Source organism: Toxorhynchites rutilus, chromosome 2 (assembly GCF_029784135.1).
Source record: "Toxorhynchites rutilus septentrionalis strain SRP chromosome 2, ASM2978413v1, whole genome shotgun sequence".
In the NCBI taxonomy this organism is placed as follows: Eukaryota; Metazoa; Arthropoda; class Insecta; order Diptera; family Culicidae; genus Toxorhynchites; species Toxorhynchites rutilus.
This window is the reverse complement of record NC_073745.1, coordinates 127,129,858-127,201,946: the sequence shown is the minus strand read 5'-3', so window position 1 is coordinate 127,201,946 and position 72,089 is coordinate 127,129,858. Positions and strand designations below refer to the sequence as shown.

At 38.8% G+C, this 72,089-nt stretch overlaps 2 protein-coding genes across 2 annotated transcripts; both read left to right on the top strand.

Annotated features, from left to right (window-relative positions):
* The first annotated feature begins 16,010 nt into the window (after window positions 1-16,010).
* On the top strand, window positions 16,011-18,068 carry LOC129766106 (uncharacterized). Its single transcript, XM_055766562.1, has one exon. It carries the CDS (start codon window positions 16,011-16,013, stop codon window positions 18,066-18,068), a length of 2,058 nt encoding a protein of 685 aa, XP_055622537.1.
* Window positions 18,069-33,833: 15,765 nt separating this feature from the next.
* On the top strand, window positions 33,834-39,895 carry LOC129766105 (uncharacterized). Its single transcript, XM_055766560.1, has 4 exons — window positions 33,834-34,458; window positions 34,505-35,338; window positions 35,915-38,078; window positions 38,341-39,895. Exons 1-4 carry the CDS (start codon window positions 33,834-33,836, stop codon window positions 39,893-39,895), a joined length of 5,178 nt encoding a protein of 1,725 aa, XP_055622535.1.
* The last annotated feature ends 32,194 nt before the right edge of the window (window positions 39,896-72,089 follow it).

Below are 72,089 nucleotides of genomic sequence, written 5' to 3'. Positions count from 1 at the left end.
TCACGCAAAAGGTTTGTATCTGTTGGTAGACCTTCAGCTGCGAGCATTACTGATGCACTAGTTCTTGTAATTCCACGAATACAAACAGCCGTTGTTTGGTCGTGGAGGAAGGACAGATACGTCCTCACTGTGTCCATTATTTTCGAGTCCCGTAGGCGTGCCTTCAAAAAGCGTCTGTCGCCGGCAGCAGATTGCTCCGTAATTCTTATTATAGGAGGTCGCATTGAGTCCAGAAGAGGAGAGCCTTCTCCAGGTGCTGAATTCGATTCCACAAGTGCTAGCGGAGTGGAATTTGCGTTTGACGTTGATTGGGTGCTGTTGCAATGCGGCTGATTTTCTGCTCGGTACGGGTTGATTGTTTCGCCCTTCCTGAAATTGATGTATTTCGGGACCGAGAGGCCAGCAATTGCGATAATGCGATAACTACATCCAAAGTTATGAAGAAATTGAATGATGTTTTGTCCAATTCATGTCAATCGAGGGCAGAAAACGGGAATACAAGTGTGGCTCAACGTTTGAGTCTTGTTTGGATACAAGCGAATATTTCATTGTATGAGGTTTGATTATAATTCAGCTGTTGCCAAATGGTTTAATACTTTCAACTGCTATTATTGATCGTGTTTTGTTTTTTCAATGATTTTTACTTGAGAAAAAAGGTTCAATTTTGCAATTCGCATTTAAGATAACACTATTGTTTGAAACCCGACATCGCTTGATCGAGTTGATATCGCCCAGTTGAATGTTTGGAAAACGTTGTCGAAATTTATTTAAAATACTTTCGTCGTCGTATTCACTAGCCTAAATGTTTTTGAAGATCCTCGTCTCGTCTCGGAGTTTGAAGCACCCTCTCAGTAAGTCAATAAGTTATTTATAAAAAAGTTCAACAATTGGTATACTAAGAAAATTTCGACGTGTATAAAAGTAGCGAAATCTCAACTGGTTTTTTTTCCAGTGGTATGTGGCGGATTTCATGCCAACTCGACTGGTCATTGGCAGTAACATCTCAGATTGCAGTGAATCGTTGTGAGTGTAAAGACAAACGTTCTCAAAAAGATTATATGAATGGCTCGTACAATTTCCTACAAGTCACCCATACATCTGAAGATGGGCACTTTTACAAGGAAAAGTTTTTCAAACAAAAACTTTTTCATGTTTTCTTTGAAACAATAACAACTGATCCTAATTTTGTTTCAAGCCGAGATAGCGATCTAGTGTATTCGATTTATTCAAATATGATGTTTTTGTCGAAGACGTCAACTTTCGTTCTTTTATAATCACTGTATGGCACTATATGGCATTTTTAACTCTTTCTCTGTAGCTTTTTCCAATATATGGGTAATTTAGAAAATTGGGGAAAATTGCAAGGGCTATTAATATATTTTTTTGAGAATTATTAAAGACTGGTTTTTGAGAAAAATGAATTTAAATTTTCAAAATCATTTTTTTTCAGTGTAATTTTATTTAAATTTGTTTATGAAAATCTTTCACAATAAAGTAATTTTTATAACAGATAATTATAACAGAAACTTATTTCCATTGATTTTCATTGCTTTTCGAAATCTTGCCTTAAGGGCTCTTTTATAGGCTAAGCCCCTAGACTCCAGCAAAACCCGACTAGGGCAGCCACTAACCCTTCAGAATACGATGGCTCCAGAATGATCCGTCCGAATGAAGTAAGTGGTCTGCTTTTCGGTTTGAAATTTGCTCTGTTATTCTTCCCTGTGTTTTGGAACTCCTGATAGCAGATCTGGCGTTGCGGATGTTGGACTCGGCTGGTTGGGTTCGGCTGGCTGGACTCGGCTGCCTTGATCCTGATGTTTAACTTGATTATTTACTGATTGCCAGCAAAGGAATCCCTATATATATTTTCTGTTCTTATATCCACGCCACCCGCGTAGGTTCCTAAATGAGTATTTTGTTTCTTTGCCTATTCCTTCTCTGCAATTCGCGTTCATTCCATTTGTGATAAAGGGCGAGTCTTAAACAAAACAATTTTTATCACCTCTCGAGTGGCTCATACAGCGCTCTTGCCTTGGGTCTTATCAAAACATGCTTCCCACGAAAATGGTTAAGTGGGAAACACCTTGCTGATATCCGGCAATAAATATCTCTGGCGCGCTTATCTTGGGAGTTATATAGTCTTCATAGTCTATATATAGTTATATATATATCTTTCAATTTAAATTTACTCAAACACAAAAAATAACTTAATTTTGGAAATCACACATCATGTAGAGTAAAATATGCTCTTTCAAATGCCAAATGCCAAATGCCAATAAAATTTGTTTACGTTTGCCCCAGAAAGAATGACAAACAATTGAAGAGAGCGTATTTTTGGGAATAAATATCAATAACATTGAGTGAAGTAGAGATATTGACAAGTTGTTCTGCATCACAAAATGTTAATATTAGTAAGCTCTAAAAGTCTTTCAAAGACAGTTTGCAATTATAAAATTGAATTATAAAAGTTAGAGAAAGAAAACGGTTTTTTTCATGGTGACCCTAATGTAACTTAGAAAATTATTTCGATTATTTCAAGAGATAGAAAAAAAACTTTGTTCTACAAAGGTGTCTCAAATAACTGGGACTACAACATTGTCGAACTATGTTTACCTCTATCTATAAAGATAAGAATGTTATATTTTATATTTCATCGACAAGTTTGGTCACTCTATTTTTGAAAAAAATGTGTGTTCTATCATATGTAACAACTTTGTCTAAGACAGATTTTGTCTAGAGAATAACTGTCGAGCTCTAAATGCTAATTTCCACTTAAATGCATCTCCTGGACCATTGTTCACTGTACTTGTATTATCCACTTGAATTTCACTTCAACGTTGAAAGGCTACTTTTTTGCTTGAAATAAGTTATATTTGAAATGTAAAAAAAAATTTCAAACTGTATATAATCGAATCATATATAATCGAGTCTGTATATTACCGAATCCGGTCTGTATTTGTTTTTTGTCGTTTTCATGACTTTGGACTAGAGAGCGCTATATTTTTTTATATTTTTTCTTAAAAGCTGATGAAAAGCTGAAATCAAAGATGTGATTTATTTTAGTTTTTAAGCAATGAATTTTCAAAGTTAACCAATGGTTAAAAAGTCAATTTTTTCACCTTTTTTCCTTGTTTTCAGTGTTCGTTCAATACTACTATGCAACTAGATTAGATCTATGCGACTATGATCCAATTTTTTCGCAAGTGTAATATTTTTTTCAAAAAAGAATTAGCTTATTGACTTCAATTTTATAAAGTCGACTAGCTGACCCGGCAAACTTCGTTCCGCCCAAAATGGAATTTTTGTTATCAATACTTTCAAACATTTACGTTTTGTTGATGAGCGATCGTTCATGGGTCCAATCGCTGAACTGTTCATTGATTGATCTTCTGATTGACCCTTTACAAATTCCTTTTACTATAAATTTCCTAGTATTTCAACCAAAGACTTGCAATCACTTGCAAGTAACATGTTTCTCCCTTACTTTGAATACATATTTGATACAGAAAATATATGATGGCATCTCAAATCGAACGACTCCTCCCTCGAATTTTGCGCTTACTCCTTTGCTTGATTAGTTCTCGGGATATGCAAAAATTTGTATTTCATTTGTATGGCGTATGGCAATATTATCAATAGCGATTCCGTAGTCATCCTTTATGATGTTATAGCAGCACGAATGACAACTACAAATCAAATAATTTTTAAACTATTTCGCATGTGCAATCACATTAGAACAAAATTTCCCTCGAACTTCCCCGAATCGACTGTCGCCACATCGATGAATTCACAAATTTCCGATTCTCCGCTAATAAGAAAACCAATTTTGAGTGACGCCATAAACGCTACAACTTTCATCGGGGTCATTCCATGACTGCGGAATAACACGCGCGTCGACATGCTATAAATTTGAACTGAAAACCAGGGAGACACGACCAAACTTTTCAAATTTTAATTTCGCTAATTGCCCAGGTATTAGCCCCGGAACGCTGCATTTTCCTGCATTTTCGCTCATTTGATTATGGCCCCCTCAAATTCGCATCCATTAGAGGTAATGGCCACCAGCGGTTGTGTTAGCTTTTGCAGCAGGCAGCGCGAATGCACCCGACTAGTACAACTTTTTTTTTCTTACCGCCGTGAAAACTAAATCATGCCACAATGACCGAGCATGGAATGCCCCCTAACTGGCGACGAATCGGCCAGCCTCGGTGGCGGCTCAACAATTTAATTGGCATCATCGCCCCGGTTCCAGGATGGAAAGGTGGAACTGTGGTTAGTGAATAATTGGATCCCGAACATTACTGCATGGGCTTATTTGTCTGTTATGCTACGTATTCTAACCGTATTAACAATTCAGTATGATTAAACATCGGTATGACTCATTTATCCGTTTACATGAACAAATCATGGCACCGCCTTGCTTCCTGGCTGGTTAAATGACAAACCAAATAGAAAGTGGAATTACCCGTAACCTAGGAAATGCAAAATTTTCATAATGATGTGATACAATTGGCGTTGGTAATCTTTTTACAGCAATCTAGAATGTGACTTAACTCTAAAGACACGAATCAATATTGAATTCAGTAAAAAAGTGCCAAATTTGATAAATAAACACTCAAACTAAATTATATTAAATCTGGCATCGACTCTATGCAATCTATACACACTTAAAATCGTTTCAATTAATACATATGGGTTTCATACCTGGTCGGATGTGCTTTCCAGCAAATAATTGGGTCGAAATAATCCCTATCACAAATAACGAACCACCAATCAGCCTGTAATTAATAGTGCGGATTATCGGTGGTGTAGGAGGCTTGGAACCCAAAGCACGCACCTTAAGCGCAGTAATTTCTCGAAATAAATTACCTCAATTAGCTTGTCTTTGGCTTGGGTTCGTCTTGCGGCTGCAACCTGGGAAGGAGCGAAGGTTTTTTTTTCGAACAAAATGGCAAAACTTTTACTGCTTGGCGCTTGTCTTTCAATAGATAAATGCCTGTCATTAACTTTTGCCACGTCTCAAGCTACGGCTACGGCAAGCTAGTTTGTTGGATAAGGTCAATTCCTCACACAAGGATAATTTATAGGAGACTAGATCGTGTTATCCTAACGGGAGCCACAATCGAAGTGGAGTCCTTTGCTTTTGTGTGAGCACTTTGTGACTAGTTTCTAAGAGAGATCAACATCTCTCATAGCACGATGGATTGTGTGTGGAATTATCTCTGTCGTACAACATTTGAAATCACTACTAACGGATTTGATCTTCTTTCTTCCTTACGATTGATATAAACTCAAAATTTACTTTTGTTCACTTCAGACATTGTTTTTTGTCAATGCTGATTGTGGAAGTTGTTATTAAAATATTCAGGAATTGCACAGAATCTACAACTTTATATTTCATATTATTTTTTTCACTATCTCAGAGTTTTATATTTGAAAACTATTTATTTATTTATTTATTTTTATATATTTATTGGATTTCAACCTGGGCCATTGGGCTAGGGATCGAATTCTCCACGGAGAAAACAGAGATGGTGGTTTTTTCTAAGAAGCATAGAACAGCAAAACCAAAGCTTCAACTTTAGGGTAAACCGATCACTCATGCTATGTCATTCAAGTATCTTGGGGTATGGTTCGACTCCAAATGTACTTGGGGGCCCATATTAGGTATCTGAGTAAGAAATGCCAACAAAGAATAAACTTTCTCCGTACAATTACCGGCACCTGGTGGGGAGCCCATCCCGAAGATCTTATAATGTTGTATCGAACAACTATTCGCTCAGTGATGGAGTATGGCAGTTTCTGTTTTCAATCAGCTGCCAAAACACACCTCATTAAACTCGAGCGAATTCAGTATCTTTGTCTCCGTATTGCGTTAGGATGTATGCCCTTCAACGCATACCAAGAGTCTCGAGATTTTGGCAGGCGTACTCCCACTAAAAGATCGCTTCAATTTATTATCTCTTCGGTTCCTCATCCGGTGTAAGATTATGAACCCATTGGTGATCGGAAATTTTGAGCAGCTGATCGAGCTAAATTTTCGCTCTGGATTCATGAGTTCATATCATGAATTCATCTCCATGCAGGTTGATCCTTCTTCGTATATTCCCAACCGTGTTTGTTTTCCTGACTACATCAATTCCTCTGTACATTTTGATCTGTTCATGAAGGAGAAAATTCATGGAATTCCAGATTATCATCGATCGAGGATCGTTCCTACGATCTTCAATGCAAATTATGGGCGTGTCAATTGTGATAATATGTACTTTACTGATGGGTCCTCTATGAATAAGTCCACAGGATTTGGAGTGTTCAACGAAATTTTTAGCACCTCCCACAGTCTTCAGAATCCTTGCTCAGTGTATATTGCTGAATTGGCAGCAATACATTGGGCGCTGGAGAGCGTCGCCTCACGACCTGTTGAACACTATTACATTGTAACGGATAGTCTTAGCTCTGTCGAAGCTCGCCGTACTTCCTTGAGAGAATACGATAAAATTTGAGTGCTTTAACCAGACGCTGTTATGTCATTACCTTTGTCTGGGTCCCTTCACATTGCTCAATTCCGGGTAACGAGAGGGCTGACTCATTGGCAAAGGTAGGTGCAATTGAAGGCGATATTTATCAGCGTCAAATCGCTTTCAATGAATTTTATTCTTTAGTCCGTAAAAATACCATCGCTATCTGGCAACGCAAATGGAACGAAGATGAATTGGGCCGGTGGTTTCACTCGATAATCCCTAAGGTTAGCCTCAAACCATGGTTCAAAAGTCTGGACTTAAGTCGGGACTTTATTCGCACCTTCTCTCGACTCATGTCCAATCACTGTTCGTTAGACGCGCTACTCTTTCGTTTTAATCTTGCCGATGGCAATATCTGTGCTTGTGGCCAAGGTTACCACGACATCGAACACGTTGTTTGGTCGTGCGAGGAGTATCTTGTTGCCAGATCGAATTTAGAAAACTCTCTTCGGGCTAGAGGAATGCAGCCGGAATGTGCCGGTGAGAGATGTGTTGGCTCGGTTAGACTTTGATTACATGTCCCAAATATATGTCTTCCTAAAAGCTATCGATCTTCGTGTGTGATTGTCCTTATATCCTTATATTCTTCTTTTCCTTTTCCTTCACGAGAAATCAAATCCCTTCTTACTAACAATAGAATAAGGTGAAATGTAAATTCATATTAGATATAAGGTAGGCTTAAGAATTGAGTATGATGAATGTGAGTGCGAATGTGAGTGTGAACATCCAACATATCCTTATATCCCATCCTTTTCCTGAAAAAAATGTCACCCTTTAAAACTCGAGCAAACCGCAAGTAATCGGTTCTCTACTTCATTAACATTAGAATTAATGAAAAATGTTTATATATACTTGTAACTATACAGATAGGAGTTTGGCTCCTTATGTAACTGAGCCTGTAAAAATAACCGATTTAATAAAAAAAAATAATTATTTATTGGAGGGAAAAGCTCATAAAGTGGGCGCAAAACCTCATCTTTTACGTATCAACAGACTACACAAAATCCTACAGATACATTCACCTCAACCTAATCTTAAACTAAACGCGAACACATTAAAAAAGGTCTGGATAAAAAACAATCAATTAATAAGAAGAATATCGTAAAACAAATTCTTAAGCCTAACACGGGACACATTGAAATCGAAACAATTGTAACACTTATTGAACGCTTTGCACATGCCGGTTATCGGCTCATTTGCACCGTAGTGTGCGATTCACATAGAACGTTACGGAAAAGAACGTCTACGTTCCGTCAACGTCTCCACCAATTCACACATGCAGTCAATGCTTGCACCAGCACCGTCACGTCAAATGTCAAACCAATGATTTATTCAATGTTATTCATGGTGTCGCCATCTACAAAAATTTTGAATTGCAATGCCCTCTTTCAAATCAGCATGCCTAGAATCAGTCCTAAATTTAGAAAAATTCAGTGTAAATCATTGAACTATATTATTTAAATGCCTAAAACCTGTAGTCCCGACCCTTTTTTAAAAATATTAATATATAGACTGTTTTTCTCAGCTAGTCGTGAATTGATTTTGACTGAGAAATTTGAAACTGGGAGATATGTTGGCATAAAAAATGCAGCCAAAATCAGAACAAAAGCCGAGACACAAAGCCCAGACAAAAACCCAACGAGCCGTCCGTCTCCGTCAATTATTCTTTTCTACAAATCCTGCCGGTCGTTTTCGTTGAACGTATGCTGACGGGTCGTTACGTTGCCGGTGTATGTGAATGTTTTCATATGAATTGCATGGTAGAATAACTGACGTAACGGAACGTGACGGGACGTGAACGTGACGTGGATGTTGTATGTGAATCGCACTTAGTTCGTACGAAAGACTGGGACGTTTAAAAAATAGTAAGAACGTAGATTCACGCGTCTGATGTTGATGTTCAGTTGTTGCAATAATGCACCACAATCAATATCAGACCGCAACAGATCAACGATGAATATAGATTTCGAAACGTCGCGGCGAACGCTTAGTAACTGTAGGTCCATTAAAATGCATCGGCATTTATAATCTGGAAGATTGAACCGATTCTTTCAAGGTAACCAACGAAGAGCAAACCCTACGAATTTCCGTTGGATGGATTCGATGCACACCGTTACCGTAAAAAGGAGCCCATACTATCGAGCAGTACTCCAGTGTTGAACGAACCGAAGATGAGTAGAGAGCTTTCGAACAAGAAACATGCCTGAATTCTTTGGCGAACCGATATATGAAACCGAGTTGACTTGGCGGAAACGTAATCAACCTGATCCTTAAAGGTTAATTTCGAATCAAGTATGACACCCAAGTCTTTGATGTTTGACTCATTATTGATAATATGATCCGTCATATTATTTATAATTTATTTTTTCAGACAGTCTCAGCTCAATAGAGGCAATCCGCTCAATGAAAGTTGATAAACGCTCATCTTATTTCCTAACAAGAATAAGACAACTATTGAGTGTTTTGGTCGAAAAATTATTCAAGATTACCTTAGCATGGGTTCCCTCTCATTGCTCGATTCCGGGGAATGAGAAAGCGGACTCGCTAGCTAAGGTGGGCGCTTTAGAAGGCACACTTTTTGAAAGGCAAATTGCTTATAATGAATTTTTCCACATTCCTCGTCAGGACACGCTCGTAAGTTGGCAGCGCATGTGGAGTGGAGATGAGTTCGGTCGTTGGTTACACACGATTATCCCTAAGATCTCGACGAGTGCATGGTTCAAGGGATTGAATGTAGGTCGTGATTTCATTCGCGTGATATCTCGGCTTATGTCCAATCACTCGCAGCAAACAATCTTTGTGATTGTGGCGATGGCTACCACGACATCGAGCATGTTGTCTGGTCGTGTATCCGGTTCCATGCTGCTCGCTCTCAGCTCTCTAGAGCACTGAGAGCACAAGGCAGACAATCGGAGATCCCCGTCCGGGATATCTTAGGTAGCCGTGATCCTGATCTTCTGCTTCATCTATACCTGTTCCTCAGGAACGCCGATGTCAACGTTTAATGATGTTTCCTTCGTTGTGTCCCCGTTTTATATCCCTCCTATCCGATCGATAAACTTTTACTTAGTCGCGGCAATACATACACACACTCTTTACAGATACACGGGCCAAAGGTTGTGCAGTCCACTGATGATTCAACAAGAGCCAAAGGTTGTACCGCTCATGACAACTCTACATGAACTGATGATTGCGCCGGTTAGTGACCATTCTATCCTGGATTCCTCGAGTCGAGAAAGACGCACCACGCTAGATATGAGGTACAGACTAGGGGGGCGTTGCTGATCAAGGGTCAGCTGCATCCCAATAGGAAGTATCCCGAGTCGGGCACACGTACAGAGCATTGGAGACAGCAACATCCGAATTACGAAAACACTTGTAATACTAACCTCGAGCCAACCGCGAGTAATCGGTTACATATTACTAACATAGATAATAAGTATTGAACTCCCGGCCCCGTGAGGCTAACGCCATATGAGCCTTGATAAAAATATATATTTTGGAAAAAAAAATATGATCCGTCAGGCAATATGCGAAACAGATTGGCGATTTTTTCCTGCAGAACGTGATACCTGCACATTTTGAGGCGTTCAGCACCATTCTGTTCTTGTGACACCAATCAGCGAAAACGTATAACTGCTGCTCAAGAAATAAAGCGTCACCTCGGTCCTTTATAACAGAATACTATTTGAAATCGTCGGCGTAAGACAGCTTATGCAACGAATAGAAAAATGAACGTCGTTCAAATAGAATAAAAAGATGAAGGGTCCTAGGCAGGGCTTGAAAATATTGAGCTTGTTAAGTAATATTGAAAATATATTTTTATCAGTGTAACACGTTTATTTTGCTTGTCGATGCTGCTGTCATTCCTTCGACGGCAAACGCATTTACAACTGTGTTCATTCATATTCATTCTGTGCTAGCTAAGCTTTCCTTAAAGCTCGAGTCACGAGAATTCATTCACATTTATTCATTGCCATTGAATTTTCAGGAATTTTGTGACTGTTCATTTTCAATATCCCGATGTGTGTGTGATTTTCTCATTGAGTCAGTGTCTTGCTTATTCGGTTATTTTTGAAATTACTCCGAAAGGGCAAAGCAAATCGGTGGCGCAAGCGGAAATGCCAACAAAAGAGCAAGATCTGCATGCACACTCACAGCTACGGATTGCATAGGCTTGGATGAAGAGGAGGCATTCTGCACAATCGATCCGAGTAGCGAATGCAGCCATGTCAGCCAAAGCTGGATGTTGGCAATTTCATCCGCTAATCTTATAGCACAGTTTGATCCGTTCGCAAAGAGAAGCTCGAAATATTCCCATTGCAGTCGTGTCTTGGAGACCACCATTTTAAGTTTGTGTGTTCGGAATTTGAGTCAAAAATCAAATGTTTGAAATTTGAGTCAAGACGGTATTTTTTTTTACATCGGAATTGGAGTCTTTTGAAGCATTTCTGACAAGTGGAATTGGAATTGCATATTCACTATGTAAAATGAAGGCATTTTAACTGAGACGGAAACCTTGCAAACTTCATTCGTCTTGGATGCATTCGTTGCGACAATACGCGTTCTCTATCGGTGCGATTTACTCCGGTTAATATCAGATGCTTCCGTGTTATTTCATTAAAAACTTACCGGGAAAGTATTACCGGATTGGAACTACATCTCCTAACCGGTAAATAAACTGTTATCACGCGCGGGGGATAGTGATTTTATCCCGAATATATTGTCGGTGGGTGAAAGAAAACACAGTGAACATACGCCATAACTCTTGTTTATATTTACTATTCATATATCTGATCCAAACCCGTGTTGCCAGTTCAGTTGACACGCGCCTTTAAGGTGCGTTTTCATCAGTTCAACTAACTGATATAAATTTGAATTTAGAACTGCGAAAGAATTAAGTGAATAAAAAGTGAAGTCTTTCGAATTATAATCGGACTTTGTTTCGCGAGTATTTTGCTCTTTTATATCGAGTGTCGGCAGAAAAACAAAACCCAACGGTAGCCGTCCAACATCCTCATGAGGATCCTGGGGATCCCGGCCCAACAAACAAATTTGAAGGGTCATATACGGGACGTACCTTTCCCGAATATGGTGACTCCAATGGCGATTACGGTGAATTGCAAATACTGCGACTGGAGGGTGTGTCAAAAGCACTCCCTAAAAGACCTTTCGAGATACGCAAATCAGTAGAGACATTCTTGCGCACCAAAATTGTTGACGCGAGGCCCGAAAATAGAGGGGCTTCCTACATCATAAAAATGCGGAATCAAAAGCTTATCGATACCATCAAAACAATGACCAAACTTATTGATGGAACGGAAATAAAAATAAACGACCACCCCACACTTAACCAATGTAGATGTGTCGTCTACTGCCCGGAAACCACTAGCTATAATACGGAAGAGATAAAAAAAGAGCTACAAGATCAAAGAGTTAAAGACGTCCGAAGAATCACCAAAAAAAAAAAGGCGACATGGTAGTACCTACACCCACTTTGATCCTGACTCTCAGTGGAACCGTGGTACCGCAAACCATCAATTTTGGTTGGATCAGAGTTCGAACCCGGCCATACTATCCAACACCAATGTTGTGCTACGGTTGCTATGATTACGGTCACCCTCGAAAGCGTTGTCCTATCGAAATTCCAGTATGTGGCATATGCTGCGGTAATCACCCAATTACTCCAGAGACCCCATGCAAAGCTAATCCCTACTGTAAACACTGCTCAAGCAACTCACACGCGGTAAGTAGCAGGAAATGTCCAGTTTATATGAAAGAGTTCGAAATTCAGCACCTCATGGTAGACCAGGGTATCGGCTACCCAGCCGCTAGAAGAATGTACGACTCGTCCCATCGAACTAAGACCACTGCTGCCGTAGTCACCGAAAGCAACGATGCTCGCTTTGCAGAACTCAACACTAAATTTGAACGATTACTTTCCGAAACTATGAAAAAGGACCAACAAATTAAACTCCTCCAACAGGAAGCTACGAAACGCGATAAGAAAATGGATGCCCTCATAACGGCAATGAAAGCAAAATTCAAACAAATCGCCGAGAAGGATGCGCGGATTGCTGAGTTGGAGGCCGTCCTAAATGCCACCAATACACTTACTTCAACCCCCAAAATCATAACTGCCTCGAAAAAACACAGTACACCAACGACGAAAGAATCCAAAAAGGAATTAGTTTCAATTGAAAAAACCTCGACCAGCAACATCACTAGTAACCTGATAACATCCAACCGCAGATCACGATCCCGATCTTGGCAAGGAAGGCAAGGAAGGACGTCGGACCGACGAAAATTCCAATGCGGAAAGACCTCCAGAGCTCGCTTCTTGCAATAATGGTACCACACAAAACAATTCATCGTTCAACAAACCCGCCCCCAAAAAGCACAAGAAATGCACATCTCCTACAGCCGACCAGGCCATACAAATCTCTGACGAAGAGACAGAAAACTCTCAATCAGTCAGAGATTTCAGCATGGACTTCAACGTCTCTTCTGATGATCCAGAAGACGATGAAATACGGGAACATATGGAGATTTTGCCGTAGCTTGCAGTAGGAATGTCCTCTCCAGTCAATAGAAAGACAATAGACCACAATTGAGCAATCATCAATGGTCCTCACACGTAACAAAGTGAAAAGCCACACTAGAGAGCACAGAGAGGACAATGCACACACCCAAACCGACGAAACGAACTCCCATTTCACCACTGACAACACAACCTTGGGTAGCCGAGGCCCTGCCAGTGCGGAAGTCTTTGGAGGACCGGAACTGACAGACAATCCTCGACACCCAACGGAAACAAGCGAGACGGACAAGCGGGTTTTACTCCCGTATTCCTCGCAGGACAGCGAGGGAAACATGAATATACAAATCGAAAGCGAGACGGACAAGCGGGTCTCAATCCCGTATTCTTCGCAGGACAACGAGGGAAGCTTCAGTAAACAGATCGGAAGCGAGACGGACAAGCGGGTCCCACTCCCGTATTCCTCGCAGGACAACGTGGGACAAAATAAGAGATACGTAGTCCCGGTCAGCCGGAGCGCTCCTAGCGCAGAAGTCACAGAAACCAAACCACCCCTCCGACGATCTGTGAGAATTACAGGGTGGAATACCATGCCACCAGACGCAACAGTTGATGCCAAAAAGTACGACCAATGGAGGGCAACTATCGGAAACTACACAACACCAGTTCCTGGACCTTCACGAGTACTTTCAACTTTCTCCGCGGATCCCTCACCTCTGCCGGTAGCGGGGTCTCCCTGGACTGCTTCCATCGGTGGAGCTCTGTCGGGGTCCGCAACCCGTTAGACAAGCCACAATATATGGCGAGCCATAGAAAGCGAGACGGACAAGCGGGTGTCACACCCGTATTCCTCGGAGGACAGCGAGGGAAGCTCCTATGAAAGCGAGACGGACAAGCGGGTCACACCCCCGTATCCCTCGCAGGACAACGGGAAACACATCAGGAAGAACACAGTCCTGGGTAGCCGAGGCCCCCCTAGTGCGGAAGTTATAAACAAACCGGAACTAGGGACCACCCCCCGGCGCCCGGTGGACTTTCTCGAATCATCGAAAGCAGAGTCTAAAAAACCCCTTCGACGCTCAGCAAGAATTGCGGAGCGAATGACCGCTACAGTAGATAAACGGAAACACAACTCGCGACAGGCAAAGACCGGCAATTCCACAACACCTTCAAAACCATCAACACTTCTTTCTGCGGCTCCCTCACCTCTGCCTACAGCGGGGTTCAATCAGACTGCTTCTGTCGGTGGAGCTCTGTCGGGGTCCGCAACTCGCCTAACAAGCTCGAACGTCCAATCGCCAAGCTCACTGTTGTCATCTGACCCAGTACCACAGCGGAACCTCAGAAACAGCCACCTTACAGGCTCAACGCTAGCCATCCAATAGAACATGAACGGCTACTTCAACAACTACTGCGATATTGAACTTCTGGTTCAGAAGTACTGCCCAATTGTGTTAGCCATCCAGGAAGTCCAGAAAGCCGATACCATCAAACTTAACAGAACCCTAGGTAGCCGATACAGATGGGTCCTAGGGGTGCACCCAAATTTTTATCATTCCGTCGCAATAGGAATTCGTCAACCGTTTCAGTTCACCGAAGTGAGTCTATACTCAGAGCTTCCAGCGGTTGCAGTGAAAGTTCACCAACCATTTCCGGTGACTATCGTTTCACTATATTTACCAAATCCGAGAATCCTCAACCTACGAAATGAGCTCATTAACACACTGCGCAATATTACCGGTTCAACCCTCGTCCTAGGAGACTTTAACGGACACCACGAGACGTGGGGAAGTCCCAACCACAACCAGCGTGGAGTTACCATCACAGAAGCCATGGAGGAGGTGGAACTCGTAGTGTTAAATGACGGGTCTCCTACCTTCGTACACGGTCGTATCGAAACAGCCATAGACCTAAGCTTTTCTAGCCGAAATCTTCTTCCCCGCCTATTGTGGCGAACACACTCTGACCCGATGGGGAGTGATCACTACCCGATTATCATTCGGACTGATGACAAACCCTCAGTGCTCACCAGGCGGCCACGGTGGCAGTATGACCAAGCGGATTGGACAGCCTATCAAACCAACGTCGAAAGTTTCCTGGATCAACTCAACCGGGAGCCCGGCCCAACAACCATGAATCAACTCTCGAAAGGTCTGTTTAACGCAGCTCTCACATCCATACCGAGAAGCAGCTCAGTCCCTGGCAGGAGGACAACCCGATGGTGGTCCCCCGATGTAAAAGCAGCAGTTAAATCAAGGAGGAAGGCTCTACGGGCGGCAAAACGAATACCCGTTGGGCACCCCGACAAAATGAAGGCGGTAGAACTCTATCGGACAGCTCGGAACGAATGCAGGAAAACGATACGCAACGCAAAAACAAATAGCTGGCGAGAGTTCATCGACGGTGTGTCTAGTGAAAGCACATCGGCTGAGCTATGGCGACGAGTTAACGCCCTCTCAGGGAAAAGGAAATGCAAAGGCATCACCCTGTCCGTGATGAACGAGACTACCACTGATCCACTCGTAGTCGCAAACGCGCTGGGAAACCACTTCCATACTATATCAGCGTTGGATGGCTACTCTGAAGACTTCAAAAGAAAAAACGATGTCAAGACAGACTCAATACGGAGATACAAAATACCAGACATAGACCCAAACCCGAATCTCAACCAACCATTCCACATCCGCGAACTTAACCTGGCGCTGGCCGTCGGAAAGGGCAAATCAGCGGGACCGGACGATGTTGGTTACTAACTCCTTGAGAAACTCACCGCAACAGGCAAGTCGAAATTGCTGGAGGTTTTTAACCGGATCTGGACTGAGCGCGATTTCCCTCGAGAATGGTCCAGCAGCTTGGTTGTCCCGATTAAAAAACCAAACAAAACCGGACACTCGCCAGAGGACTATCGTCCCATATCACTGACATGCTGCGCCTCCAAGGTCATGGAGAGAATGGTGAACCGACGACTGACTCAACACCTATCCGAAAACCATCTGCTAGACTTCCGACAACACGCGTTCCGATCTGGCTGCGGGACCAACACATATCTGGCCACCCTGAGCCATGCTCTAAACGAAGCAAGGACGGAAAACCTGCACACTGAACTAGCGGCACTGGACATTGCCAAAGCATATAACCGAGCTTGGACCCCGGCAGTTCTGCAGCAGCTGTACAGATGGGGCATCGCAGGCCACATGCTTCACTTCGTGAAGGGTTTCCTGAGCCATCGTTCTTTCCGAGTAATAGTTGGAAATCAAAAATCGAGAGAATTCGCCGAAGAAACCGGAGTTCCCCAAGGGTCCGTGTTAGCCGTGACACTTTTCCTGGTAAAAATGAACAGCATTTTCGAGAACCTACCAAGGGGCATCCGTGTTTTCGTATACGTGGACGACGTGATGCTAATGGTAATGGGCGCCTCCATCAAGCTTGTTAGACGGAAGCTCGCCCAAGCCATTTCATGGGTGGCGAAGTGGGCCTCCTCAGTGGGCTTCCAACTATCTCCATCTAAGAGCGAGTTTACCCACATATGTAATACAAATCACAGAATTAGTAACACCCCGATCCGGATCCAAGGAACAATCATCCCAAGACGAAAAACAATCCGGATTCTCGGAGTCACCGTAGACCGTAAATTGTCTTTCAGCCAGCACTGCGATAGAGTCAAAAATGATTGCCAAAGTCGTATCAACTTACTTAGATGCCTTGCCGGTCGACACACGAACTCTAATCGGACAACGAGGATGAACGTCTGTAATGCTATAGTAAACTCCCGCCTATCCTATGGATTGGAACTCACGGTATTGGGTATCCAGACCCTACTGGACAAAATCGATCCCACATACAATCGCGCCATCCGCACTACCTCCGGTCTTCTCCCGTCTACCCCCGCAGACGCAGCTTGCGCTGAGAGTGGCATACTCCCGTTCCGGTTCTATATAAGGAAAACATTATGTCACCGTGCGATCGGATTTTTAAATAAGACAGAAGGATCGAACGGGGAAGGTTTTCTCCTTGTTGAGGCTAACCGCCTCCTCCAGGAAACAACCGGTCAGAAACTTCCGCCGATATTCGGAATCCAATGGAATGGATCGAGAAGCTGGAATATGAAACGATTAAAAATGGATACAACGATAAAGGACCACTACAAGGCCGGTTCTAACCCCATAGCCGTTCGGAAACATATTGCGGAACTTTTAAATACCCGGTACGCGGAACACACTGTTCGCTACTCGGATGGCTCCAAAGCCTCAAAAAGAGTCGGGATAGGAGTGACAGGTCCAGACATATCTACCTGTCATCGCCTTCCAGACGCTTGCAACGTCTTTTCAGCAGAGGCGATCGCAGCGTACATTGCTGCAACCCATCCATCGGACAGTCCCGTCCTGGTGCTGTCCGACTCGGCCAGTGTGATATCAGCGATTGACTCGGAAAGACCGACACACCCGTGGATTCAACAAATCCTCATGGACACACCTCCAGATACCACATTCATGTGGATACCGGGCCACTCTGGAATACCCGGGAACGAAGAAGCGGATCGTCTTGCAGCATCGGGTCGACGAAGGGCACACTTCACAAGTCTAGTTCCGGCAGATGACGTGAAAACATGGGTGTCCAAACAAATTGAGCAGAGATGGGCTCAAGAATGGTACGACGCTGGTCGACGTGGAACTCGGGAATCCTTTCTACGCAAGATTAAAGCGACAATCTCTAAATGGGAGGATCCCCGGGGACACCGCGATCAGCAGATTATTTCCAGACTCAGAACCGGGCATGCCGCTTTTGCCTACAACATGGGCGGAAACAGAGACAGCTTCCGAATTCAATGCGGTTTGTGCCGCAGTCACCAGTCAGTAGAACATGTTTTATGTCACTTTCCACAATACGATGGGTCAAGAACACTACACGGGGTCCCTGGAAATATCAGAGACGTTTTAGGCAATGACACATCCACAATTGCTGCAGTGATTGCATACTTAAAAGATAACAACATGTACAACCGGACGTAAATCACACCACCAAACACACACCACGCGAATGGAGGAGGGTGATGGCCCGACCGGCAGTAGACTCCTCTGTGATGCCACTTGTAGACACGATAAACGGAAAGGCAACGACGGGTCAATAAAATGAAGACGAGACATGAACTAGAACAACGAGAACGGAAACAAGTTTCAATGGATAAGCACGACGACGCGAACAATAGAAAGGACACGCAAAGGAAACAGCAACAACGGATCTACAAGGCAAAGACCAGGCATGGACTAGGACAACGAGAACGGAAACCAATATAAAAATAGAAAATATAGAAAATTTGATGTCCCCAATTCATAGGTCTAGCCCACTCATGGCTCCATGTTTAGGGTGTAACATAATAAGGGGTACAATGACCCACTATTTGGGAGAGTCCCCTCAGGCCTCTCCACTCTCTCGTTTAGAGATGAACCAGCCTTTGGCTGAAAATCTCTTTAATAAAGAAAGAAAAAAAAAACCTTGCAAACTTGAACAATTTAAATTCTTGTCACTATTATGAGCATTCTATACTCCGTTCTCTTCCTCGACGAATTTCTCCGTTTCGTCAATTTCCGAGAACGATGCTGATAGTGAATGAACTGGTATATTAATATCAATGAATGACAAAACCAGGGATATTTTCTTTTGCTCACATTCCGTGAACGCAGAACAGAGCGAAAAAGAGAATGAACAAAACTGGATGAATCAACTGTGAGAGGCTTGCTGTGATTGTGAAGTTCGGTGTTGATTCATTTTCGGTATCCCGAATGCAATGGTATAATGATCGAATGTGGTCGGAAATTCAGCTGAAAAGATTGATGTGATACAGATATTTCCAAGCACTGGTCCTAGGTGACTACCCTGAGGCACGCCAGAAGATACTGGAAACGATTCGGAAATAGGATCTCCTATTTTTACTGCCATATGTCGACCGTTAAGGTTTAAGCGAAGACAATTAACAAGAGAACCGTGGAAGCCAAGTAACTCTAATTTGGCAATTGCAATGTCATGATTAATTTTATCAAATACAGCCGAGAGATCGGTGTAAATAGTGTCGACTTGATGTCCCTTTACCATCTCGCGTATGATTGAAGAGGTGTATTCTATGAGATTTGTAGCAGTAGATCTCTTCGGCATACACCCGTGTTGCTTGGAAGCAATGTAGCTGGAACAATTGTACTTCAAATAATCCAGCACCAACAGTTCAAATAGTTTAGAGACTGTACATAAAGCAGCGATACCGCGATAGTTCGTAACCGATTGCTTATCACCCTTTTGAACATAGAAAAAACGAACGAGAACTTCTAGATCTCGGGGAAAATTCCAGAATTCAACGAGAGGTTGAAGACCGATGCTAATGGTGAGAACAAAACTTCAATGCAGTTCTTAATGACGAGCGAAGGTATTCCGTCTGGACCAACGGAGATAGAATTCTTGAGACGGAGGCTAGCATTCCGTACGTCATCACCCGAAATTGGCGGATGTGACCTAATGGCACGATGTATAGGAACCTCACTAGCGGCAGCTGATATATGTTCTCTAGACAAATGTTCCTTGACGAAAACACTGCTTAACTTTTAATAACTGAAAAACTTTATCTTTTTTTTTCAGCGAACATGGTGGTTTGTGTATCTTTATAGTGCTGAATTTAAGGTGTTTTTTGTGGGAAATAGACGGCTGGAATTAGAACAAATTTGTTCCACCGACGGCGAATTTTAAATATTATCAGGATAAGTACCTATTGAGTGCATGCTGATAATTGTTGTGCGTTTTGACGTGGGACTACGTCTAACCGGAGTATATGGGGGTGAAATGAAAACCTAAGCACAAAACATGCAGGAAAAAAATGAAAGATTCCGAATGCTTATAACTCGGACATTTCTTGACAGATCGGAAAGATGTTTGCATCAATTGATAGGAAATATTTCTACGCGTCTATCACAATTAATAAAATGTTATTTTTCATGAGATAAACAATTGAATAACTGTAAAATGTCAAGCGTTATCTAAACGCCCTAACTGCCAAGTCTTGATTGGTCCGATTTACGATTTCCCTAACACAGACTTCAAAATCAATGTACCTGTGGGAATCCTTTTTACAAATATCCATGCAAGTAGGGGGTATTTTTGTTCTCACCGAGCTGTGTTTCCCTGACTGTTGTGTATCGTTGTATTGTTTTTTTGTTGTCTCTGCTTTTGCCATTGCTGCCGCGCAGGGCACTCTCGAGATGAGCGAGTGCAAGGCGTGCGACGGCAAAGTAATGATCAGTGATGATCCTGTTGTTTGTGTAGGTGAATGCGGTGTTCGATTTCATCGGCGCTGTACTTCGCTTACAAAAGCAACAGCGAAACTGATAACAGAGAATCCGAACATTCAGTTTATTTGTGATGAATGTTTGTCGGACCAGAAATGTGGCGTGCGAGGTGATGCTTTAGACGTTGGTGGATTGCAAAGGGAGATGGAAAAGATCTCACTTTCGCTCTTTGATGTCCGAGAAAGCTTCACCCAGCAAATAAACATCGCGTTTGAGAATGAGCGAGATAAGCTTATCAGATCTTTCGACGAGCTTTTCAAAGAGAAGTTGGCATGCTTCGAGAGCAGTGTTGCCAAAAAGTTGGAAAATATGAAAAGCTTATTCTCTGAAAAAATAAATGTTGACAGAAATTTAGCTGTGATGAACAGGAAGCGACAGGTTAGTCCGAGCTCAATTAGTGCTAATTTGGACACTCCGAGCAAGAAAATTATGTTAACGAATAAAAATAATGATTTGAAAGAAAAAATGTTTAGAAATAATAATTATAATATTGAAAGTTTCGCTAATGTCGTGGCTCGTAAGGCTCGTCCAGTCATTGAGGTAAAGCCAATAGAGTCTGACAAGAAAAATGATGATACAAGAAAAATGTTGAAGACTAAATTAGATCCTAAAATACACAAAATAGAGAATTTCAGGAACGGTAAAGATGGCTCGATTATTGTTGAGTGTGCAGCAGGGGATAATATTGAGCAAGTGAAAAGTGTAATTGAAAGCAATCTTGGAAAAGGGTTTAGTACTTTTATTCCAAAAATTAAAAATTATTGGGATGAGTGATCGATATTCCTCTGATGTTTTCATTGACTACTTAAAGAGTCAAAATGAAAACATTTCGATCAAGGATGTCAAGGTCGTTGTTGAATATGAAAATCCACGCTTGAAGTATAATAAATACAACACGATAATTGAAGTTGACTATGATACTTACAGAAACCTGATGACTGCTAGTAAAGTAAGTGTCGGGTGGGATAAATGTAGCGTGGTTGAGGCCTTTAGTGTTTTGCGCTGTTTTAAATGTGGAGAATTTGGGCATAAGAGCACAGATTGCAAGAAAGAACAAACATGTTCAAGGTGTAATGAGAAACATAAAACATCTGAGTGCTCATCAACTAAATTGAAATGCATAAATTGTATCAAAGTTAATAATGAACAGAAGTTGAATTTGGATGAAAATCATCCAACTTATAGCACCCAGTGTCCTGTCTATCGGAGACTGCTGGAGAAGAAAAAAAGCGTCATTTTTCAAACCAAATAGCAATTCAAAAAAATATATATGTGTGAATAAGTTAGCAATAATTTATCTGAATATAGCTGGGCTTTCTACAAATTACGCAGAAATGCGATATCTTGTAGAGAGCATGCGTCCTCAGATGGTTTTTCTTTCTGAAACTCACATAATCGATGGAGAATCATATGATCAGTACAAAATTCCGGGCTATAAAGTTGCTTTTTGCTTGTCGCACTCCAAACACACTGGAGGTGTTGCAATTTATGCAATAGAATCAGTCAAATTCAACATTGTTTTAAACGAAGCTGTTGAAAATAACTGGTTCTTGGCTATTTCAGTTGAAAGAGGCATGCAGATGGGAAATTATGGAATTATATATCATTCCCCCAGTTCTAGTGACCAGCGTTTTCTAGATATTTTGGAAAACTGGTGGGAAAGCATTGTGGATTACAGTAAGTTAAATATAATTGCTGGTGATTTTAACATTGACTGGCTTAATGCCCGAAGTTCGAATCAATTGAAACAATTATCACATTACTTTACCTTAAAACAATATGTTAACGAAGCCACTAGAATATCTAAATATAGTAGAACTCTAATAGATCACGTGTATTCAAATTTTGCTACTGTCCATTCTTCTACACAGGCCAAATTCAAAATAACTGATCATGAGACAATTTTTGTTTACATTGAGAATGGACAGGATGACCGTGATGGAAATAGAATAAAAATTAAAAACTGGAATAGATATTCCAAAGCAGCCATGTCTCAGCTTGTTTCGACAAGCCTGGATTTTGAAGCAATGACGGGACATCTGAATGATAAAGCAGCTATTCTGACCGATATTCTGAGAGAGTGTACCAATAAATTAGTGGTTGAAAAATATATTGAATTAAACAATTCGAACAGCTGGTACTCTTTTGATCTGCTGCGTCTCAAACGCAAAATAGATAAAAAGTACAAAAAGTTTATAAAGACTAATTTAGAAAATGATTGGAATAGGTACACCTTCGGGCGGAATATATATTCACAGGTCTTGAAAAGGACTAGAAGTGAATATATACAGAGGAAAATCGATAAACATCAAAATAATAGCAAAGAACTATGGAAATTATTGAAAAAGTTATTAAATTCTAAAAATAGTACACCGCGATCCATAGTTTTCGAAGGGTCAGAAGAACAGTCAGACCAAACTATTGCCGATAAATTCAACAGTTATTTCGTCAATAGTGTTCTGCTGATCACCCAAAGTATTGACTTGGTCAGCGAACCTGACGAAATAATACAGCCGATTAATATCAATTGTAGACTAGATTGTTCTTCACCCATCACTTTTGCTGAGTTAAGAGATATTTGTTTTTCATTGCAAAAATCGGCTGATATCGATAATGTCAACGCAAAAGTGATACAAGATTGCTTTCATGTCATTGGACACGATCTACTGGACCTAATTAATTAATCTTTACGAACTGGGCACGTGCCAACGGTTTGGAAGGTATCCCTTGTGATTCTGATCCCCAAAGTTAATGGGACGGATAAAGCCGAAGAGTACCACCCTATTAACATGTTGCACACATTAGAAAAAATACTAGAACTTGTTGTGAAAGTCCAGCTGATGCATTTTGTAGATAACAACAAATTGCTAATACCGGAACAGTCGGGATATCGAGAGGGACACTCTTGTGAAACCGCTCTGAATCTGGTGTTAGCAAAATGGAAAGAGAATATCGAAGCGAAAGAGACTATATTTGCGGTATTTCTGGATCTTAAACGCGCTTTTGAAACAATTTCTAGGCCCTTATTGTTACAAACATTGGAGCGCAATGGAATTGTAGGAATGTCGTACAAATGGTTCGAAAGCTATTTGTGCGACAGAACTCAAAAGACTCGTTTTAATGATTCTATTTCCGATCCCATCGGCAACTCACTCGGGGTGCCGCAGGGAAGTGTCTTAGGGCCCATTTTGTTTATTTTATATATAAATGATCTGCGACGGGTTTTACGATATTGTGATATTAATTTGTTCGCGGATGATACTGTCCTCTTCATCGCAGCTAAGGATATAAAAGAAACCGAGGATCACATAAACGAAGACTTGCATTCTCTGGCTCAGTGGCTTAAATTTAAACAATTGAAATTAAATGTTGGCAAAACAAAATACATGCTGATTTCTTCAGCAAACTCCAGTATTGACGTAAATTTTGAAATAAATAGATGGTGAGACATTAGAACGCGTGAATGAAATCAAATACCTAGGAGTTATCATTGATGACAATTTAACTTTCAAGTCTCACATTAATAATGTCATCAAGAAGATTGCCAAGAAATACGGCGTTTTGTGTCGTTTGAAAAAAGAACTGACGGTGAACAGTAAAATTAAATTGTATAAATCATTAATCTCACCGCACATAGACTTTTACTCGTCGATCCTATTCCTTGCAAACAATACACAATTAACGAGATTGCAGCGTTTACAAAATAAGATTATGCGTTTGATTTTAAGATGTAGTAGATACACTTCCTCTAATTTGATGTTGGACGCGCTACAGTGGCTATCTGTGAAGCAAAGAATTTATTACTTGACAATGGTGTTCGTCTTCAAAATTTTAAACGGTATGCTGCCTCGATACTTGTGTGATCGAATTGAAAGAGGAAGTGATGTTGATAGATACAATACTAGAAACGCGGATGATGCAAGAACACCTAACTTTATATTCAGTAGGTCGCAGAACTCGTTGTTATACAAAGGAATACATTTTTTCAATTCGATGCCCAGAGAAATAAAACGTGCGGCAACAATGGCAGAGTTTAAGAGAATGTGTATTTCCCACGTAAAATCTGTTTTGTAAACAGGTTTTCGTAATTTTTTTGTCAAATGATTTATTTATGTTTAATATCAATTGAAATTAGAAAAAATATTTACAGGTATCTCAAACTGCCATGTTCGTACTGATGATGATGATGTTTTTTTGTTGTTAAATTTGTTAAAATTGTAGATTATTATAAAAAAAAAATAGCGTTGTCTACGAAAGCTTGAGCCTCGCGCGCGTTTGGTGGGCCTGGACGAATGTTAATAATGAACACTGGCAGAAAACTGACACATAATGAAATTTTTATATAGGGTCTGGAGTGGAAACTGGAATTGGGATAGCTCATTCGGAATTGTCGTAAACTATCTTTCATCAGATGGTTATGTCGATTATTTCTGATTGTAGCAGATCTCTTTTATGTTCTAAGTAGAAACTTTTAGATATTGGGTTCAATTCCCAATCAGTCCCGGGTTGGAAATTTTCTTGACATGCCTTAGAAAAAACATTGGGCCTGAAGTTGAGACTATGACTATGTCAATGTCAATATGGATAGGAACATTGTTTGTTTTTTCGCAGTTTGTGCCTATTTTTACTGTTCTATTAATAGATATTTATGCCTGCAACAGATCCAGTTCGCTTGGTATTTTTATAATACTGGTCTCTTGATATTTTTAAACTTAATTATTATCTATAAGATAAATCGTCCTGCTCAAACCTTTGTAGGGGTATGAGGTGGGCCATCATCATCATAAAAAAAAATTAACTGCGACCGGAACACATCAGCAATTCCCACTGTATGCGTTGCCTCTTGATCTGCATTGAACATAGGAGAAGGTAACCCTGACTCCGTTGATCATTCACGTGTCTCCAGAAACTTTTCGAATTCACTTTAAGCTTGTTTTGTAGTTCACGTTGATGGGCTTGGTAAAGCCGATTGTTAAGTCGCTTATACTGTTTGTTGGCGTTGTTATAATTCCGTTTTGACACGACTGTACGCTGTTTGCAAAATTTCTTTAAAGCAGCAGGTTTATATGACTTTAGTCGCATCAGTCGAAGATTTGACCAAGGTGGGTCAGTAGGTGGGGACGGAATTTTCTTTGGTACGAACTGATCGATTGCATAAACAACAATAATCGAAAAAACGGATGAGGCTGTGTTCGCGTCACAATCCCGAAGTTCATCGTCCCAGATGATATGATCAAAAAAAGCGATCATTTCCTCGAAGTCAGCTTTACGATAATCGTAGGAAACTATTGTCTATTGTACTACGAAACGAATAAGCCTGACGGAAACGTAATGTTACTTGCAGCGGTAGATGATATCCGCATCGTTTGACTAGTGGTTCGAGTGCCTCAAGAACCGCGCAATCAGAGGCAAGTTCGCGGCTGACGAAACAAAGATCGAGTAATATGTTGTTGTCATTGGAGACCCCATTCAATTGCTGAAGATCAGCGGTATTATAGCAGTCCAGGAAAGATGTTACTAGAGATGTTGTACTAGAGCCATTGATGCGAAAGTGGTAGAATCCTGTATCATTCTTGGTCCAGTTGATTGAAGCCAGGTTGAAATCGCCGACAACAAATATTTCATCATTAATTATTATTCATCAATTAACTCAATTTTCGATAACAACCAAAAAATCGAATCGATGTGTTGATTTACCAACTCAAACTCGCGAAGTCGGTCCGGAGGAAGATATACCACACAAATAAACACTTTTTTTTTGTTGGTAGGGTCACAGCTACCCGCACTTGCTCGGCACCCGTAGAATTGGGAGGGTGGATTAAACGATAAGTAAATGTTGAACGAACTGCTAACAAAACTCCACCTACAGTAATTTTAGTACTAGTAACCCGAGAACGATCGGTTCGATAAATCATATAATCCGGACCGCAGATTTGCTTGGAAAGCCTTTCAGCCAGGTTTCAGTGAAGGCGTATATACTATTAAATTATATATTTGAGTTTTTATGTTTATGATGAAGGAAACCAGCTTTTCAACACCAGAAAACACCACTTCCTTATGTGATGACGTATATATGTAACTTGAAAGACTTTTCAGTATCTATGAAAATCAAGTTAAGCACTCGGTTTAGTTGAGAGCATCATTATACTCGTATCTTTATCGGATACACATTTTAAGAATAAATAAGTTATCAGATGCGCAAACGGAAACATGCAAATTATCAGTGGATGGTTGTAGTTCTTCCAAAGTGAAAATTTATTATCAAAGACAGTAAAAATCTGAGAAGAAAAATTTAGAAATTTAAACATGCAGAATTAAAGGGCACTTCATCATGAGGATTCCACTTAAACGCAATAGGAACTAGCATAATCATTAGGCAAACTATCAGTCTGCTGATGTCACCCTACACCACCAGTCTCATTCTTCACATACCACCTTGACTAAAAAGTACCCGGAATTTATTCAGGAAATGGAAAATACAAGATTATACATCAATATCGATATTGTCCCCTTTAAAGTACTCCCCATCGACTGCAACGCACTTATACCAGCCAATCCTCGAAACATTTATTATATTCGATTTGCGGTGTGGCCATCAGCCTCATCTTTGATTTTTCCATTAGCTCATCTCGGGTGGCGAAACGTGGTTTCTTGAGCCGTTCGAATAGGAAAAAGTAGCAGGGTGCCAAATCAGGTGAATTCGGTGGTTGCTGAATGTTATTCGTTTCGTTTTTAGACAAATGTTCGCGAATAACGATTGATTTTGCAAATTTGGCAAATTATACAAAATTGAGGCACGCACAATAGCAGATTTACTCTATACAGCGTAACTTTTAGAAATCTAAAACTATCACACTACAAATCCTATAGAATGTCAATGACAGATGTGCTAACCTACAAAACAAAAGTCACAGGAGGGTTGTGTCCAGGACACAACCGCATAGTTGACGTAGGATTCCGTTAGGCTATCTGTTGATTTTGGATATGTTTGAAGAATCACATCGTTAAACTCTTTGATAATGATTTGGTGACTCTGAAAAGGGCTGTTTTGTTTGGTTGTTGGGTATTTTTTGTTCATTCCACCAGTGTTTACCGAGTTATGATGACAGAAGGATGGTAAACAGTCGTTGGATGGTGCGTATCAGATGAAAGATACCGAAGTGGAACGAGATATGATGACAACCGCCCTCTGTGAAAAACTCACCAATGTAATAAAGGGTGTGTCACATCAAATTGCATCATCAAATTTAATTTTTAGGAATTATATCTTCAGCTTTCGCTTATAATCAGATAAGAGTGTATAGATCACGTTTGCCATGCTTCACTGTCAATTTTTCGTAAATTTTGAGAAATGTCGTCGAACAAAAAAGAGCGTCGTGAATTAATCCTGCGCACTCATTTCGAGAATCCGGAGTTATCACATCGGGACATCGGTAAGATGCTGGGAATCATCCAATCCATGGTCAGCAGAGTACTAAAACGATACTTCGAGAACCTAACCATCGACCGGAAGGTGAAGAACGGCAAAAATGGATGCTCCGTCAGTGAAAAAGATCACAAGCGCGTAGTTAAGCAGTTTAGACGTGATCCGAGAAGTTCGGTCCGGGATGTCGCCAATAAGCTGAATTTGTCAAGTTCATTCGTCCAGCGGACCAAGCAGCGGGAGGGCCTGCGTACATACAAGGTTCAGAAGGCTCCTAACCGCGACGAAAGACAAAACATGGTGGGGAAGACGCGAGCCCGGAAGCTATACACCGAAATGCTGACAAACCGCATTGCCTGGTAATGGACGACGAAACCTACGTCAAAGCGGACTTTCGTCAGCTGCCGGGCCTGTTGTTCTTCTCCGCAGAGGACAAATTCAGCGTTCCGGAGGAGATTCGCAAGCAGAAACTATCCAAGTTTGCCAAAAAGTACATGATGTGGCAAGCGATCTGCTCTTGCGGAAAGCGGAGCGCCCCCTTCGTGATGACCGGCACGGTAAACGGGCAGTTTTACCTTAAGGAGTGCCTACAGAGTGCCTACCACTATTGAAGCAGCACGTGGGCCCGACCATCTTCTGGCCGGATCTCGCTTCGTGCCACTATTCAAAGGACGTGTTGGAGTGGTACGAAGCCAATGGGGTCACCTTCGCGCCAAAGGAAATGAACCCGCCCAACGCGCCGGAGCTTCGTCCAATAGAGAAATATTGGGCGATTATGAAGCAGGCCCTCCGGAAGAACCCAAAAGTTGTCAAATCGGAGGCGGACTTCAAGAGAAAATGGATTTCTGTTAAAAAAAAACTACAACCTGACGTTGTACAGAACCTTATGGACGGGGTAAAGAGGAAGGTGCGAGCATACGGGCTTGGGCTCGAAGTATGAATAAAAACAAAGTGCCAAAAGTTGTTTAATAGTTTTTATTTTACTGTCTAAAATTTTCAAAAGGATCGGTCTACTTTCTACAGCGTTTTTTCCGTGATGCAATTTGATGTGACATACCCTTTATTTTATGATATAGCAAGAAGGCACATTTTAATTTCGATCGAATGTAAACACCATAAACCGCCTTTATTTATTTATAGCCCTAGTCAATTTTGTTCTCAGTGGCTTGAGTTCTGTGGAATAAGAAGTTCAGAAAATATTGAGAATAATATAAGTAGGTATAAGTAATCAATCATTCCATACCAAACCGATATAGTGGTTCTCAGATTTTTGTCGTTACAGCAAAATATTAGACCCATATTTTTTAAATTTTTTTTATTAGGGTGCCCATATCTATTTTAGGGTGGTCTGAAAAATCTTTTTTTCCACTTTTTCCCAAAACGAGTTTTTTTACAAAAAAACTTTTGAACCACTGGAACCGATTTAGATAATCGACGCATCAAATTGGAGTGAGCTAGTCTTTTATTAAAAATATTGAACTTGCAAAAAGATGGATTTTATTTTCCTTATTTTTAACTGTAGTCGTTTTTTATAGTTTTCATGACTTTGACTAGAGGGCGCTATTTTTTCAAAGAAGGTTTGAAAGTTAAGAATTAAAAAAACACAAAACTCATGATTCATAACTTTTCAACCATTGAGCCGATTTCAAAAAACGACATATCAAATGAAATATTATTCTTCTATGAATCAATTTCAATGTGTCATTCAACAAACTCAGAAATTTAGGACTACAGAAAAACTTTAAACATAAAGCTAGGTGAATTTGCTTACGTGCTCCCGTGGCCGAGTAGTTAGCGTCACACCTAACATGCCGGGGGTTCGGGTTCGATTCCCGTTTTGGTAGGGGGATTTTCCGTCAAAGAAATTTCCTCCGAATTGCACTGTGATCACGCGTATTCTAGAGCTAGCCACTCAGAATGCATTCAAGGCATGTTATTTGCCATAGAAATCTCAACTAAGTAATACTGTTATGTCTAAAGTTCATAAAATCTATGTGTCCATGTGAATTTCTTCCTGCTGTGGTGTGGTATTTTGAATTCTAATAATCAGAGTTAGCTGTGAGCTTCGAGTATTTGTGAATTCCCGCGCAAATTCAAGTGAAATTGACAAAATTAAATCAGCCGTCCAGATATCTCTTGTGGTCCATCGTTTGAATTTGAACAGTGCTCGTGTGTTAGTGTCGATAAGCTATTACAGTGCCATTGTATTGTATCGTACAAGCGTTCTTAAATTGACTCTGCCTGTGTTTTCCATGATTGTGTGGGACTGCTACAGATAGCCCTAGTTCGCCTTCCGATAATATATGTCACAAGCTCGGCGAGGCTGCACACAACTATACATCCAATAGATTGTGTGCAATGATTTTTGGCCAAACTGTGGGAAACCCACATGCCGTAGCGATTTACGTTACCACGCTTCGACAAATGCTCGAAACGGTGGTTTAAGATATCTGTAGTGAATCTGCTAATTCACGTAACGTTTACCGAACAGTGTTGCAACATTTTCATCTGTACCAACAGGGGTAAAATTCTTTTTCATCTGTAGGGATGGTAGTTCTAATCCGACAGGTCGTTCTGAACCGACCTCCTCTTGATTCTCGGCGCTACCTAAGGAATTTTGGAATGGTGCTACCTAAGGAATTTTTGGCAGTGTCAAATGAAAGGTGTCACAACGTTGACAATTTGGTTGTATGGAGACCTTTTTCCTGTTCCCTTCATTCTAGCGTTTTGGTGCCGTTTTATGTTTTCAATGCTTAAAAAAGGAAAAGATAGAGCGGTGCGGGCGGTAAATGTTGAACGTTTAGGGTTTAGTGTTGAGCGTTTAGCGGTATGCAGTGAACAGTTGAGCGTTTGTCGGTGAGTGTTGAGCGGCGAACACTGAACGCTGATTTTTGAGCATTCAGCGATTAGCGTTTAAAGCTTAGTAGTTTAGTTAAGCGTTTGCGATGACCGTTGACCGTTGCATTTACATGTCCCGTTTCCGTTTTCATTTCAGTTTCCGTTTCCGTCTCCGTTTGTATTTTTTACTACCACCATCTCGCTGTTACACTATCCTCGTTTCGCTATAACAATTGCTTTGTCTGTCTCAACTCCCCTAACTTAATTTACGGTCTTTTAGTGCCATTTCCAATAAACCGGAAGCCACCATCTTCACTTCCAAAATGGCTTCCAGAATACGATATTTTACTTCCGCTGTTCCCCTGTTCTTCCTTCTCAATACCCATATCGTAGAATGTTCGATCATTGTTGGTCATTCAGAGTCATTATCTGAAAACTGAAAGTCAAAACAATATTCCATTCGTTTTCCGCTCGTCAGTTATGTTCACCTATCATCCATAAATTGAGGGTGTATATGGATGGAAGACCATGGGTGCCAATTTATTACCACCATTTGGTGGCCATTAATGGTGTCGAAAAAAGGTACTACCGATTTGGCCTCTGTTTCCCCTTTTTTAATAAACCCCATCGACCTGCAGAAAACACGGTTAAAGAGTTATACTACACATTTCAATACCAAAGTTGTCAAAAACCAAGAATTTTATGTCATGAATGGCCATTGCAAATTAGAGTGTCGGGTCAGGGCTACCCTTCCTTACTGTTTTCTGTCAAAATCTGTACCATTGAAAATATGCAGGCATTTGCAGAGAAAAATTTGTTTTATTAGCATGAAAAAATACTCATTTAGACTCTACAAAATATATCTTTTACTTTCTAACTTCATATTTAAATTGACTTACTACAAATCGCTTACTTTACATTGGTATATTTCCACCACGTTTAGTGCCAAACATGGAAGCGACCCCACCAGCACGGAACAAATGATGACCGAGTAATACTACCTTGATCAAAAAGTTCCCGGAATCACCACCGTGTGGCGCTCTCAGTCTTTCGTGAAAATATTGGGGTACAAATTGAAAATCGAAAATCGAGCACATCGTGAAAATTGTCCAATTTCAAACGCTTATTGCTCAGTCATTCCATGACGGATTGATGAAATTGTTGCGTCAATCGATTTCGGTACTCCATTACAATTTTTTATATTGAAGAAAATAATATATGTCATGAATCGGTAATTAATCGATCAATTGAAAAATCTCAACCCCTATCCTAACGGAAATATCCACTTCTGATTGGTCGAAATTGGCGACACATGCGGCGGTTTCCTAACAGAGACATCAAAACCAAGCTGCCTGGAGAAATCGGCATTGCAAATACATAAAAGTAGGGGGAGCTTCTGTTCCTACCGAAATGTATTCCCTAACAGAGATATCTAAACCAAAGTGCCCGGGGGAAATCGGCATTGCAAATATGAGCAAGTCGGGGGTATTTTTATATTGCAAGTAAGGGGAGTAATACGATCAATTCTAGCAAATAAAATTTGAATTCGGAACTTTAATGTTGGTTGCTTTGTGAAATTTCATATCAATGACCGATCATGTATTGTGAAAAATTTAGCACAAGTGTAAGTGTAAAATTGTATATGGTAGCAGTTGTGAAAAATGACTTGAAATATGAAACGATTCATTTCAATTTTCATAAATAAAAACCAAGGTGTGTTCCCGCTCGAGAGCGGGTCGTTTGGTTTAAGCTGTCTGTTTTGTTGTGTTCATTTTCAGCCAAAGCAAGTTTATACGGCGAGAAAATTTGGAAAAGTGAAGAAATATTAGATAAAGCGATTTCCCATATGCTCTACATGTAGTATTAGGTGTTGTTAGTCCAATTAAAATTCTCATTGGGTTGAACAAACACTCAGAAAGTAAAATTTATAAAAGAAAATTACCTTTTCCATTTCAAATATGTTCTCTCTATATTAAAGTAACATGTTTTTACTGATGAGAAAAATTGATAATTGTGTTCACTATTGGTAATTATCTTATAAAGGGTGTGTCACATCAAATTGCATCACGGAAAAAACGCTGTAGAAATTCGCCCAGTAGACCGATCCTTTTGAAAATTTTAGACAGTAAAATAAAAACTATTAAACAACTTTTGACATTTTCTTTTTATTCATACTTCGAGCCCAAGCCCGTATGCTCGCACCTTCCTCTTTACCCCGTCCATAAGGTTCTGTACAACGTCAGGTTGTAGTTTTTTTTTAACAGAAATCCATTTTCTCTTGAAGTCCGCCTCCGATTTGACAACTTTTAGGTTCTTCCGGAGGGCCTGCTTCATAATCGCCCAATATTTCTCTATTGGGCGAAGCTCCGGCGCGTTGGGCGGGTTCATTTCCTTTGGCACGAAGGTGACCCCGTTGGCTTCGTACCACTCCAACACGTCCTTTGAATAGTGGCACGAAGCGAGATCCGGCCAGAAGATGGTCGGGCCCTCGTGCTGCTTCAATAGTGGTAGTAAGCGCTTCTGTAGGCACTCCTTAAGGTAAACCTGCCCGTTAGCTTTATGTTTAAAGTTTTTCTGTAGTCCTAAATTTCTGAGTTTGTTGAATGACACATTGAAATTGATTCATAGAAGAATAATATTTCATTTGATATGTCTGTTGGACGCAAATCCGCAGGGTAGTGATAATGCCCCTCGTTAGAATCCTATCCTAGTCCTCGTCCTAATTTTGATTGGTCGATTGATGGTCGATAAAGCAGGAGATATAAACCAATGAATAGAAAAAAGAACAAAGGTGAAATTATAAGATATTAGAAGTTCAAAAGCAAAAGTTATATATTGAAAGTGAGAATAAAACCAGAAATTAAAGAGGCGAAAAGACGAGAAATTATAAAGAAAAGTAAGGTCTATAGGATGTAAAATGTGATTTACAACTAAAATTTGAATTTCGCCAGGATTTGATGCAAAACGATCAACAAATCAATTGAATAATTTGTCTGCCATAGAATTTGTTAAGGGAAACTACAGTTTGTATGAATTTATAAAGAACTATATTATAGAATTATTGAAAATAAAATTTATTTACAGCTTTAAGCTGCCGCTAAAAAAGGGCTGCTATAAAGAGTTTCCATCATTCAGTTATTCCGAACAAACTTAAAGAAACTGTAACAATCGGAATTAACCTCGAAATGGCAGAGCATTCATCGCAAATGAATAGCGTCAACCGCAATTGCATGCTGTGCGAAGATAACGACAGCACGGACGACATGGTCCAATGCGATGCCTGTGATAGTTGGGCTCACTATCATTGTGCGGTGACTGATGCCGTTCAACATGATTCGTGGAACTGTGCTAAATGCAGTATGATACTATCGGTGCCGAAATCGACGAAACGTGCACCAGCTAAAAAAAGTTCGTACAAGAAAACCGGACCAAAAAGTGTTGGATCGGACACAAGTAAAGGTCCGTCCATTCCTCTTACGTTAGAAGAATCGATTTGTCAACTGGAACGAGAACAAATGGCTCAAGAGAAGGAGATAGAAGAGCAACGAATTCTACATGAAAGGAGGTTAGAAATGCAGCGTATTATTATGGAGAAAAGACGACAGCAACAGAAGGAATTAATGGAAAAAGAGTTGGCTCAGGAAAAGGAAATGTTGGAAAAGCGTTTGGCTGATGAACAGGAATTCCAGCAGCGACGTCAGCAACTTCGTGACCAGTTCAAAGATACGAAATTACCACTACAGTACGAGAGCGATGAAGATGCTGCAAATGGAGCAGAAGCCACAAGATCCTCGCGGTGCGTATCCCAAGGTACTGGCGCCTAAAGCGCACAATAAGCTACACGTATCCGATGTAGTAGCAGAAAATGTGGAAAAGGAAAGGAAAATCAATGTTGCATTACCCAAACAGCATTCGTTCGACACACAACTAAAAACCAATCTCTCGTTACTGAAAGAGCATTCGTTCGATAAACAACCGGAAACTATTGCTAGAGCACCGTCTGATCCAACGCTTAATATGAATCACAGAAACCAAACTGTAGAAAATCAAAATCAAGTGAAGTCAGTACCACCAACAGCATCCACGAGAATACTTCGTGAGCTCATAGAGGACCCGGAATACGAAGACGTTAATTTGGATGAAGCGATACGTGAACGAGAATTAACAGAGCAGGAAGCCGCTGTAATCGGAAATGTATTGAGCCGTAGGAGACAATACGGGTCGGGGTTGCCTCGAGATGTTGTATGCCGGGGTCCGACCAGGGAACAGCTAGCTGCGCGACAGGCCGTGTCTAAGAATTTACCCGTATTCAGGGGCGAGCCAGAGGTGTGGCCTCTATTCATCAGTTGTTATGAATATACAACAGCAGCTTGTGGTTTTACTAACACCGATAACCTGAAACGACTTCAAGACAGCTTGCAAGGATTGGCGAAAGAAGCAGTGCAGAGCAGATTACTACTACCCGATTCGGTTCCAGATGTGATCGAGGATCTTCGGAAACTATTCGGCAGTCCGGAGAAACTTCTCAAATCGCTGATAGCGAAAGTACGCAGAACACAATCTCCTCGTTTAGACAGACTGGAAACATTCCTTTATTTTGGGATCACCGTGAAACAGTTGTGTGATCATCTTGAAGCGGCAGGTTTACACGATCACTTAAACAACCCAATGCTAGTCCAGGAGTTAGTTAGTAAGCTTCCTTCAGAATACAAATTAGATTGGGTACGCTTCAAGCGTGGCAAAGTAGGAGCTCCACTAAGAATATTTACAGATTTCATTAGCGAGATAGTGTCTGAAGTATCTGAAGTAGCTGATTTTGAAACTGGTGATAAGATTATTATAGAACGGGGAAATCCCAAAGGAAAAAGGAAAGAGTTTGTCCATACTCACAACACACGTAGCTCTGAAACTAAAAGCGATTATAATCAAAGTCATAAAAGTAAACGACCATGCATTGTCTGTAAAAGAACGGACCATAAGGTGAGATTCTGTGACGATTTCGCCAAGTTGAATCTGCAGGAAAGGTTTAAAATTGTTGAAACTAACAAGCTTTGCCAATTGTGCTTGTGTGAGCACGGTAAAAGCAAATGCACTTATAACGTCCGCTGCAATGTGAGGAACTGCAAAGGAGGGCATCATTCATTACTCCATAGAGTAGACGAAGTGGGGCAAGTCACTCGAGTTCAGTTCAACACGCATGTTTGCGCAGGTCGTTCCGTAATTTTTCGAACAATTCCAATCACACTTTATTATGGCAAAACTGCAGTTGATTCCGTTGCATTTTTGGATGAAGGGGCATCCACAACCCTGACCGAGAGTGCTGTCGCAGCTCAGCTTAGTGCAAAAGGTATTCCCGAGCCACTGATAGTCATGTGGACAGCAAATATAAAGCGATATGAAAACGATTCCAGAAGGCTGAATCTTTCTATTTCTGCCAGGAATTCGACAGTTAAATATTCGCTATGCGCAGTTCGGACGGTGAAAGAATTGGTATTACCACAACAATGTCCACGTTTCCAGGAAATCGTTGAGCGCTACGAGCATTTGCATGGCATTCCTGTAGTTGATCACAATAGTGATGTACCGAGAGTTCTTATAGGTCTAGACAATTTACACCTATTCGCGCCTCTTGAATCTCGTATAGGAGCGCCAGGCGAGCCAATCGCTGTACGTTCTTTACTCGGTTGGACGATCTATGGTCCGGAGGATAAACGAATATCATCAAAAGCGTATATTAATCATCATGTTATCCAGGCGATCAGTAATCAAGATATACATGACTTGTTCCAAATACAATATAAACTAGATGAAGGTGGCATTTCTGGCGTAACGCAACCGGAGTCGGACGAGATAATTCGAGCCCGAGAAATTTTAGAACGTACAACCAAACGCATAGGAGATCGCTTCGAGACGGGATTGATCTGGAAGCATGACAATCCAACCTTCCCAGATAGCTACTTTATGGCATTTAAACGAATGAAGGCGCTAGAGAATAGATTGTCAAAAAACCCTGAATTACAGCAAAATATTTATGATCAAATCAGGAACTATCAAAAGAAAGGTTACTGTCATAAAGCCTCCAACGATGAGCTGAAAAATACAGACCCTTCCAAAGTATGGTATTTACCACTAAATGTGGTCCTCAATCCCAAAAAGCCTAGTAAGGTGCGCTTAGTTTGGGACGCAGCGGCGGTAGTCGATGGAATGTCGTTAAATACGAATCTATTAAAAGGTCCTGATTTACTCACATCACTTCCTGCCGTTATCAGCAAATTTAGAGAACGTCGAATTGCCGTGGGAGGTGACATAAAGGAAATGTACCATCAAATACGAATCATAGAATCTGATAAACAAGCGCAGCGATTTTTGTTTCGATTCGATACCACGACCATGCCAGATGTTTACATAATGGATGTGGCAACGTTTGGGTCGACTAGCTCCCCCTGTTCAGCACAATTTATAAAAAATAAAAACGCTAAGGAATATGTTTCTCAGTACCCAGACGCAGTGATGGCGATCATCGATCGCCACTACGTCGATGACTATTACGACAGTGTCGACACGGAGGAAGATGCCGTGCAGCGCGCATCTGATGTTCGTTTCATCCATTCCATGGCGGGTTTCCAAATTAGAAATTGGACGTCGAATTCACGGAAAGTGCTCCGTGCTCTAGGTGAGAACAAAACTGAACACCTGGTTCATTTCCACCTGGATAAAACGGCCGAAAACGAACGAGTACTTGGTATCGCTTGGGATCCAATCAATGATGTTTTTTCGTTTATGGCTCCCTCCAAGGAGCACTGCAGTTCAAATGCCCATGAAGTAAAGCGTCCTACGAAACGCATTGTGCTTAGCACGGTAATGTCTCTCTTCGATCCGATGGGTTTGTTGGCACCAGTTACTGTCCTGGGAAAAATGTTGATCCAGGATCTCTGGCGTACAGGGTGTGAATGGGATCAGCCTATAGCCGGAAAAAATTACGAAAAGTGGATCCAGTGGATGTATCTGATCATGGACACAGGCGAAATAAAGATTCCGAGAAGTTATTTCGGTAACGTTCATTCAAACGACTTTGGATCGATCCAACTACATGTTTTTACCGATGCCGGAGAGAGTGCCTACGGATGCGTAGGTTTTTTGAGGATAATAGTTGAGGGAATCGTTAAGTGCTTGCTGATAATGGCGCGTTCCAAAGTTGCGCCCTTGAAGCAACTTTCAATCCCACGCTTGGAACTGCAAGCCGCAGTATTGGGAGCTAGAATGGCGACGACAATTCGGCAAAATCATTCTCTAAATATTCAATGTTCTACTGGACTGATTCGCAGACAGTATTGTCTTGGATCAAATCCGACCAACGACAATACAAACAATTCGTCGGATTTAGAATTGGAGAGATACTCAGCCGTACAAAAATATCGGAGTGGAACTGGGTACCTACGAAGCAAAACATTGCAGATTTGCTAACGAAGTGGTCTCGATCTCCTGATTTATCACCGGGAAGTTCGTGGTTCCGGGGGCCCAACTTTCTCTATTCGGTCCAGGACAGTTGGCCAAAACAGCGTGAAACGTCTGCTAACGTCAAAACAGAAATGAAGGCGATTCATTTGTTCCACGAAATAATTCTACAAAAAAATTTAATTAATTTCGATTACGGACCGTAGCATGTGTATTAAGGTTCATTTCCAATTGCAGAAGAAAATCTCGAAATGAACCGATCGAAAGTTTCAAAGCAACCAAGCAACAAGAGAAAATAATAATCTGCGACGTTCCAGCGTTGGTAGTACCGCTGAGGCAACACGAATATCAAGAAGCTGAAAATATATTGTTCAAGAGCGCCCAGAGTGGAGATGAAATTAAGGTATTCCTGAGGAATCAACAACGACCTTCAAATGAGTGGGTTAGTATCGATAAATCGAGCCAGCTTTTCAAGCTAACGCCACTCATTGACACGGCTGGTGTACTTCGCATGGAAGGACGAGTTGAAAGAGCAGAATTCTTGCCATTCGACATGAGATTTCCGGTCATACTCCCGAAAGATCACGCTATCACTGAGAAGTTGGTCCGCGGATATCATGAGAAATATGGTCATGCGTTTCGAGGAACGGTTAAGAATGAAATCAGACAACGGTTTTTAATTCCGAAAATCAACTCAGTCCTGTCGAAGGTTGAGAAAACATGCATGTGGTGCAAAATAAGAAAAAATAATCCGCAATTGCCAAGGATGGCGGCTCTTCCAATCGAGAGACTTATTCCTAATCAACGGCCGTTCACATTTGTCGGTGTGGACTATTTGGGGCCAGTCGAAGTGACAATAGGGCGACGTTCAGAGAAACGCTGGATAGTGGTTTTTACTTGCCTCGTAGTGAGAGCAATCCATCTAGAGGTGGCGTATGATTTAAGTGCACAGTCTTGCATCATGGCAATTCGGCGATTTATATGTCGTCGTGGCCCAGCATCGGTATATTTTTCCGACAACGGAACCAATTTACGTGCAGCCAGTAAGGAACTTCTGCAACAAATCCAGCAAGTGGATATTGAGTGTGCTGAGCACTTTACTAATGCAAGAACGCGATGGCATTTCAATCCACCATCTGCTCCCCATATGGGTTGCGTATGGGAGCGCATGGTGCGCTCAGTGAAGGATGTAATGGCTGCTTTGGATGATGGCCGAAGACTCAGCGACGAAATACTTATAACTACACTAGCAGAAGAGGAAGACATGATCAACAGTCGGCCTCTGATTTATGCTTCTTCACTTTCTCCTACTGAATCTCTTTCGCCGAATCATTTCATTCGAGGTAATGCACCGAACGAGCCTCACGAATTTGTACCGCCAACAAATGCTGCACAATCGCTCCGAGACGCATATAAGCGTTCACAGCAGTTAGCCAACGAAATGTGGAGAAAATGGGTCAAGGAATACGTACCAACAATCAACCAACGTTCCAAGTGGTTCACAGAATGCAAACCACTAAAAAAGGGTGATCTAGTGTACATCGTTGAAGGTGATCGTCGCAAAGCCTGGATACGCGCAGTCGTCGAAGAACCGATTACATCATGCGACGGAAGGGTTCGTCAGGCACTTGTTAGGACTAACAGAGGTGTGTTCCGAAGACCAACGGCGAAACTTGCGGTTTTGGAAATTGAAGGAGGTAATACTGCTTCTGAAGATACACCTGAACCAGAATTACGGGTCGGGGATATGTTGGACGCAAAACCGCAGGGTAGTGATAATGCCCCTCGTTAGAATCCTATCCTAGTCCTCGTCCTAATTTTGATTGGTCGATTGATGGTCGATAAAGCAGGAGATATAAACCAATGAATAGAAAAAAGAACAAAGGTGAAATTATAAGATATTAGAAGTTCAAAAGCAAAAGTTATATATTGAAAGTGAGAATAAAACCAGAAATTAAAGAGGCGAAAAGACGAGAAATTATAAAGAAAAGTAAGGTCTATAGGATGTAAAATGTGATTTACAACTAAAATTTGAATTTCGCCAGGATTTGATGCAAAACGATCAGCAAATCAATTGAATAATTTGTCTGCCATAGAATTTGTTAAGGGAAACTACAGTTTGTATGAATTTATAAAGAACTATATTATAGAATTAATGAAAATAAAATTTATTTACAGCTTTAAGCTGCCACTAAAAAAGGGCTTCTATAAAGAGTTTCCATCATTCAGTTATTCCGAACAATGTCGTTTTTTGAAATCGGCTCAATGGTTGAAAAGTTATGAATCATGAGTTTTGTGTTTTTTTAATTCTTAACTTTCAAACCTTCTTTGAAAAAATAGCGCCCTCTAGTCAAAGTCATGAATACTATAAAAAACGACTACAGTTAAAAATAAGGAAAATAAAATCCATCTTTTTGCAAGTTCAATATTTTTAATAAAAGACTAGCTCACTCCAATTTGATGCGTCGATTATCTAAATCGGTTCCAGTGGTTCAAAAGTTTTTTTTGTAAAAAAACTCGTTTTGGGAAAAAGTGAAAAAAATGATTTTTCAGACCACCCTAAAATAGATATGGGCACCCTAATAAAAAAAATTGAAAAAATATGGGTCTAATATTTTGCTGTAACGACAAAAATCTGAGAACCACTATATCGGTTTGGTATGGAATGATTGATTACTTATACCTACTTATATTATTCTCAATATTTTCTGAACTTCTTATTCCACAGAACTCAAGCCACTGAGAACAAAATTGACTAGGGCTATAAATAAATAAATGCGGTTTATGGTGTTTACATTCGATCGAAATTAAAATGTGCCTTCTTGCTATATCATAAAATAAAGGGTATGTCACATCAAATTGCATCACGGAAAAAACGCTGTAGAAAGTAGACCGATCCTTTTGAAAATTTTAGACAGTAAAATAAAAACTATTAAACAACTTTTGGCATTTTCTTTTTATTCATACTTCGAGCCCAAGCCCGTATGCTCGCACCTTCCTCTTTACCCCGTCCATAAGGTTCTGTACAACGTCAGGTTGTAGTTTTTTTTTTGAACAGAAATCCATTTTCTCTTGAAGTCCGCCTCCGATTTGACAACTTTTGGGTTCTTCCGGAGGGCCTGCTTCATAATCGCCCAATATTTCTCTATTGGGCGAAGCTCCGGCGCGTTGGGCGGGTTCATTTCCTTTGGCACGAAGGTGACCCCGTTGGCTTCGTACCACTCCAACGCGTCCTTTGAATAGTGGCACGAAGCGAGATCCGACCAGAAGATGGTCGGGCCCACGTGCTGCTTCAATAGTGGTAGTAAGCGCTTCTGTAGGCACTCCTTAAGGTAAAACTGCCCGTTTACCGTGCCGGTCATCACGAAGGGGGCGCTCCGCTTTCCGCAAGAGCAGATCGCTTGCCACATCATGTACTTTTTGGCAAACTTGGATAGTTTCTGCTTGCGAATCTCCTCCGGAACGCTGAATTTGTCCTCTGCGGAGAAGAACAACAGGCCCGGCAGCTGACGAAAGTCCGCTTTGACGTAGGTATCGTCGTCCATTACCAGGCAATGCGGCTTCATCCGCATTTCGGTGTATAGCTTCCGGGCTCGCGTCTTCCCCGCCATGTTTTGCCTTTCGTCGCCTTCTGAACCTTGTATGTACGCAGGCCCTCCCGCTGCTTGGTCCGCTGGACAAATGAACTTGACAAATTCAGCTTATTGGCGACATCCCGGACCGAACTTCTCGGATCACGTCTAAACTGCTTAACTACGCGCTTGTGATCTTTTTCACTGACGGAGCATCCATTTTTGCCGTTCTTCACCTTCCGGTCGATGGTTAGGTTCTCGAAGTATCGTTTTAGTACTCTGCTGACCGTGGATTGGACGATTCCCAGCATCTTACCGATGTCCTGATGTGACAACTCCGGATTCTCGAAATGAGTGTACAAGATTAATTCACGACGCTCTTTTTCGTTCGACGACATTTTCCCAAATTTACGAAAAATTGACAGTGAAGCATGGCCAACGTGATCTATACACTCTCATCCGATTATAAGGGAAAGCTGAAGATATAATTCCTAAAAATTAAATTTCTACAGCGTTTTTTCCGTGATGCAATTTGATGTGACACACCCTTTAAAACGTCTCCTAAAAAATATAACCATTGAAACTTTCACAGTTTTCAACAAAACATATTTTCTTTCCCATTTTTGTGATTCAATGAATCGACAAACCTGAAATACTACTAAATACCAATTATAATAGTTCCATTGTCAACATTACATATGTGAACGCAAAAAAATATAGATTGATATCAATTTCGCCGGCCACTAAAAAACTGATTACTAGAAACTAATTGATGCTAATGTATCATTAACTTGTAAATTCTAGATACAATATCACGACCAACAGAGGATTTTCTCAGAAATAAAAATGGCTTTTTACGGAGTGTGTTCGAAACTGAAATAATGAGATTTATTCTGAAATCATATTTTTATGTTGTAAGGTAAATGGTTTTGGTTTGTCCAGTCGAAATCATGGTTTGTCCACTTTTTTGAATGCTCTAATTAAGCACACCTTTGTCAAATCAGGTATTCGAATGTTGCACAACATATAAATAAAATTGTCTTTTTCATGATTTACAGTAGTTTTATAGTATATTTTTACGAAGTAACATGTTTTAAAGGGTTATAAAATACACCTTCTATTGGTGTCAATGCGCCCCTCATTCGAGCTAACTTTTATTCGATCACCAGATGATTATTTCGCACGTATTCAGACCTTTTCTGGATTATAACACTTACAAATATTAAAACCTTCATTCTTGCACACCATTTGTATCAGATTTGCATAGCTAAAATTAAACGCATTTTGATGAACCCAATTCTGATCATGAGTTGTCCAATTAAATAATGTTATTTGTCCACATGGTTTCTATGGTAACCGCTTGGCGCACTGAAGTTTGTTTATTGTGTCCCTCGCACATAGCAGAAATGAAGTTTTGCTGTGTTGAGTGTGTTGAGGTGAACACTTTTAAAATGACCAAGAAAATGGAATATTCTGAAGAAAGCCTTGATTATGAATGGATCAATATGATGACAGTAAACTCAAGCAATGATAAATGCAACATCTACTTGAGTAAATCGATTTGCATTTACTAGTGGCGAAAAAACACCGCAAGATCGTTTACCCTATTTCAAGCGTACATACATTGTTCAGTCGTATAATTATTTAATCATTCAATTTATTCCGATGAACGATTACCTCAGTGAATCCTCATTATAACCTCTCCCTACTAACAACTATCCCTTAAACGCTAGAGAACCACGCTATAGAGGCAACGCTTCTGGCCTTCGGGCGGCGAATATCATACTAACATTCCTTCCTTTCCGCTGGTGACTGTTAAGACGTGGCCGGCGTCGTTATTGACCATTTAAAGCTCGAAGCTCGAATGCAATTTGGTTGATTCAGGTCAATCAAGGTGACCAACTACGAATTTTTCAGTCTACCCAAGCTCAAGCTCACAATTGTACCATAAATAACACCTACACACATCGTTATTCTATAACAACACAAAGATGGTCAATTAAGGGCCCTGAGTTTTGAAGTCACGATCGATCTCTTAGTTAGCGGACACGCAACCAATGTGGCTACGAAGACCACCTCCCTCTCCATCCCCTCATCAGGAAATATTATGCGAAGAAGGAAGTAATGTTTACAGTTTGGTCGTTAATGGGTCAAGCGACTATTCTTTTGTGGTGATCGGAATGTGTTCCCGAACACGGACGCAAAATAAAGGCACCTGGAGAAACCGTCATCGCGATTACATGTAGTGATCCCCGATTTTTAAAATTAATCGTTCATCAGCTAATCGAATACTTTTCAGTAGTTTGTTATTCGATACGATTAATCGCCTCAAATATTCGATTAATCGATTAATCGTTACACTGAGAGAAATAATTCGTTAGAATAATATTTCTCATTTACTAGAAAGCCATCTAGAATCAAAAAAGTGTTCATCCCGCCTGAAAATCAATTATTATCGTTCACGCTCCCTTAGACTCGTAAACGAAGCTCAATTCGCGTTGACGGCATTGAGCTTCGTTGACCAGTTAGGGGATCGTCAAAGATAATGATTGATTTTCGGGATAAAACTGCAGCGACCGTACGGTTTTTTTTGCTCTGGGTTTGGATCGATTAATCGACGTAAATTATTCGTTCGCTTCGATTATTGGTTGCGCAGTATTCGTTCGATTAATATTCGATTTCTGTAGGAAGTATTCGATTAATCGATTAATCGAACGATTATCGGGGATCACTAATTACATGCAGGCTCGCTTGCAAATGCGCTCGAGCAAACGAAATTTTGCACATTCGGTTCCCGTGATGCAATCGTATCCAAAAGCATCAGTTTCAGTTTTGCTTCCGATTAGAATGGTCATTTCGCATACCTGAAAATTTCAAAAAAGGATTAGACAACAAAGGGCAAAGGTTTTTTTTATTATTTTACAAAAATTTATAGCTCGAAAACTATAATATCTTTCGAATTTTAGTCAAAGAATGAAATGTAGAAAATTCCTTAATGAAAGAATACAAAAAAAAATGAAAAAAAAAATTAAAATCGAAATTCATTTTTCACAAAAACGTATTTTTTTTAATTCTAAAAAAATATATATAAATATCTATAAATAAAAATGGAAGGTAAGCGCAAAACCTGAGGAAGGAATGGTTCAATTTGAGTCATCTATATTTCGTTGTATTCGTCTCTTCCCGTAGATCAATATAGCGGAGAGAAAAATCGGAAAATTCGGAAAATTGAATTCCCATATGCTATACAATGAACTGAGCGTTGTTAGTCCATTTGATGTTGGCGCTAACGAAATTGTTTTTTGTTCGAAAGATGAAAAGGATTTTCAGACGGAATAATGCATTCCTATATCTTCTATCTATATAAACAAAAATTGAAGGCCAAATGTGTTGGTGTGCCTTAAACCCGAGGAAGGAATGGTCCGATTTGAGCTGTCTTTATTCTGCAATAATCTCTGTATCAAACAGGTATTTCATGCAACGGAGAAACATGTTATCTCCAAATGTTTGAAGCATCTTGAGCGAGAATTGTGTCTGAAAATAGTTTTATATTATAAGGACGAATTTACTAGACAATTTATGTTTGAAAGTATTCAAATCAAAAAATCAATTTTGGGCGGGACGAAGTTCGTCGGGTCAGCTAGTATATAAATATATATATATATATATATATATATATATATATATATATATATATATATATATATATATATATATATATATATATATATATATATATATACTTTGCTTTAAGGGGGTATTCTAGTGTAGAGGTACGAATTTAAGGCGGTCTTACGAGCCATGAACAAATAAAACAATTATACTTCTACTATCCATTATTCTATGCATCATTTAACACAAAAATATTTAAACGAAAGGAAACATTGAGTAAGTTTCAAGCTTGTAAAATGGTGGCGTCCGAAAAAAAAAAATGTTCATGGCGTACACTATGTTGACCCTTCTGGTTATCCGAAACGGAAAAAAATTATAGATTTTTAATCGGTACAAATGCCGCTATGGTATAAACCTCGGACAAGCCAAAAAAACATTTTTTATATCAAATGGTGGGAGTTTGTAATTAAAAGTTGTTTTTTTGTATGTTTTTGTAACTTTTCCAATTCTAAAAAAATAGTAAAATAAGAAAAAGTATATTTTCTATTGGTTCATGCGCTGTAGAGACGTGTATAAATTAGAAATAATATGAAAATATTTCAAAATATCCTTCCAAGGGCATATCCTTTAATGTTTGAGCTTCAGAAATATGATTTTTTTTTATTTCTAGACTAGAATACCCCCTTGAACAAAATCCGGATTAGTTCTATTTTTTCATGGAAAGCATGAAAATGTTGTTGTTACAAAAAATCCTTGTAAAAGTGCCTATTCATAGATGAATTGTAGGTTATTGTATGGGCTATTCATAATTTTTAGAACTAAAAAAATGTATTTTTTTTCCAGTGTAATTTAATAAATTTAGGTCAGACTCGATTATCAGGAGTATTGATTTTTTTTTCACTCCGGATAATCGAATCCTTCGGATAATCAAGTCAAAACAATTTTTTTTCTTTATTTGTTTTTTTTGCATGTATTTTTGGTTTTTTGAAAATAAAAGAGGAATTTGATTTTTGATTCATCCCCTTAAAGCCAGAAAACACCTTTCTCACATGAAAAAAAAAATAAACCAGATTCTCTCAGGAGGTGATAGACGATCATATTTGATGAAATAAATCCTCCTACGCATATGTTCGAATTTCAACAATGACAGAGTTACAGAACTTTTTTTTTGTTTTTGTTTCGGACTCTGTTGCTTCATACTGGCTCTACATTAAAAAGTACGTTACGGAAGACGATTCTGATACTTTCATTTGAAAGATGAGAAACTTTAGTACAGGATATAGTAGTGGAACAACCAAATTAGTAAATTTTAAGAACATTTTGGAAGTGAAACAGTTAATCATTTTTAATGTGCTATTATTAATTTTATCCTAAAAGATTATATTAAACTAGACTGTTTCTATCAATTAAAATGAAGTTCTTTAACCACTCCATAATTTGTTTTTTGACGCACAACTTCTATCTATCTTAATTTGGCTGCAATATCGATATAAACCTTTCCTGGTGAAAATTCAAGCAAAATCTTCAAAAATCACGATTTTTACCCCACAGTACATCTAATAGCCACTTAAACTTTACCTTAACGTTGAAAGGTTACATTTCTTCATGAAATAAGTCATATTTAAAATATAAAAAAAATATGTTTTCCAAACTGAATATAATCGAGTCCAAAATTGTATATATCGAATCACATATAATCGAGTCCGACCTGTACTGCATTCTATTAGTCAAATCATTTCATTTGATACCAATATTTGGGATTTGCAAAAAATACATAGTCGACCATTTTGTGGCGGCGACCTATTCGAATTTACGTTGTTCATAGTGTAGTGTATTCTTCAAATCAAACCATTCAGCCATTTTTTTGCGGCGGCCAAATTGAATTTTTCAAGATCATGGAATACGCAGTTTTATAATGACAGTAGAATTAAATATATGTTCCAAATTTCAGATCAATCATTCAACAGGATCGGGGTCAATTTTCTATTAATGTGGGACAACCCAACAAACATTCAAACATACAAAAAAACAGGTCCAGCTGAATGAAACCATTCAAAAAGTAATTAGTTGTTTGGGGACTTGAAATTGGATTTTTTATTATCTGCTATGTTCTACTAGTCGAGAACTTTCTTTTGATAAATTTTTGGGCATTTTTCATAAATAACTGTATTCTACTAGTCAAGCCCTTTCATTAGATACCCATATTAGTTACTCAATATAGAATTATTATACAAATTATTCAAAATTTCCGAAAATCAAAAATAAAATACTCCGGATAATCGAGTCTAAAATTACAGATAATCAAATCCCGGATAATCGAGTCCGACCTGTATTCATTTTAAACCCTTTCGTTACGAGCATCGTAACGAAAAAAAAAAATTCATACTGCTCTTCGATCACATCAGCGCGATGTGTATACTTTTCGGCGCAGTGCTCCGTACAGGGGTAGCACTTCGGCGGAGCACACTGCCGTAATGAAAGGGTTAACCAATTTCGTACATCTGATTTTTTGGTCAAAATTTGGTACCTCTTATAGTTTTTAATTTTTTTTATTTCAAGAAAACAAATCACAGTTCCTCTAGGAACGCTAGTGTCAATTAAGAAGAAGTAAAAAAACAGAATTATAGCTAAAAACATATTTATTGATCATATCAGCCAATGCATTTGATAGTTCCGATAATTCAGAACACAGCAAAGTATGATTGATAACAATGTAGCACGAAAGTGCAACTACCAAGACATATTTAAATCAATCACTGCAAAGTTCATAAACATGAAGGTTCCACCGGGGACTATTGAATTTACAAGATCGGAATGCCATCCCAGATACCAACTTAACAAGAAAACATAAAGTACCAGTGCATCTGATTTCCCACCGGAAGTCAAATGCAAGCAGATATCCTCATCCGAGCAAACGATACACACAATAGAACACAACAAGTATTTGTTCGTCTTAAACAAATTCCTGTTTGCCAAAGTTGATGAAAAATTTATGTAAGAACCGTATCCAAACACACACACATATACAACCGACATACGGAACGGCGAATGGCAGTAAGGAAACGACGAGCAGAACGTACTAAAATCGGCAATAAAACGACATATATCTTCATCTCAGCCCGAATCCAATGAAACTTGATAAGAGCTCGAGATGTGAACAATCAAAATTCACACAAGTATCAACAAATATACGAGACAAAAAGCAAGCAAGTTCTCAAAGCGAAGAAGTTGACGTAAACTGCCTCCGTCTTCCGCCTCCTTCACCCTTCCCCTTTTTTCCCCATCACGCTGACACACGTTGCATAACCTCAATCCCCATCCAGCGCACTTTGGCACGTTTCGCTATTATGTGCATTCAGAGGTTGATTCGGGAAATTTGAGGCGGATGTGAATCCCTCGAGAGCTTTCCCCGATGGTGGGGTAGGTATAATTGAATGGCGAAATGAAGGATGAAAAATTTTGCAAAAAATAAATGCTTCTTGTTTTGGGCTCAGGAAGCAACATGCACGTTCCATGTTCATCTTAATTGTTTGTAAAAAAAAATAATTTTAAAATATGCACTTTTTTTTCTCCCAAAGTGATCAGAACAACATACAAAAAAAACTATTTTAAAAGGTACAACAAAAATCAAAATAATTGGGAAATAATTCAACACGAAACTGATATCCGGTAAAAAATAGTATTCTTCTTCTTCTTCTTCGATGGCACTAACGTTCCTAGAAAAAAGTAGAAGGGTCTGAGCCTAGGGGCACGAACGGAAGTTTGATGTAGGACTGGGATTTTTCAGAACACTTGGTTATTTTGAATGTAATTCTTTTCATTGTTCAGAAATCTGTTAGTTTAAGTTATTGAAACTCTCAATAGTAGCCCTGAGAAGGGCCGTTCGTTGTTTGTATTCATAACCTTAAAACGGTTTATAACGAACAAAGAAAGACAATAAGCTTCTGAAAGGTTGTTCAACCGTCTAATTGAAAATGATTAATGAATATCAGTGGGACACATAACAGTTTGGAATGGTAGATGAAATATATGTGAATCGGTAAAAAATTATATCGTCATTGGTTACATTGAATATAAAATTTATGGGGAAGAAACGAAAAAACAAGTTGAAAATACTCACGATTTCGTGATATTTTGAGGTAAAATACACATTAAATCATGAAGTCGCTTTACTTGGATAGCTATGGTATAGTGATTTCTTTCCATTGTCTTATTATTGTTATTAGGCATCGAAAGCAGTAGCTTTTTCTGTGAAATAATGTTCGTTTGCAGACTATCACAATCATGTCGTACTGGTTCTACTGCTCAATCTATCATAGAAGGAATTGAATCATTGAGAATTATGAATATGAGTCAAGAAGAATATTACTATCTCAATAAATCTTCGCATGATAATCGCTGCCTCTTCTTAATTAATGAAAGATCACTGTATGGGTGACACTTTCCTCGTAGCTTTGATGAAATCTCGCATGAAGTTTGAGTGATGCATGAAAACTTGCATCTGATTACTTTAACACCTTGCTAATTTGTTAGATAGAACGAATCATTGCACGCAATTTTGTGTTACATATAACATTCATGGGAGCGAAGCTTGAAGAAAGAATGTATAACAAATGATTTACCTTCGCACCCGCTCGCAAAACATACCTCTTTTATTTGTTAAATTGTTCACTTGTTTTATTATTTCCACTGTTGATGTCTCAGGCGAAAAAAATAGTGGATAAATTTGCCGTCTAATGGTATATATTATAACATATATCGTAAGAATGGTTCTGCGTAATATACATCTGAAAACTCTTAATAAACGTTACAATTTTCGTAGAGTGACCTCCCTATATAGAAATCAAAGACGTAGTCTTACGTCAAAAATCACCGTCTCAACATAGTGTGTCATTTTTTTTTTATTAGATTTTAGTTGAGATTTCTATTCGAAATAATACACCTTAAATGAATTTTTAGTGACAAGCTCGAGAGTACGTTTGGACGAGTGGGTATAAATAAGCGTAACGAATAATCTTCCAACCAGAAAAGGGATCGAGCCTAAATCTCCCAGCATGATATGTGTGACGCTAACCACTTGGCAGTGGGAAGTAAATCATATAAAAACTTGAATTTATTTGAGTTGCTTTGGGTCAATTGAAATAAATAATTGTTTTTTTTTGTATCGATCGCTTGGTATATCGACCTTTGAATAACTCCTTTATGAACTGCTTATTTGCACTGCTGCTGAATCATCCTGTATGAACTGCTCGATATTTACGATGTAGTTATTCGTTCACATAACATTGACACCTTTCGTGTGAAAACTGTATTAACTTCCCCAACAGAAGAATAAGAAACTGTCAGTTCAATTTACAAGTATTTGTCAAAGATACTAATAGTTACGGCGGAATAGATAATTTGGAACATAAATTACTTTTCTGCATTTCTCTTCCGAGCCAATGTCAGTAATGGTAACTCCTGGAGCAGCGACAAGCTCGCATAGCTTTGCAGCCGCATTACCATTCCCAGACAGGAAAGAAAGAAAAAACACACGGGAAAAAATGTCCTCATTTTGTATTCTTTCGTCGCAGTTCGTCGGATGGATCCCTCATCACGAATGTATTACTTTTCGCAGTACTCAGTCAAATTCGGTGCGATGTGAAACTACCTCTTTTTTCGTTCGGTGGAAATTCGTTTTCCTTCTGTTCTAGCTCACCGATATTATACCTCCGGTTTCATTCGTCTCCATCTGTCACTGTTGATGTGTGTCACAAAACGACGATGTTAATTAAAATTTGGGACACAAAAAGAAAGGCCATTTCGCTTAATTAAAATTATGTTAATTTCGGATGCGTCGGGCATTAAAACAGGTTCATTGTTCTCGGTGACTTGAAGTGGCTTCCGATGATGCCGGCGATGCGACGTCCGCCGCCATGCGATGCGCCGGCCAGAACGTTGGCACGTTCCCAGCCCGGCTATTGGTATTAATTGCCGACAGGTCTATTTGTCAGTTTGGCCAACTCTCGCAGAAACATGAATTCTCCGAGAGATGAAGGCAATGAATTAGCAAAGTGTTCCTTTCATTGTTGAACATAACCGGAGAGTGCGTTTTCTACAATTGTTCGTTGAATTGTTCAACTGAAGATGTTTTTACGATTGTAACGCTACTAAAGATACACACTTAGGGCGGTCATATTTTACTGCAATGGTCTCAACTTTACGTGTAATTCTGCACACTGGAAATATAAAATTGAAAACAACTGATTTCTTCCGATTGCAGATTTTCAATTACAATGGTGGCATCAATGGTTTTAAACCAGCTGTTTTGAAAGCTGGAGAATCGAACTAAACCTCTTGATAATTTCGGAGCACTGGTTAGCCATGAGTTCACAAACCTATGAAATATTCAAGGAAGAATTGATCAAAACGAAGTTTTGAAGTTTTCTACTGCTAAGGAATAACCCACACAGAGGGTTGGCTAGTTAAAGAATTTGGGGAGAGAAATTTAGAAACGTTCTTGCATCTTAAATGCTACCTAAAATATAAATCATTATGCAAATATATATTATAAGTATATTTTCGTTAACTGCTTAGCTCCAGAGAAGAGCTATATACATTCCATCGCTTTTTTTTTTCATTTTACATCCTTCTTCAAAAATATGTGACATTCTGCAAAAACTAAGTATTGCAGGTTGATTCACAGTATTTAGTGGTGGAGCCATATCATCCACTGCAAAGCCAAATCATTTCGGCCGAAAGACGATGCTATGTGTGCCGTGAGACCAGGAGGGTATGCCCAACAAACAATCACTAGCTGTTATCAAACTAGTCAGTTCTAGAAATTGCGAACAATAGTATAGAGTACTCAATAAGACTACATGCTGAACTATACGTTGTATAAAAGTATATTTAGACCAAATTGAACCTTTAATTTAACTTTTGAATAAATAATATGCCAGGGAAATGTTTTGAAAACGTCTCTTCAACTGTAAAGGAGCTTTTGTACAACACATGGTGGACTATCGAAATCTCAGGTAAGTACTACTAACTAAAATTACATAAGTAATATCTACGTTGGGACGGCGAAAGTTCCATTGGCAACGTTAGTGTCATTCAATAAATTGAACGTAATTCTCAAATACTCACCACTTCAGCATGCTAGAGACCTTATGAGAACTTCTCCAATAGTGTGATTTCGAAATTACGAAAATGTCCACCCTTTTCCAGGCTGAGGAGGGTGTAACGTTAAACAAATTATTAACAAACAAGCAAATATAATAGGATTACCGGTAAGTTTCTCTGTTTTTTTTTTCAAAAATTAATGCTTTATTCTGTAAAAATGGTTACAAATTTAATATTCAAAATATTGCCCATCGCTAGTCACAACTTTTTTCCCATCTTTCTGGCAATTCACGGATCCCTTTGCGGAATCGAGTCAATTTTTGACCTCATCAAAATTGGAGAAGTGCTGGTCAACCAGACCATGTTGCATCGATCGAAAAAGGTAGTAATCTAACGGAGCAATATCTGGAGAATACGGCGGGTGAGATAGGACCTCCCATTTCAGCGCTTCCAAGTATGTTTTGACCGATTTCGCGACATGCGGCCGAGCATTAAAACTGCAAAAATAACTTTATCGTGTCCTTGGTCGTATTGTACCCGTTTTTCCTTCAGTGCACGTATGGATCCACTTTTAATCGCCAGTAACGATTCGATGGGAACCCCTTTATTTTATACCGTTGGAGCAGTTTTTCGCACGTTAAAAAACGGCGTTTGACGTCTCGTGGCTTCAATTCATACGGCACCCAATGTCCTATCTTTCGAATCATTCCCATTGGTTTTAAACGATCGGATATGGTTTGCTGAGCTACTCCAGGTATATCTCCAAGTTCTTGTTGCGTTTGTGACGGATCTTGATCGAATAAAGCCTCCAATTCTTCATCTTCAAACTTTTTTGGCGGTCCGGAACGTTCTTCGTATTCCAAGTCAAAATTACCACTTTTAAACCGTGCAAACCACGTCTGATACGCTCGCTCAGTTGGTCACCATAAACCTCCACCAAAATGCGATGACTTTCCACAGCTTTTTTCTTCAGATTGAAGTAATGAAGTAACACTCCCCGCAAAAACACTCTCGTTGGTACGAAATTCGACATATTCGAAGTGGCAAAAATCTATGTTTACGCTTCTTACGCTTTTTGACATATACTGAAAAAGACGCGCTATGACAGTAGCTTTCCAACAAATGTCTGGAAATTTGATTCACTGGAATAATAATCAAGTTACGCTATCTGTTGTAAAACCGAAGAATCTTACCGGTACACCGGTACCGGTAGTATATTCAAAACTGTTTTCAAAAATAAATTAAATCTGTTATGCATATTCAAGCATGTTTAAGCTTTTCACCCATTTCAAGTACTCCATATTTATCCATTAAATGTTTATATCGAATAATTTTCCGTATCACCGAACTTCTTCACTGAAATATGTATTCTGAATGAAACTCACATAAACGGTGAGCGATCAAGCTTCCATTGGTAACGGAGGATCATTGTTTTCAACTTCTAAGCATCGTCATATTTGAGCATAAACTGAACTCTGTGTTCTTGGTCTTGGTCCATTTACATGAGAGTAAATTTGACATGGCGAACTACTGATACACTTTTATCTTGATGAAATGACCGGAATATTTGGAGCATTTTCCAAATAATTTGAGAGGGACTTAGCTAAACGTGTGTTATCCAAATTTCCATTATACCTGCTCAAAAACAGAGTTCTGCACTTATATATTAGAAATCTCAACTAAGTACTAATAAAAATGACGCAAGTAATATTACGTTGAGACGGCGAAGTTCCTTTAGGAACGTTTGTGCCATTTAAGAAGAAGAAGTGATTTTACGATTACAACTTTTTTTGCTTGAGTGTACAGTTTCACTATTGTACAGTCCTTTGAAGTCACCGAGGTAATGTTTCTATTTTTAGTAGGATTATTTAGAGTGCAATCCTAATGTCGGATGGAATCAATAGTGTTTTTTGCAGTAAAGAACAAAACTATCTCTATTCATGGAAATCTGAGAACCACTATATCGGTTTGGCATGGAATGGCTGTATATGCATATGCTAATCAACACAAAATAGACACTACATACTAGGAATTAATATACGAGACAATAACATCAAGAATACTCTTTTTAACGCTTTCATGTCAGAGTAGAGCCATTCGAAACGGCCACTAATGAGGTCTATGGGATCATTCAAATAGTCCAATATTACGTAACGCACTCAAAACGGGAGGAGGGAATGGCTTGTGGAAACTTGTTTTGAAATAAATGCAACTAAATCTAAACATTTTTATGCAAATGACCATTTTTTACATGTTATACAGAGAAGAGGCTAAAATAGTAAAAAAAAAAATGCGTTACATATTATTTGAACGACCCCTAGTTACAAAATTAACAAATTTGACTTGTATCATGTCTGTGTATTCATAAATCATGTAGAACATACTGAGGAACAAAATATGAACAAAATATCAAATATGAATTTATCTTCATTAATTCATTTAGCAATCACCGACAAATAACGTCCGGCATTTGCAGTAATGTTCAAAAAATAGTCGATTTCACTGGTTTCAACTTACCCCAGGAATGAAAAAAAACATGGGGTGAGTTTAAATGATCAGAGCTGTACGAAAAAAACAGTGTTTTCGGACTGATTGAGTCAGCGCGCAAAAATGTTTGTCTTGATTTTACGGAACAAGGAAAAGTAAACAAGTTAAAGTTAAAGTGCGTTAAAGCATTCCAATATTCTGATAATGATAATGATAATGATAATGATAATGATAATGATAATGATAATGATAATGATAATGATAATGATAATGATAATGATAATGATAATGATAATGATAATGATAATGATAATGATAATGATAATGATAATGATAATGATAATGATAATGATAATGATAATGATAATGATAATGATAATGATAATGATAATGATAATGATAATGATAATGATAATGATAATGATAATGATAATGATAATGATAATGATAATGATAATGATAATGATAATGATAATGATAATGATAATGATAATGATAATGATAATGATAATGATAATGATAATGATAATGATAATGATAATGATAATGATAATGATAATGATAATGATAATGATAATGATAATGATAATGATAATGATAATGATAATGATAATGATAATGATAATGATAATGATAATGATAATGATAATGATAATGATAATGATAATGATAATGATAATGATAATGATAATGATAATGATAATGATAATGATAATGATAATGATAATGATAATGATAATGATAATGATAATGATAATGATAATGATAATGATAATGATAATGATAATGATAATGATAATGATAATGATAATGATAATGATAATGATAATGATAATGATAATGATAATGATAATGATAATGATAATGATAATGATAATGTCTTAAGGTGAGGTGAGGTGATAATGATAATGATAATGATAATGATAATGATAATGATAATGATAATGATAATGATAATGATAATGATAATGATAATGATAATGATAATGATAATGATAATGATAATGATAATGATAATGATAATGATAATGATAATGATAATGTCTTAAGGTGGGTTGAGAGATAATGTTTCCTATATATATTTTTATCACGTCAATCCATCATTCCTAGTAAAAGTTATGATTTCCGTTTTAACTTACCCCGAGTTTCAACTTGTCCCGGTGTACCTCATGCATTTTATGCATATGAGCGAATAATTACGCACGCTATGTAAGCTGATTCTGTTGCTGTTGTTCTGTTTGAAAGATGAAAAAATTTAGTACAATTTATAGTAGCGGAACATCTAAATTAGCTAAATTAGTGGATTAAAATAACATTTTGGAAGTGAAAAATTTAAAAGTTAGCTATTTTTAATGTGTAACTATTAATTTTAGCCCAAAAATTCACACTAAACTCGATTGTTTCTATCAATCAAATTAAAGCTCTCTAACCACTCTACAATTTGCTATTTGACACCAAACTTCTATCTTTCTTAATTTCGCTGCAATATCGATATAAACAATTCCTGGTGAAAATTCAATCAAAATCTTCGAAATATTTTTTCTTGAAATAAGTTATATTTGAATTATAATTTTTTTTTTCAAACTGTATATAATCGAGTCCGACCTGTAATTGTGTTGCGCAAAAATGGTCGAAGAATAATTATTGTTAATTTTTAGTCCAATAAATTTGTATAGTTTTGTAAGCGAATAAATGTAGTTTTTATGTAGAGTTTGTCTTGTAAAATTGCGAGTAATAATTTGTGTTATGCAACCGAATAAACGGAAACGGAAATTGGTTCCGTCCAGTGTGGATTTAAATAAACGTAGTGTTGTAATTGGGCAACTACCCCAAGCCATTCCAACCCTAAGGCTCCAAAGAAACAATACACAATTTGAAAACAACCTGTTGACAGGGGAGGATAGGGAAGTTCCACGTAGAAAATAGTAGTTTTGGGGAAAGAACGGGCAGTTGCTCGTTCAGTAATATAACTATTAACAATGGATTCTGTATTGATAGCGGATCCAGGCAATTAGACCGAAAATCCCTACGTGAATTGTATTTCCATTTGCGACTCGTTACATAAGCGCAACGAAAACGCCGTTTTGAAGCGAATCGTGACGGGTAATGGAAACGGATCATTTACAACTATCTTGAGTGGAAAAAAACCCGGGGTAAGCGAAATCAATCGCCATTAGCTAATTTTAAGGCAGTCTTACAGAGACGAATCAGCCTACGGCTGAAAGTCTCTTAAATAAAGACAAAAAAAGAAGCCAATCTTCACCCGAAGAAAGTCATTCTCAGGGTCTTGTGGAATTGGAAAGGAATTATGTAATATGAGCTTTCACAAAGTAACCAGTCGATAAATTCCTACAAGTATCGCGCGAAACTGGACAGATCAAATACAGCGATTCAGGACAAATTTCCAGAACTAGCCAATGTAATAGGCGTTGTGTTCTATCAGGGCCACGCCAAACTTCTCTTTACCGCACAAAAAAAGGAAATTAATTCGCAGAAAAACAGATTTGAACGTAGCATATATTTCAATAAAATTAATCTATCACAGAAAATACGAACATTCTTTTGATCAACGAAGTGATAACACATTTTGGATATTGGTACATCGTTTGCTTTGCTTCTATAGACCAACACATAGTAATACTTAGTATAAGTTAGTTAGTTCCCCTTCCCTCGTCCATCCTTTTGTATGCGAGAATGAAAGCTATCGAATGTTTGGAAAGTATGTGTGTGTTTGGAACTAACCCCGAGTAAGCCGCGGGTTATCGTTTCCTCAAAGCTAATTTTTTATTATTAAGTTTATGTTATGTATATATAATACTATAATGGTTGATTGATCAAAAAACACATTTTGGAAATGGTATGAACATTTGTTTGGCTACAAATCCGAAATAATAATTTTAAAAATGAACAATGTTGCAATAGAAACCCTGAATACAATCTATAGCTTATATAGTACGATGAACTGATGAATATGATCACCTCCTTTTAGGATCAATTCAAAATAATAAAATACGAAACAAATGGGTCACTGCATGCGGTAGGAAAAAGATTCCACAAACCACTAAACTTGTACCCCAAGATTCTGCTTTTAATGCATGACATTCTGTTCTTTCATTTGAGTCGATAGCAACTGTTTTCGGCAAGGAAACACAATATTCTGCCATTGTAATTTTTCCTCCAAATATTTTCGGGTTGGCTTCATTTGTAGGTGATAAACAGTGACATCTTTCATGATGCTCAGTGACGTTTCAAAAAATGGACGCAATATAAGTAGGAGAATTGGGGGTTAGACGGACAAGTCACAAACCTAGTATAACTATCAGCGAATTGAATTTTGAAATTAAATCACACAAAATGCTCAATATCGAAGCCGCTAAAATTACAATCTACATGCGGAATTATGTTTGATTTTCGGTTTTGGTTACCTTTTCCACTTTTAATCAGTATTCATTGTCATTGGTTGGTTTGAATATTATACTACAGCATGTAGAAGAGGTTCCCATTAATAGAAACTTAAAATTCATAATGTAAGTATACAAATCAACCACCTGTCCATCTTATCCCCACTGTCTGTCTTAACCGCATCTCCCCTACTATGTTTTTTCTCAGTATAATTTTTTTTCTTACAATGTTCAAACGATTTTCTACTATTCTTTCCCAAACATAATTTCGGTACGGCTCATAGTTTCTGAGATAGAATTGATCAAAGATTCATCTCACTAAAATCGATACGCCTCATTGAGAGATTATTGTTGAATCAAAATGGTCTCAATTCCTGTGGGAAATCAATATTTCCCTTAGTCCAAAACAAATACAAATTATGGAAATAATTAGCATATTCAGGACGATTTCATTTGGATCTGCTGGTTTGCTATCCAGAGTTGAAAAACTCGTCACGTATTCTACTGTACAAAGCCACACAGCAAATAAATGACTGGATAAAAACAGTTCGAACTAAAACTTTAGATGCTGAATGATGTACTCATTAGAGCAAGATCAATGAATAACTCAAGAACGAAAAATAACGTCTCTCTGATTTTTGGATATGTTATGTAGAAAAATCTCAGCTTTCAAGAAAACATATTTTAAAAAATGCAACGTCTTGTTACAAAATTTAAAAAATGGGTACAAGATGGTAGAACTATTTTTGACGAACTTTTCGAAACTTCGAATTTTTGTATGTTAACTATCGCTTTTAGCCACAAATTATGAATCCTGATTTGATTTAAAAAAAAGAAGCTCTTTATCAATCTCCTTCTAAAGGCAGCCATTCTCGAGATATTTGAAAACACATTTCTAATAGATTGTCTTTTTCAATATTAATTGTTTTTAAATTTTTATATGTACTAGCTGACCCGGAAAACTTCGTCCCGCCCACAACTGTAAGTTTGATTTAAATAATTTCTGGCTCTCACGTTCCCCGACAATTATTTTTCTGTACGTGATCAATATTCGCGGTATATAATTTCTTTTATTTCTTTTACATATAAACTTGACGCAGATTGAGACACATCAATCCTGATACTGACTGTTCAAATCCGTTGCTCTGTTCTTGAGTTAAATCGTGAGGAACGGACACCAAATCATTTTTGTTTGTACAGATTTTTTTATTTTTTGTATAGAATACAGGGTTTTCCAACTTAAAATTCCGAAAGTAAATTGAAATAAAACACACTTAGAATTCGAATTTCGATGAAACTTTTATTTTAAATTAAAGTTTGGTTTATGCCATTATGTGTGAAATACAACATCATTCAAATGTCCACCTAGGGCTTCCTCGCACACCTTGATCCGGAACAGGTAATTTTCGATGACTTTTCGGCACATATGGGGCGGTATCTCGGTCATAACTTCACGAATGTTGTCTTTCAAATGTTCAAGAGTTTGCGGAGAGTTGGCATAGACACGGTCTTTCGCATAACCCCACAAAAAAAAGTCTAGCGGGTTCAAATCGCATGATCTGGACGGCCAATTGGCATCACCAAAACGCGAAATTATGCGTCCCTCAAATTTCGTTCGCAATATGGCCATGTTCGGTCGTGTTGTGTGGCACGTGGCGCCGTCCTGCTGAAACCACATGTCATCCGTATCCATATCTTCAATTTGTGGCAAATAAAAATCAGTTCACATGCGACCATAGCGCTCACCATTCACAGTTACCGTCTCGCCGTCCTCATTTTCAAAGAAATACGGCCCGATGACTCCACCAGACCATAATGCGCACCAAACAGTGACTTTTGGCGGATGCAATGGCCTCTCAACAATCACGTGTGGATTTTCTGAGCCCCATATACGGAAATTTTGGGTGTTCACATAGTCACCGAGCTCGAAATGTGCCTCATCACTGAAGAAAATTTGATGCGAAAATTCAGCATTTTGCTGCTGTTGTTCGTTCACCCAATCGGCGTATGCCCGACGCATTCCATGGTCACCACGCTCTAATTTTTGTACCAGTTGGACTTTATATGGATGTAGGTGCAAGTCCAAATGCAAAATTCGCCACAATGATGTGTTTGACAAGCCCAATTGCTGAGTACGACGTGGAGTCGAAACATTCGGGTCATCCTCCACACTGGCAGCAACAGCAGCAATATTTTCGGCCGAACGCACATTACGATGATGCACAGGTTTCACAATATCCGCTACGGATCCAGTTTGTTCGAATTTACGCACTACATTAGCGATTGTATGCTCTGTAGGCCGTCCATGACGACCAAAATCCGTCCGTAATGCTCGAAAAACATTTGCCGGTTTTTCATCATTTTTATAGTATAATTTAACAAAATTAACACGTTGTGCGATGCTAAAAAGAATTCATATTGTAAAATGGCAGACATTCAACTAACGATATGACGCTTTGGTTGACAGCTATGTCAAACGGTTGTCAGCGCAGGGCTGTATACTTTCGGAAGCCTGAAATGGAAAACCCTGTATAAGTCATGTAGAAAATTTTAAAACTGAGTCCAAGATGGTAAAATTATTTTTGACAAACTTTGTGGAACATCGAACATTTATGAATTTTCGAAACTTGGAATTTTTGTATGTTAACAATAATTTTAGGCACATATTATGAATCCTAATATGATTTAAAATAAAAAAGCTCTTTATCAATTTCCTTCTAAGTGCAGCCATTCTCGAGATATTTAAAAATATATTTCTAATTTATTGTCTTTTTTATGGTAAATAGTGTCTTTTAATATGTTTATCGTGTTGAAGCCATGTTGAAGAAATTTTATGAATTAGTTTATAATTTTCACCTTTTGCACTCTTTCTAAGACACTATTTCGGTAGGACTCATAGTTTTTGAGATATAAATTATCAAAGATTTATCTTACTAAAATCGATACGCCATTTTCAAAAGTTACACATGAGTCAAAAAATTCCCAAATGGTGTGGAAAACTCACATTTCCTCCAACCCAAACGGAATACAAACATTCATTCAAATCAAAAATACTCATGTTTTGTCATTTGTCGATTTTATTTGGAATTGCTCTGTATGTTTATACTGAACAATCAATTCAAGGTTCGATTTTTCTGCAGAACGTTAACCACTGAAATTTGTTGTATTGATATTCTTATGAAAGTCTTGCTTCCTTCCGATCCTTTGGCTCATTAAATCCGAAAGCAAATATGGCACCCAACAATCGGTTGATAATCGTCTGCAATGTTCGTTTTAGTATCCCCACACATATTTGATTTCCTCTCCAAGTCAGCAATACATAATGAACTAACACAGAGTCATCGCGCGCTCGTTGTTGCGCTTCCTACTATCGGTGGCCTCATTCATTCTCGAGTTTCCCCGGCCGGTCGATTCAGAACCATTCTCTTTATTTCCAATGGTTCTAGACGGCGCCAAGGAGACGCGTCGGCTCCAAAAGATCGGCTGCTCGGCGCCACTCGTGCTGCATACTTTCCGGCCGCGGGGCGTCGATACGAGTATTATAATACACTCTGCACTCTATACTCAACAAGCACAACATCACTTTGCATAAGGCATAGGCGCAGTAACAGTTGCGATTTTGGGGCAATCTCAACAGCAGCAGTGGTGAATTTCCACAGCTACTGATTAGAACAATTTTGATTCCTTTGCCAATATTAAATTAGCATCCAATCACGGGAAAAGAAAAAAAAACAATAATCCTGTTTGCCATACTGTAAAAACAAACAGATTCATAAAAGCAGTTCACGTTCTATTTGAGCGAGAGAGAGTGCGGCAAAAAGAAGAAGGTGTGGATTTCACATCACGAATGTGAACTTTTTCCTCTCCCATTCAGGAACTTCTGCTTTCATCTTTCTTTGTGAGGTAATTTGTTTTCATCTGTTTCAAATAGGAAATTGTACAAAAAGCATTTGCACCGCTTTTTCCTGCTCGCAGAGGGACGGTTTGTATGCGAATGTGTTTGAGTGAAAAGTGCGAGTGAAAAATAAAACGGAAAGTTTAAATTGCGTTATGCAATTGCTGAATGTAAGTGGGTTCTGCCTGAAATGTCCTGAGTCCTCCGAGCAGACCACATCCATGCGGAGTGGAAAATACTGAATTATGCTGCTGTGATGCGTGTGCAAATCTATAACATAGGGGGAAAAACTAAGTTTTCCTGGTTTTGTTTTTTTAGACAGAGAGAGAATATTACTAATTGGCGAAAATAGCAAGAAAAGTTTTGAGCGCTTTTTCCTTGGCCAGGAAAATTTCGTAATTCAGATACGTGCATAAACTGCTAATGTAGGTGATGGATTAAGTAGGTTGCATCCACAATTCAATTTGACCACATTTCTCAACGTTTTATGATGAATGTAACCAGGTTTAAATGTTCTGTTCGCAATGAAAATATTTCTTCAAAATAAATTCAACAAAACTCATATCTCAGGCATAAGCAACAATCAACATTAATAATTAATGTCCAGAGCTGAACGAACGACTTGAGAAATTGTTGCCTTGGACTGTTTTAGAATAGTCGCCTCCCATGATAAACTAGTATTTTCGTCGACTACATACCTCCACCGAGTGCGCTGTCTATTTCTAATTTGTCGATCTTTTCCAGGTTGCGTGCTTGTTTTTTTTATTCTACTCCTTTCAGGTGGGTTTCGGAGAGCATCTGAATAATTTAGTTTAATAAAATTTTGAATAATCACAGATGGATATGATTTTGAAAACAAATAAACGAAAACGAATCAAAACGAATAAGTTTGAATTGAATTTATACTTTTCCAGTTATTTTTTGACCAATTATGACCAAGGTCTTGAAAAAACTAGAAAAGTAGCGCTAATGATCATTTCGAGATTGATTTGATTCACCAATTCTATGAATATATCCTAGATCAATAATAACAGTTTTGGAGTTACGGCTACGCTCATTCTCCACTGAAAATTTTAGTTAGTATTGTTCTATTCAAGAAGTCAGTCAGTCAAAGAATCGTAAATTGATCTGCATTGAAAACTGAATTGAGTAGAATACATCTGACTTACCTATTATATTATATTCCCGGATTGTCAGATTCACATCCCTTTTTTATTGAGTTTTTGTTTGAGGGGTACAGCCAAATAATTGCCTTTTTGCGAACTTCCATATGGTTTCTTATATAATATTATTCACGGGATTCATTTTCTTTTCTAAAATTGCTTGAAGTGGAAAGAAAATTCAGTGAAGTCGATAAGTCTCAGGCAGAACATCTCGAACTACTCAATTATCAGTCTGAACTTCTGCATTCGATCGGAGTGTTGAGATGCCCTACCTTATTTCCACCTTTTTCCTAGTAGATCCCTCTTGTTTATTTTTGGAAGACAAAAGGACAGGGCTGGACCGATATTCAATTTGAAACAGCCAGAACCAATCTTAAACAGAGCATGTCAACGCAAAAAACTGGAAGAGCTCAAGAAATCCCTCGATGAACGCTCATCAGCCACTTTTTTTTAAATAACTTTTTAGTTTTTTTTTATTGTTACTACTTCAGTAGTAAAAATTTTCATTTGAAATTCGAACAATTTCAAGCCGGTAGGCCAGGCCTGGCAAACTGAGAAAAATATGGATATCGCTACCAGACTGTAGATTTACATATTAAATATATAACATATTAATATATTACGTTTACGATTAAACAGCGCTGCCAACCCGCACCAGATTTTCCCATTCCCACTCTGATATCGATCACAAACTATAAACACTTTTGCTCCTATATTCCGCTTGAGGTGGAATCGAACCCCACACCATGCAATAGTTAGGTTTTCCTACGAGGAGTATGAAGCATACTTCCATGAAATATACGTTGTATCTAAATAAAGGCAGTGTTTATCTATGTTCCAAAATTCTGGTAGTGCTCCCGTGGCCGAGTGGTTAGCGTCAAACCTAACATGCCGGGGGTTCGGGTTCGATTCCCGTTCTGGTCGGGGAAATTTTTCTTCAAAGAAATTTCCTCTGACTTGCACTGTGGTCACGCGTATTCTAGAGCTTGCCACTCAGAATGCATTCATGGCGTGTTATTTGGCATAGAAATCTCAACTAAGTACTAATGAAAATGACGCAAGTAATACTACGTTGAGACGGCGGAGTTCCTCTAGCAACGTTAGTGCCATATAAGAAGAAGAAAATTCTGGATACTCTTCCATATCCGCACTAGCACAAACATTTCACGTATGCATCTTTTTTGTTGAAGCACACTTTGATACAGAGTGCTTCCTCTTCTTATATCGAGCTGTGTGTGCATATGTGTTTGAAATCAGCATTAGGCGTGAATGATATCCGCTCACTCGCAACTGTGGTTTCATTCCATCCCTTTTTTTTTTTTGACGTAGAACTACGTCTTTCATTAAGGGTGTCAAATCAGAAAACACCCATTTTTGTGCTTTCCCGTGCTTTCCCGAACAGAGCTGTCAACAACGAGCAACTTATCGACGAGCAACGAAGGGGAAACCATAAGATGTAAAGTCTCCGTGAACAAAGGAAAAGAAGAGGAACGAAGGGGAATATTTGCCTAGAGTATTCGCGTTGACGGCGGAATGGTGTCGACATCTGGATACGACATTAGTTTGTATGAAGCCAAATATTCTCTATCAGATTAGTCGGCCCTATAGCAGTTTTAATTTTCTAAAATTTGTATGAATTTTTTTTCTTGACGTTATTTACCTACTAGAAGTACGATGTTCTGACCCTAATTTAAACTATTTTCTATGAATTTTCAGATATTCTCACCAAACTTACCATTATAATATAAAATTATGTTTAAACACAATTTTTGTATGATATTTTTTCACTACTTGCAAGTAAAAGTGATTTTTATTTACATAGAGTACTAATTTGATTTGGGAAAATTAATTTCCATTCACAATTTTATTTTAAAAGTGTGTTCATTTCTTCTGTAAACCCATATTGTCATGCATACTTCCCCATTCCGTTATACGCGTTATACGCGTCAACGCGGATGAGCAGTTGATCTCGCTGAGACACACTTTCATTCTTCGTAAGGACACCGACTGGACAACATCGTTGCTGGGCGAGCTGGACGGCGAGGGATTGAGTGCCTTTCTCAAGGCAATGGAGACGAAGGAATAATATGATGAATAAAGTGAAGTTTTCCGAGGGCCTTCTAGAGGGTTAGAGAAGAATGAAAAGAACAAGTTTAAAGTCTCTCTAATACAACAAGCAAGGAAAGAAGGCAAACTTTCAATCTCGTTCTGTATTCAAAGTAATAAATATCGCTTGTTGTTTTGCGTCATCACATGTCTTCGTTTCGGATTGAGCTGTGGACGCGACCAAATTATTCACTAGCTGATGTCTCTGGCGATGCAATCATTACATCAAACTGACTCCATTGCATTAAGGTTCTGAGCTACACAATTGTTCGGGGAATCATCAAGCTAGGCTATCATCAGCTCACCAAGAGAATAAATGTTCTGGAATTTTGTCAGTCATTTGGTTTTGCATGACGGAAGGAAAACTCTCTCCACAAAGGATGAAAGCTAAGCTAATCTAGACTGGCAATATCAACAGAAACGACTTCTGTTGAGAAGAGCGCAAAACGGTAAGTGAGCGTATATTTAGTTGCTTCAAGCCATCGATATATGGACATTTGTGTGCGTACGTGTGTGCTTCATAACCCGTACGTAAAAATAGTGCATCTTCGCTACGCTGAAACTCCAATGTATTCAATAAGTTATAATAAGTTATTAATTTATTTGGGTTCACGTGCCAGTCGCAAAACTGCTTTCAACTAGTATTGCATTTGCGCTAATCTTAATCATAATGAAGCAGTGCTACTCATTTCGAGGTTGCTGAGATTAACAGATAGAGTTTATTTCGTTTATTTAGTCACCAAGAAAGTAAATGTTGTTCTGGAATTTTGTATGTGATTTGGTGCCGCTTGTCAGTAGCAATACTTTGTCCACTAAGGATGACAGCTGCACTTATCTCGAGCGCTCATCTCATCTCGATTATCTGTATTGTTCTGCGAGCACAAGAATGAATCACAAAACAATTATCGTCAAATGATTGTACAATAAAAAATAATTGCAGGGCGACCAAACTGGTAGCATGGTTATTTCAAAATTTTCTTAGCATTATAAAATAATATCCGCAGTTATAAACAAGCGCTTTTTTTTTCTTTTTTTTTGCCCTCTTCTCACCCCCATCTCTAAAATACTCATACTCGAGCTTCCTAGAGTTGGTCATCTTTTTTTACACAGGACACTACAACACTTAGAGGTATAGAGGACAAAACTATAAAAATCTATAACTTTGGATCCCACTGAAATGATATTCTTTTAAGGGATCCAAATAGTTAGCACATATAAACTGATCGTTGTCTTTATCAAGATTATAAAGACAGCGTATTTCTACGTCAACAATGCGGTCGTGTCCTGAACACAACCTCCTATGTTTTTGGTTTTCGCCTCTAGCCCTGGGAAGGGCCCTCGTGGAAAAAATGGGTGGGTTATATCTATGATATAACGGCAGGGTTGACGTGAACTACCGTTGTCTTAGTAAGTATTAGTATTGTATTTAATAAATTATCGATTGAATGAAACAATTTCCGAATTCAATCGAATTCTAGATATTTGTTTTGCAAGTAAAAAGTTTGTAAAATATGGAAACGGAAGAATTGTCAAACGATCATTGGATTTTACATTTCCCTCTGGAATTATTGCACATCTCATGTTTACGTAGTTCTCGAACCGCGAAAGTTCATTCACCTCTAGTATCAGAAATGATGATTTTCCCAGGATTCTCAGTTTAAAAGTACGTTTTATGGAAACATATTCCGATCTGCAGAACGACAAGCGACTACAAAAGTACTCAACACCAAAAAAATACTCCCGACCTGCATGTATTAGCAAAGTGGATTCCCCCAGGCACATTAATTTTGAAGCCCGTGTTAGTTCCCACACAGCTCGGTGGGAACAAAAATACCCCCGATTTGCATGTTTTGACAAATTCCATTCTTTGTTTTTGAGAAGCTTTAAACTTTTCAGTTCATTCGCCTCTATTTTGACAAAGCGGATTCCCCCAGGTACATTGATTTAGAAGTCCGTGTTGGGAAACCCGTAAATCGGGCCAATCAAAACTTGGCAGTTAGGGCGTTTAAGGAGCGCTTTACATTTTACAGTTGAGATAGACGCGTAAAAATATTTCCTATCAATTGATCCGAACATTATTCCGACCTATTAAGAAATGTTATAAGCATTCGAAATACGGGTAGGGTTAGCACACAAATCGGCAGAACAAGTGTATGGGAAAAAGGAAATTCTTCCAGATTTCATGAATTTAAACCGTTCAGGGATTAGCGAATTGTAATGTACGGGAAAACCTGTTTTTGTGCGGTTGCATTTTCTGCGATTTCTCATTTGTGTGTGTTATTTGTGCAATATGTTTGCGTGATTCAAGACCCAATGTCATAATAAAATCGCACAAAAAGTGTAGCACTTACAAGGAATTACGCCTAAAAGGACCGCACAAAAACAGGTTTGTCTGTATAGCATATCAAACAAATCTTAGAGAATTTCCGATTCGATTGGTATGCAAATCATGAGAATTCGTGTATAGTGAGAGTAGTTATTAACGTTAACTTTATTTCATAAAAACGTGACCTGTTTTCTGATTTGGCATCCTTCCTGAAAGACGTAGATCGTAGATCGTCAAAATATTGAAGATGCGGATCAAGGAATGTTAATGAAGTCAATTATGCGGAAGTACAACATCAGATCGCGTTCAACAGTCAGCACCATTAAACGTACCAGGAAAGACAAGTTTTTATTCGTCAATTATTTTGCAGCCTGAAACGTTTCAAAAGGGCCTTGCACCCGGAGATAGACGAAGTTATTTACATCTGGTTTCTTAAAAAATGCAGGGTACTACAAGTGCTCAAATGTTTCATTATCAAGTGGTTGTTTTTTCATCAACTTGTCTCTCGCATGATATATTCTAAAAGCCTCACTAAGCCATCCTTAAAGCCGTTCTTGTTCTTGATAAATTCTCGGCACATTACAGTGTAGAGAAACTACGAACGAGTGATGAAGCCATATTCTATATTGTTTTACTTCCCAACTCCACCAACCAATCCAACCGATGGACTTGCATGGCTCGTTACAAAAATATCATAACAGTCTTTCTTAGTTCATAGACGAAGCAAACATTTCCATGATAATTTGAATCAATATTTAATACCCAATGTTCTGGATTGCACACGCGTGGAGATTTGTGCCAGAGTCGGCCATCTAGAAGCCCTGGATGGTGTAGTACGTGGAGACATCGGATGAAGATGAAGACGTTTAGCCCGTTTTGAAAGAAAGGCTGAAGAACATCGCGAATGAAGTTGACCAACTGGATATAAATAATGAAAACCACAAGAAACAATGAAATCGAAGAGAAAGTGCTCAACCCATCAGCTGGTCAATTCTAGCACTTGGAACCAAGATGCTGAGTAAATCCTTCGAATTTCGGTATCATTTGATCCTGAAGACGAAAATCTTAACGTATCCGACGAATCTGCTTTGAATGGTGCCGATGTTCTGGTGAGGTACCTTGAAGAGCAAGTTTGGTCCCTAAACGCGCAGGCTGCTTTGCGAAGGATCATCCTGGACAGCATTGCTTGTAGTGAAACTTGAGATCAGGGAAGGCTATGTTTCCATTTATCATTTCTATGAATTGGTTTGATTAATTGGAAAAATGTTTTACTTTTCTTGTAGGGTAAATGATCTTGGTTTGTACAGTTTGGGGTGTTTTTACGCAAAAAGTAAATGCAAATCGATTTTTCTTCATGAAAATCACACATAATCGATACGAGTTTGGGTTTGTTGAAAAGCCCCAAGTCTCTAGCTGCTAATACTACCATAAGGTGTTGAAAATATTCAAATTTTGATGTTTTTTAACGATTTTCCTTAAAGAAGAATTATGATCATGGTTTGACCACCTCTGATCATGGTTTGCCCAAAAAAATGATCATGGTTTGTTCGGTTTTAGAAATCTCCATTTTTGAATGAAAACATTCGAATTCACAATTAGATGTTGCATTTATCATTGCTTGAGTTTACTGTCATCATATTGATTCATTCATAATTTAGGCTTTCTTCAGAATATTGCCTTTTCTTGGGCATTTTAGAAGTGTTCACCTCAACACAATCAACACAGAAAAACCATACTTCTGCAATGCGCAAAGCACACCATAAACAAACATAAACAAACTGCAGCGCGCCAAGCGGTTGCCATAGAAATCATGTGGACAAAACAACAACAAAACAATTGGACAACTCATGATCAGAATTGAGTTCATCAAAATGCGTTAATTTAATGGTTTAGCTATGTAAATCCGATACAAATGGTGAGCAAGCATGATGTTTACAATATTTATAAGGGTTGTAATCCAGAAAAGGTCTGAATACGTGCCAAATAATCATCTGGTGATCGATTAAAAGTTAGCTCGAATGAGGGGCGCATTGACACAAATAGAAGGTGTATTTTATAATCCTTTAAAACATGTTACTTCGTAAAAATATACTATCAAACTACTATAAATCATGTAAAAGGCAATTTCATTTATATGTTTCGAAACATTTGAAGGCCTTATTTGACACAGGAGCGCTGAATTAGAGCATTCAAAAAAGTGGGCAAACCATGATCATATTTTCGACTGGACAAACCAAGATCATTTACCCTATTTGATAAATAAACTTGATTTTGGACTGAGAATAGTTAACTTCACCTTCTATTTGGATTTTATCATCATTATTTACTAACCATACTCAATCAGCAACAAAATGAACTAATCTGAGCTATATTTCTGAGTACAGAGAAACTTCGATAAAACGTACAGTTTGGAAATTGAAATGTACGTTATACCTAAGTTTTCAATATAATTCATAAAAAATCTTCAAAATCAGAGAAACTTCGATAAAACGTAAAGTTTGGGAATTGAAATGTACGTTATACCTAAGTTTTCAATATAATTCATAAAAAATCTGACAAATGTCTGTAAAGCTGTCAGGTAAGCAGAGGTAAGATTCAGGACTAAGAGATAAAAAGGTCTCGCAACACTATCCGCAATAAGGCGAATGATGTTGGTTTGTCCAGTCGAAAATCTGATCTTGCATTGTCCACATTTATGAATGCTCTAGTTCAGCGCACCTGTGTCAAATCAGGTATTCAAATGTTTCAAACATATAAACAAAATTATCTTTTTCATGATTTGCAGTAGTTTTATATGATATTTTTACGGATTTACATGTTTTAAAGATTTATGAATTCCACCTTCTATTGGTGTCAATGCGCCCTTCATTTGAGTGAACTTTAAATCACCAGATGATTAATCGGAACGTATTCAGACCTTTTATGGATTATAACACCTACAAATATTGTAAAAGCCATGCTTGCATACCATTTGTATCAGATTTATATATCTAAATCATGTAATTAATGTAAAGTGACCAGATGGTCAAAGGTCTAACGCGGGACACAAAAAACAAAACGTTATGTGAAAATAAACCATAGTCCTTGCAATTAAACCTGATCTGTATTATTTCTTTCTAAGTATCGTCATTCAGTTGTGATTTTTCGGTAATTTAGATTTTATTTACGCCTGAAAATCACTCACTCAGAGCATTAAAGCCTGGCAAGCACAATTCAAATTCAACAATTTTCTTCAAGTTACCGAATGGAATGCTCGAGAATTTCAATCCATTTTTCATCCAATTTAGTGTTAACGTATGCATTAAAAAAATTGACTATTTTCGGATGGCGATGAAAAAAAGGTACAAGAAATAATTTAATGGAACAAATTTTCCTTGAATATTACGTTTATTAAGCCTACAACAAAAATTATTCAAGGCTGTTGATAAGCAGCAGCAGCACTGTCAAGCAACTTCATGATTTTTTCATACTATCAGCTTCACTCCACAGCAAAGGAGTTGGACATCCTTGGACACTTTGTGTCCGTCAGACATAGCGGATCTGGTATTTACAACATCCTCTCCCTGTCGCTCCTTAAGCCGGGAGATCGAACAACCGGCCAAAAGGGACATTTTTATGCGGAAGCGTCAGACGAGATCGGCAGTATTTGAGCAGCAGGCAATCACCCAGAAGGAGTAGCTTCAGGTGCTGATGAAAAACTTTTTTCCGGCGAAAGAAGTGAAAAATTTCTTTTTATGCTCATAATGGAAGACGAGACGTGCTTGATGCTAGAATTCAATGAATGGTCGAGGACCGGGTACTTTACGTTTCCCAGGTAAGCGATGACGTCGAATATATCATCCTCATCAAGTTCTCGAAGAAGCTCCTTCTCTGACAGACGAGAAGGGAATGTCCAAGCCGCTCATCTTTCGAATCATATGGTGAACGGGGAACGAGTACGAAGTGCTTGCCGAAACTGGCGAAGGTGATGTGGTCTTTATGCCGAAACGGGAATCAGCCCATTATGCCAAAAGATTACTGGAGAATGGATAATGGATCGGCAGGAGCTAAACGTAGACCGCCAACCTTCCCAACATACCCCAGCTGCGGCCTATAGAAAACTTTTAGGCGAATGGCCAAAATGGCTGACTACCAAAGCCACGGAAAGGTAAAAGAACATGTCGACATACATCTTTTCATCAGCCATGATTGAGGTTTACAAAAATCAATTTTCCGATTTTGTTGCTGTCGTTTCCTGTTGACACTCTCTAAACAAAAAGTCCACTGTCGGTGCCAGGGCACGGCATAGTCATGGTCAACTGAGGATAGTCGGCTGACTAA

Coding starts and splice junctions, on each gene's coding strand:
- LOC129766106 (XM_055766562.1), top strand. CDS start 16,011: ATGGTGAACCGACGACTGACTCAACACCTATCCGAAAACCATCTGCTA.
- LOC129766105 (XM_055766560.1), top strand. CDS start 33,834: ATGGCAGAGCATTCATCGCAAATGAATAGCGTCAACCGCAATTGCATG. Junction 34,459..34,504: donor CTCGCGGTGCGTATCCCAAG/GTACTGGCGCCT, acceptor TATCCGATGTAG/TAGCAGAAAATGTGGAAAAG. Junction 38,079..38,340: donor AAATATCGGAGTGGAACTGG/GTACCTACGAAG, acceptor TTCCAATTGCAG/AAGAAAATCTCGAAATGAAC.